Raw genomic sequence first — 72,089 nt, forward strand, 5'->3', positions numbered from 1 at the left:
TTGACCGGACAGGAACTGGAGCCGGTGGAACGGGTGTTGGCAAGATTCTCCACGGAAGAGGACAAGGAGTTGGCAGGGCCCCCAGCGATACAGGTGATGTCGAGGCCTCCAACGAAACAGGACATGGGGTTGGCTCGGCCCCCGGTAGAAGAGTAGTCGGCGGGACCCCCAACGGGACAGGACACAGGACCGGCAGGACCCCCGGCATATTATTTCCGAATCAATCATTTTTTTTTTTCATGCCTCTGCGCCCCCCAGGGGGGGGAGCGCCCCCCACTTTAAGAAACCCTGGATTTGTCACGATTCTCATGTTATGTTGGGCCAGGATTCCAGCCCGTGCCCCAGCAGCCATGGTTCCGTCCCCGGTTCTGGTCCCAGCAGCCATGGTTCCGGCCCCAGTCCTGGCCCCAGCCGCCATGGTTCCGGCCCCAGTTCTGGCCCCATCAGCCATGGTTCCGGCCCCAGTTCTGGCCCCAGCAGCCATGGTTCCAGCCTCAGTCCTGGCCCCAGCAGCCATGGTTCCGGCCTCAGTTCTGGCCTGAGCAGCCATGGTCCCGGCCCCAGTTCTGGCCCCAGAAGAGTCATCGGCCATGGTTCCGGCCCCAGCACCCATAGTCCCTCTTCTAGTCCCTTCCCAAGTCCCTTCTCTAGTCCCTTCTCTATTCCCTTCTCAAGTCCCTCCTCTAGCCCCAACTCAAGTCCCTTCTCTAGTCCCTACTCAATTCCCTTCTCAATTCCCTTCTCAAGTCCCTTCTCAAGTCCCTCCTTTAGTCACTTCCCTAGTCCCTTCTCTAGTCCCTTCTCCAGTCCCTCCTCTAGTCACTTCCCTAGTCCCTTCTCTAGTCCCCTCTCTAGTCCCCTCTCCAGTCCCTCCCCTAGTCTCTTCTCGAGTCCCCTCTCGAGTCCCTACTCAAGTCCCTACTGAAGTGCCGTTGGGGGTCCCGCCGACTACTCTTCTGCCGGGGGTCCTGCCAACCCTATGTCCTGTCCCGTTGGGGGTCCCGCCGACTACTCTTCTGCCGGGGGTCCTGCCAACCCTATGTCCTGTCCCGTTGGGGGTCCCGCAGACTACTCTTCTGCCGGGGTCCTGCCAACCCTATGTCCTGTTCCGTTGGAGGTCCTGCTGCCACCTGTCTTGCCAGGGGTCCTGCCAACCCTATGTTCCATGCCGTTGGAGGCCCCGCCGACGATTTTTCTGCCAGGGGTCCTGCCAACCCTATGTCCTGTGCCATTGGAGGCCCCACCGACGATTCTTCTGACGGGGGTCCTGCCAACCCTATGTCCCTGGCCTTTGGAGGCCCCGCCAGATATTCTTCTGCCGGGGGTCCTGCCAACCCTGTGTCCTGTGCCGTTGGAGGTTCCGCTGGGGGTCCTGCCAGCTCCATGTCCTGTCCCGTTGGGGGTCCCGCCGACTACTCTTCTGCCGGGGGTCCTGCCAACCCTGTGTCCTGTGCCGTTGGAGGTTCCGCTGGGGGTCCTGCCAGCCCCATGTCCTGTCCTGTTGGGGGTCCCGCCGACTACTCTTCTGCCGGGGGTCCTGCCAACCCTATGTCCTGTCCCGTTGGGGGTCCCGCCGACTACTCTTCTGCCGGGGTCCTGCCAACCCTATGTCCTGTTCCATTGGAGGTCCTGCTGCCACCTGTCTCGCCGGGGGTCCTGCCAACTCCTGGTCCTCTTCCGTGGGGGATCCTGCCGAAGCCTGTCCCACCGGCTCCGGTTCCTGCCCGGCCTCCGGAGCTGTCCCGTCAGCGCCTTCCTGCCCGTCCTCCGGAGTTGTTCCGTCGCCTCCTGCTTCGCCCTCGAGCCCTGCCCCCTGAGAGCCGCAGTCTTCTCGTTTGAGCCCGGCCCCCTGAGTGCCGCAGTCTTCGCCCTCGATCCCGGCCCCCTGAGAGCCGCGGTCTTCGCCCTCGATCCCGACCCCCGAGAGCCGCGGTCTTCGCCCTCGAGCCCGGCCCTCTGAGTACCGTGGTCTTCGTCCTCATGCTCGGACCCCTGAGTTCGCCCGCTGTGGCCTTCTCCCCTCAATGGTCTCTGCCTAGCCTCCGGGCCGTCCGCCCGAGACCCCCACCATGGACTCTGCCTTGCCCCCGGGCCGTCCGCCCGAGATCCCTTCCAGGCCCTCCGCTGTGCTCCTGGGCTTTCAGCCCAAAACCCGTCCTCCAGACTCCCTCCACCCACCCTGGTGGCCCTAGTTTTGTGCCCCTCCTCCGGACCCCCTTCCCCGATAGAGCTTTTGGACTTTTGTGGGTTTTTTTTAGGTACGTCTGGAATCCATCCCTTGAGGGGGGGGGGGGGGGGTTTGTCACGATTCTCATGTTATGTCACGTTTTTAGTTTTGTATGTCTAGGTTTGGGTTTATTTAGCTGTTCGGTTCTCCCTGTCTCCCTTGTGTATTGTCTGGTCCCTCTCTCTGTGTTTTTCCTCCCTGTCGTTAGTTTCCCCGGTGTCTCTAATTGTCTGATTGTGTTCACCTGTTGCCCTTGTGTTTCTTCTCCCCTGCCAAGCTGTTTCTCGTCTCGTGATTACCCCTCCCTGTATTTAGTCTTGTCTCTTCCTTTGTTCAGTGTTGGTGCGTCTTTTGTTGGTGACTGAGTTCACCAGGGAGTGTTCTGTTTGTCGGAGTTTAATTCTTATCCTTGAAATAAAGGTATTATCAGTATCTGCATTTGGGTCCTGCTTGCTTCACTCTACTGTAACAGGATTAGACTAAGATCATAAAGATCATATTTAACCAACAAAATCGTATACATTTGTTTTTTTTAAGGGACTTTTATATAACAACTTCCTTTATCAACTGCCACACAGGAAAAAGTCATTGAGATAATAATTTTCTATGTTCGAGTATCAATTTCAATTGGAACAATTTAATACCCTGACTATCTGCTAATGCATTGAAACAAATTCACAAGTGGGCTTTATACTCCAGAGAAATGAGTTGCTCATATACTGTATAGACCAAGTGTGCAAATGAAGCAGGTAAATAGCTGAAAGTGAGACACTTGGACACACAACCTGGCAACTTACATTTTGAAACTTGTGCTTCAAAAAGTGTCCAAACTTTTGATTAGACTCACTTTCCGCTGCATGTCTAGAGGGGAAGTGACCGTAGGGCTGAACTATAAGTAAGAAATGTGAGAGTACAAATCCTTTTGCAGCTTTGTCCACCGGTACAGGGATTTAGAGTTGAGCAGCCACCGGCGATCGTTTGATAAGATAATCTGTGGAGGAACAAGGGAAGGTGGCCTGCAAAGGTCTAGATCGACCGAGGATCCGTGTTTCATTGGACTTTAAGGGCAAGGCGAAAAGATTGCTCCTCATGCACTTGTCCGTTTTCAATATGTCTACTTTCCGAGTGAAGGAAAAAAATCCAGATCTACATCAAGGTGTTACATAAACTTAATTTGTCTTGAATACACCAAAAGTTAATACACCATTTGCATATCTGAAAACTTCAAAGACAATATATATTTTTCTGAATGTAAATAATCAATTTATGCTGTTTGGGATGATATTTATTGGCGAAAAAATTAAAATATTTCACCCTATTCATCTGAATTGGTATACAGGGTTCCTGCAGGTTTCGCCAACTCAAATTTAAGACTTTTTAAGACCTTTTTAAGACCACTTTGAATAGAATTTGAGACCTATATCACGGCAATAAAGTATGAAGGAAAATTGCCATTAAAGAAGAAATACGTCCCATAATTACTTACAAAGTAAATGTATTCATGTTCAACATAAGAACAATGACTGAACATAACAGCATAACAGTACACAGAACTGTGTTAGCGTGTTAGACAAAAAGTGTGTATGTGTGTGTCTGTGTGTGCTTGAGAGAGTGTGTGTGTGTGTGTGTGTGTGTGTGTGTGTGTGTGCGCGCGCGTGCGTGCGTGCGTGCGTGCGTGCGTGCGCGTGTGTGTGTGTGTGTGTGTTAGGGCTGTGCAATTAAATCGTATTTTAAATCTCAATTACGATTTTGGCCTGCCACAATTACGAAAACAACATAATCGAAAAAAACGATTGTTTTGCTTTGCTAGGTTGTGACAGTGCACTAAAACATATTTGATCAAATTAATTGTAGTCTAATTTATTTATCATATTTATATATGTTAAGTAGCTTTTGGAAGTGCGCTCCAAAATATTTGTTGATCTTGTTTATTGGTATTTATTATTTTGATATTATTTATTTAAATGTGTCCTTTATTTAACTAAACATTTTTTTATTGGTTTTTCAGTTGAATTATACGTTCAGGGTAATCAACAGTTAAAAAGATACTGTTCAAATTATTATTTGTTTTAAAGTTCAATAAATGGATGTTTTCAAAGTCAATGAATTTAATAATCATCGTATTTAATGAGAGAGAGAGAGAGCGAGAGAGAGAGAGAGAGAGAGAGAGAGAGAGACAGAGACAGAGACAGAGACAGAGAGAGAGAGGAGCTATATTCAGAGCTCTGCTGCCTTGGCTACACTATTTCATCGTTGCTGTTGTATGTTTGGTGTTTAGCGTCAACAGCACCTCCGCTTTTAGGGTTGACGTAGACCCAAACGTCGCTCGGAGGTCCCCCGGTGTTGTTGCGGGAGCTGCTGCACTAGCTAATGCTACATTAGCAAAACAAACGCTAATTTATTTTGCAAAAGGTGCGGCGGGCCTCAAACAAGTTCCCCTCCACTGGTTTAAACCAAGCACTAAATTAGATGTTTTCCAACCAAATACGGTTGAACTGACACTTCCCCATATTAATTTGTAAGTAGATTTGAAGATACATGAGTTTTTGACTGCCGCAAGTTGAAGCTTGGTTGCTTGGTTACTAGCTGGGTGTTCTCAAAGGGGCCGGGGGAAACATAGTTAGTGATTACTGGTTCCATGTTGATTTAATTCAATACAAATTGTTGGGGGGAACTGAAAGGCTATTACCGTACTGGTTACTTTGCAGCCCGGACATTTCCCCCAAAACACAGTTAGACGCTATCGCAACACAGAAGTACCTTTCAAATCCGATCATTTTTAAGACCTTCTAAATCATATTTAAGACCCTTCTTATTTTTTTGGTCATATTTATGACCTTTTTAAGGCCTTAAATTCAGATTATCAAATTTAAGACTTTTTAAGACCCCGCGGGAACCCTGGGTATAACATATACATGGATTTTCTCAACAGATATCGTTAAAGGCAGTATTCTCTGACCCAGTAATCTCCGTTTTAGTAGCACATCCTGACGGTTAAGCTAAGCTAAGTTATTGATCAATCACAACAGAGCGGGCCAGCTAACCAATCATTGCAGACTGGGCTCTGGTTTCAGAAAGAGGGTGAAAAGATGTGCCGCAGCACAGGCATTTTGAGAAAAATTAAGAGCTTTTTGAACATTGAAGCATGGAAACATGTCACAGTAGAGGCACTAAATACAAATATGAATCTGAAAATGAGCAAGAGCATAATAAATCTTCTTTTAGATAGCTTGTGCCAGATTATTTGATTTTGCTTGCACTTTAAGCTTTGTTTGTGAGCTGTAGTCATACCTTGGAAAAAGGAGTGTGAAGCATTGTTGCTATAACTATAGTATGAAAGATTGGTGGTGCCACTGGATGGGAATAAATTGTGGATGCAGCATCCAATTTAGACAAACGTGGGGAGGAGGTTTAGCCTGGGGACTCCAATGAAACACATGTGAAGACATTTACCACAGCAGTTGATGCTTTCTACAATAAACCTAGTGAGGATTCACACCGAAGCCCAATTCAGACGTCGATAGGATAATTTACTAGCCCACAGCGGTGACAATAGGTTGAGCCATCATTAATTCGCAGGACCATTAAACAGGCAGTATCATTCGGCAGTCACCTAACGTACATTTTACTAGGTTGAGTGTGTAAATGCGGATATCGCAGATGTTTTATTGAATTAGACCCATGACACATAATAGGCCCAGTGATTTCTGGCACTACAGAAACACAGTGACAGCACTGTTGTTCAGTTTGAAGCCAGCGCTGATGTAGGGGCTGTTGTGATATTGGCAGAGCTGATCAAAGGGAGGCTTGTTTAGGAGTGAACGGGAAGGAATGATGGTGTAGATAAAAGCTATGCTGTGAATGGTTTCATGCTTTTTGGGTTTTCCTTTTCCTGTAGTCTGTTTTTAGAATAGGAGGGATGAAACGCTCTTTATTGGTCACACATGCAGAGCACACAGCACACAGTATTAGTGTAGTGTTCGCTGCATTTAACCCATCCTAGTACCAGGAGTCTGGTTCGGAGCAGTGGGCAGCTATTGTACAGCGCCCGGGGAACAATGGTAGTGGGGGGGGGGAAGGGGGGTGTCCGGTGGTTTGGTCAACGGCACCACGGCAGGGCAGGAGGTGAACTGGGACCTTTCCGAATAGCAGACCACACTCCATATTTTAGGTCTGGTCGAGGACTTAAACTGGCGACCCTACAGCTCCCAGTCCAAGCTCCTACTCACTGAGCCACTACCGTTATATACAGTAGGTTTGTATGCATGTAAATGGTCTGGAAAGATAAAAGATCCCAAAGTTCCATCCAGAGGGACTTTCTCTCCCAACGACTCCCCCCCCCGGCCTGAAACGCCTCCATTGGACTCTTTTGTTTACTTCTGTAACATAGTGACATCACTATGGAACACAACTGCTTCTATTGACTAGGGCTCCAACACATTGTACATTATAGTCAAATTATTTTACAGTGATATCTGCCGTACTCATCCACTAAAACACATCAGTTTATCCTTGTTAATTACACAACATTAATTGGTTTAAATTGTGTACACTGCTTTTGTGTTTTTCCCATAGGTCTTTCCCTTTCGATTCTGAGACACATTTCTTTTTTCAGAGGTTTTGATAGAACTACCCATAATCCCCAGCTAACGTTGAAGCTTGGTAATTGGATGTTTTAGCCGCAATGCAGGTTGGGATATGGTGTTTATGCGATTTGAAATCCGAAAACATAAAAAATTAAAATAAATAATACTTTATTTTCCGAGTGTGCTTGCTTTTCTCTTTGAAAGTCATCACATAACGGCATTGTAATACACGGTTCGGCTGCATTAAATATTACACATCTGCTGTAGTTCTTTATTTATAGAGCCCTGATTAGAAGACCTTTGGACCAACTGGAAGAAATGCCGCCGAAACTGAATATAAAACATGAATCCAGGGCCGTTTCTTCCTATAGGCAGATCCCCTATGCAGATGCATAGGGCCCCCGCGGCCACTAGGGGGGCCCCCAAGCTGAAAGTATTTTAATTTTTTTATTCATCCAAAAAACAAAAAAAGTATAATTCATACACACAAAGATGAACAAAATTAGTAGAAGCGGGAGGGCTGAAGCATAGCTTATGGAAAGTAGCCCTCCCGTGCATCATCCTAATACAACATCGGCATTATTCCGTCAACAATATATAGAAATGAAGGAGTACAAAGAAATAAAGAAAAACAGGAGAAAAAATTAAATAAAAGTTAGGGCAGTTTTCCTGCCCTAACTTTTATTTAATTTTTTATATATATACGAAAACCAGATATAGGGTCATTCTCACACATCCCTGAAACTGGCCCTCCCGCTGTACTTCTCGGAGACTTCAACCTCCAGACAGGGAAGATAGACAAACTAACATCTCTGTTAACCACCTTTGCTTTCTCACTGTCTCCATCCCCACCAACTCATAAAGCTGGCAATGTCCTTGATCTCATATTCTCAAGGAACTGCACTACTTCTAACCTCTCTGTAAACCCGCTCCACACATCCGATCACTTCTTCATTTCATTCTCTCTACCTCTTTCCAAACATAACAAACTAATCTCTTCTCATCATGGACCTGTCCGCCGTAACCTCCGTTCCCTCTCCCCCTCTACCTTTGCCTCATCGGTGCTCTCAGCCCTCCCTTCCTCTGACTCGTTTCAACTTCTGCCTCCAAACTCTGCTGCAGAAACTCTCCTCTCTACTCTCTCATCCTCTCTGGACTCTCTCTGTCCTCTCACATCTCGGCAGGCTCGTCAGTCCCCTCCTGCTCCCTGGCTAAATGACGCACTGCGTGCTAATAGAACCATCCTTCGGGCAGCAGAGCGGAAACGGTGGGAATCCAAACACCATGACGACCTCCTAACCTCTTTCTCTGCTTCGATCTCTCAGGCAAAAAGCACTTTCTTTCAAGATAAGATCCAATCTTCCTATTCCAATCCCCAAAAACTATTTTCAATCTTTTCCACACTCTTGAACCCCCCCAAAGCCCCTTCCCCCTCCTCCCTTCTGTCAAGCGACTTTGTTAACTACTTTGAAAAAAAGGTTGATGATATTCGCTCTTCTTTTTCTGACTCACCCTTACTTACCGCTGGGTCACCAGACCCTTCTTTCACCCACACACTAACCTCCCTCTCCCCTCTCTCTCCACGTGAGGTTCTTACCCTCATTACCTCTGCCCGTTCTACCACCTGTCCTCTGGACCCTATCCCCTCAAACCTCCTTCAGACTATCGCTCCTGATATTCTACCGTTTCTCACCCATTTCATCAACACTTCTCTAACTTCTGGTCACTTTCCAAACAGTCTCAAGGAGGCAAAAGTAAACCCTCTCCTAAAGATACCCACTCTCAACCCGGTTATAAACTACAGGCCTGTCTCTCTCCTCCCGTTCCTGTCTAAAACACTTGAACGCGCTGTCTTTAAACAACTCTCCTGTTATCTCCATCAGAACAACCTTCTGGATCCGCACCAGTCTGGTTTCAAGGCAGGTCACTCAACATAAACTGCTCTCCTTGCTGTCTCTAAGGAACTGCACACTGCTAAAACAGCCTCCCTGTCCTCTGTCATCATCCTTCTGGACCTGTCTGCTGCATTCGACACGGTGAATCATCAGATCCTCCTTCGCACTGTCCAAAAACTTGGAGTTTCAGGCACTGCATTTTCCCTCCTCACCTCATACCTCAAAGACCGCACTTACAGGTTAACTTGGAGAGGGTCCGAGTCCGACCCTTGTCAATTAACTACAGGGGTCCCTCAGGGCTCTGTTCTTGGTCCCCTCTTCTTCTCCTTGTACAAAAACTCGCTCGGATCTGTCATTATCCCGCATGGTTTTTCATATCACTGCTACGCTGACGACACCCAATTAATTCTGTCCTTTCCCCGCTCAGAGACCCAAGTCGTCGCACGCATCTCTGCTTGTCTAGCTGACATCTCTCAGTGGATGTCTGCTCATCACCTCAAGCTCAACCTTGACAAGACTGAACTGCTTTTCCTTCCGGGAAAAGATTGTCCCACTCTTGACCTAACAATCAACATCGGCACCTCTGTTGTTTCCCCGACTCAAACTGCAAGGAATCTGGGTGTGATCCTAGATAACAAACTGTCCTTCACTGCAAACATCGCTGCTGCAACCCGTTGCTGGAGATACACGCTTTACAACATCAGGAGGATACGTCCCCAGCTGACCCAGAAAACAACGCAGGTTCTGGTACAGGCTCTTGTCATCTCACGCCTAGACTACTGCAACTCCCTCCTGGCTGGTCTACCTGCATGTGCCATCCGACCTCTGCAGCTCATCCAGAATGCAGTGGCTCCTCTGGTCTTCAACCTTCCAAAATGTTCCCACACCACGCCGCTCCTCCGCTCCCTTCACTGGCTTCCAGTAACTTCTAGAATCCACTTCAAGACACTGGTACTTGCATACCATGCTGTGAATAGATCTGGCCCTTCCTACATCCAGGACATGGTTAAACTGTACACCCCAGCACGTGCACTCCTCTCTGCATCGGCCAAACAGCTCGCTGCACCCGCACTGTAAGGGGGACCCAAGTTCCCATTAGCAAAAACACGTGGGTTTGCTATCCTGGCTCCAAAATGGTGGAATGAGCTCCCCATTGAAATCAGGACAGCAGATAGTTTGCACATCTTCCGTCGCAGACTGAAAACTCATCTCTTTCGACTCCACTTCAAGCGATAGAATTACTAACAAAGAACTGCTAACAGAGCACTTATATACTAATAAAGGACTGGCTTATCTAAAGCCTGTTGAGTAGCACTTGAAATGTTTGGCTCTATGAAACCTGATGTACTTATATGATTATGTTTTCTGCAAGTTTGTATCTTCCTGGTCGAATGTACTTATTGTAAGTCGCTTTGGATAAAAGCGTCAGCTAAATGCAATGTAATGTAATTTTCTGCAAATGTCAATAGCAGTTTCAACTATCTTTTTGTGGAAATGAAAATACTATATATACATATATACATATGTACACATGTACTTGGCAAATGAATAATAATAATAATAATATATGCATAATTGCCTATAACCATTGTGAACACTTATTTAAAGTGACTTTTTTTACATTCATATGTTCACGCTGTGGTTTGGAACTGCTTTTGAATATTGTTAGGCATTTTGTTATGTGTTGTGCATAGCCAGTACTGTTTTAAGCTGTACTATGTCAAGAAATTTGAATAGGTTGAGTTTTTTTAAATATGGGAGTTGTGTGTTCATATTTACCAACACCACAGACTATTCGTAAAGAAATATTTTTTGTTGAGTACGTGTTTCCCCATATTTCGGAGCAGTAGTAAAGGTAAGGGAGAAATAGACGGTTATGAAGAGTATTTTTTCTTCAAGAATGTTCTTAGTATGATACAAAATACCTTGTTTTTGACAGTTTAGTCTGTACATAATTTATATGGTGCTTCCAATTAAGTTTTTCGTCAACAAGCAGTCCTAAAAATGTACATGCACCAACTTTTTCTATCTCGGTATTGCAGATCCGTATAATGCAGTAATTTCTACTCTCAGACTTTGTATTGAATAACATGTAATTTGTTTTGGCCACATTAAGGGATAATTTATTAACTGCAAACCAGTTACATATTTTCTAATTCTGCATTCACAATTTTAACAAGATCGCCAAGATTATGATGGGAGCAGAGAATTCAAAGTTCAGGTTCAGCCTCAATATATTTGGGGAGAATTAAAATGAGCCGTCTTTATTTGTAGACAGCCAAGCCCCCTCCTGTGTTCGGTGAAGCATTATATGCTTATAAACACGACTAAACTGCAATGATAGCAAAGCTGTGGCTTGTGTTTTTGGGGTAATAAAGTCCAAATCATCGTTGGGCAATGAGTGACATCTGAGGAAGATGATAAATGTAAATTATACATTTTTGAGAAAATGCTGCATCTCTTGCATTTATTGACATAGAGGAGCCTTATTGTTTACCTTTTTAGTATCATTTTTTGTAATTTTCAATTGCTTGGTTTTCGTGAAATTAGCCTGTTTTCTTATTAAAGTGTAACAGATTGATGCATCTCCACAGATCATCTTAAAGGCTTCGGAATTCCCCTCATTGTTAAAAAAATGTAAAAACTAGGGCCCCCAAACAGCATCTTGCATAGGGCCCCCAAAAAGCTAGAAACGGCCCTGCGTGAATCATAAATATATCAGCAATTAAACAACATCTTTGCAGTATCAATAGTAATTCGGCTGACTTTTATATTTGATCCAATTGGTAGATAGGTTATATTTACACCATAACGGTGCACAGCTGATAGAAAGGGAGTTGTAGTTTTTAAAGATATTAATGATTTTCTTTGAATATAAGAATGTAAATACTGAGTTGAGAGAATAGTCAGGGGATTTGGGTGATTGGAGACACATCTATGGAATCAGAATTGCAATAGCTTACCATTAAATGATGGATATGCCTTTCTGTCTGTGATGTTTTACAAATCAGATATTAATGTGTAGAACTACTGAAATAATATAGCAATATCCAGTAAAATTATGTGAAAATATGAATAAAACTACACATCTTCAGATGTTATTCATACATAAGTGTCCTACACTAATAATTCAAATAAATCTATCCATAAACTAAACTGGAAATTATACTGGAAAGTATAATATATTGTGTTAACACTGTAAACTTGATCGTTTTTTAACCCGCACCGCCTAGTGGTTAAAGCACGTTATTGATTTTTGTTGTTGAATTATGTTATATTCGATGAAAAAATGTAAATATTAAGAGTACATAATAATAGGGGGAAAGTAGAAGGTCAATGATAGAAATATAGAATAGAAAATATCAAAAAGATACTGTAGCAGGGGTGTAACGGTTCACAAACATTTCGGTCCGGTACGTACCTCGGTTTTTAGGTCACGGTTCGGTTCGGTTCGGTACGTTTTCGGTACAGCAGAAAAAAATATCACAAAACATAAAATATATATATATTTTTTTATTATTATTAAACTGTGAATAATGTATTCATTCAAATAAATACAAAATATAACAAAATAAACATTAAGGTGCAACATTGTGATGAACTGAAATAATCTGTATTTTAACTTTACTGTACTAGTACTCACAAAACAAACTATTAGTTTTGGGTTTTTAATTATTATTAAACTGTGAATATTCACTCAAATAAATACAAAATATAATAAAATAAACATTAAGGTGCAGCATTTCGATGAACTGAAATGATCTGTATTTGAACTGTACTGTACTAGTACCTAAGCAGCCAGTTTGACATTATGACTTGCTTGTCATTGTATTTTCATGTTTTATAAAAAAAAAATTAACTTGTTCACATTGCTTGCCGAAAGGGCAGATCTGCTGGCACTAACAATGTCTCCTGCTGTGGCGAACACCTTCTCGCTAGGGACAGAGGTAGCAGATACAGCCAGGTAGCGCTTTGCTAACATGGCAACATAAGGATATTTGGCCTTTGTAATAGCTTTGGCTCGGTCTAAACTTTTTGTGAGTGGTGGAGGCTTAAATTCTAGTGGGAGTTGGGTTTGCACTTCAGTCTTTTGGTACCGGTGATATTCACGTTCGGGTGATGCCTTTTCAAATGAGTGCAAGTTTGATGTATTGCCAGCCGCGTAACCAATGTTAGTTGAACAATGCCGATAAACAGCTTTGGTTCGGTCCACCTGTCTTTGTCCGTCATCCTTGTACGTAACTGTGAAAACAAAATGTTCCCAAACCGGAGACTTCAATGATGCTGGAAAATGTTCGAGCTAACTTTATCTGCATTCACCATTTCAACAGTTCCTCACATTACTGACTACATTTGAACGCATCCCTGCTCCAGGGTTCTTAAACCTTTTCCAAAGTCAGATTCAAGCACTTTTCAAGCATTTTCAAGGTGCATTTTCTAGCTTTTAAAGCATCTTACAGCTGTTGGAAATTACATATTTATATACACATACTCAAATGATTATTTCCCTACCTCACATTAAATCAGATGTTCTTTATTAGATCTTATAATTTCACTAACAGATCTGAGTACTTGTACTTTTACTCAAGTACAATATCTGAGTACTTATTCCACCTCTGGTAGCGTATTAGCCTGAATTGTAGCCACAAAATCACGCAGAGCTGCATAAAAATAGACTCACAATGGTAACAAGTGGAAAATAATATTTACAAATGTGTACAATGATTTGTAGGTAATTTTGACTGCTCAAGACACCTGACTTATACATCTTCAAAGGAAGACTGTTTATATAAAAGACAGTTTGACAGTTTGTTTTCAAATAAACAAAGTATTGGCTTTCAGAATATTAAACTTGTTTCGGCAAATTCAGAGGATAAATACAACTTTGAAGCTTGTAACGGCATAATTACAAGCAGAGAACGGACTAATTTAACGTCACAGCAAGCATAGCAACAGCCGGTGTTTCTTGCGAGTTTTTCCCCCGTACACAAACGCAAAAATACACAAACAAACTCGCGAGCTTCCCCCAGACCAGTAATACAAACGAAAATGTGTCTTCGGGTCAATGTGACTGATTTCGATAGAGCAAGTCACATTTGGTTTAGGCACGAAACATACTACCAGTAGAAATACATTGCTTTCAAAATCGCTCTGTGTCGAATCAATAGATTATATTTCGTGACTATAACACGAAATGCCGTGAGTGCTTCATCCTCTGAACACCACACGATGGCGACTGTAACGCACATAACATAGGTAAGCTACTCTGAAATTATTAGCTGCAATTATTATTATCCCTCAATCGAGTTCGCTATTCAGCTCGCTAACGTTAGCTTAAACAAACGTAACATGCAACGTTAGCCTAATCTAAAATGCTCTACTACAGCGTACCTTTCATGTGGCTCGTCAGCGCAGACTCTCTCATCGTTATTTTTGCAAACTTTGCAGGAGGCTACTCGTGGGCTTGACCCTCGTCTTAGCCATGGCTTGTATTTGTCTTCTGCTAGCCAACGCTCGTTGAAACTGTAACCTCCGGGCACACTGTCATCTATCACTCTCATCAGAATGCCCAGGTCACACACGTAACACAAACACTTGCAGGTCGCGCGCATAGCGCGGGAAGGCCGCAGCGGAGCTGTTTTATGTAGAAGCAAAGCAATTCTTTTCTTTTAATCTAAAAAGCGAACTATTCAGTCAGACAGCAATTTATTGTAAAAGTAAAGCATTTATATTTTCAAGCACTTTCTCAATTTCAAGCACCATTCCCAAAATTCAAGCACTTTCCCAACCTTGAAAACACCACGTCAAATTTCAAGCATTTTCAAGGATTTCAAGCACCCGTACGAACCCTGCAGCTCTCATAGTATGCCTCTCGTCCAATGAAATGACTTGCTCGCTCTATGACGCGTTGAACCCAATGTGAGCAAATTACTCTGAATGCTGCAACGCAGCACCTGAGATTACTTCCAAAAAGTTGTTCACGTTCAACGTTATATTCGTTCGGTACACTTCGGTACACTTCAGTACACATGTGTACCGAACCTAAGGGCCCGTACCGAATAATTTCGGTACGGGTACGTGTACCGTTACACCCCTATACTGTAGTGATCTCTACAATAAAACAGTTTAGTGCAGGACGTTGTCACGGCTAGGCAAACCAGTATGAACCCAAAAGCACGACTCGACAAACAAAGTACAAAAGGAAGTCTTTACTGAAAAATAGTGGCACTGTGAGCTCTCCGTAGAGGTTGTGACGACCCCTGCCTTGTTATCTCTGGTGTGTGTGTATGTCCCTTTAAGGTTTTCCCTTTGGTCTATCAGCTAGGATTGAGGACACCTGGCGGCCGGTACCAGAGGGTTAAAGGACCTGAGTGAGACCCGCAATCTCTCTCCCACAGAGGACCTGACCTCGGAGCAGCTACGTCGCTTCGTCTTTTGTTTTTCCTTTGTGTTCGTTTTTTTGGTTTACGTTAATCTTCTGTTAATAAATATATTTTTCATATGTTCTCGTCCTTCCCACGCTTTTTGTTATGGCCAAGAGCCAAGCCATGACAAGGTAACAGGTTAAGATAACAAAATACACTCTTACGAGGTAAAGGTTAACATAGTATCAAAAAGTCAAAAGATAAAGTAAATTCCAAACACTCGGGTCTTAGCTCTTAGCAGAAAAAATTTACTTCACACTGGCAGTCAGACACATGGGACGAAACGAACTGGCAACAAGACAAGGGAGACAGAATCTATATATAGGCAGGCTAACGGTACGTCTACACTACAGGCATCAAAAAATGCTTTCAACGCTTCGCCCATTCACTTGAATGGGGTGACGTAGAAGATTTTTCATCTTCGCCGAACTGCATTGTGGGCAGCATGGCATGGCTCGCTTCGCCCATTCACTTGAATGGGGTGACGTAGAAGATTTTTCATCTTCGCCGAACTGCATTGTGGGCAGCATGGCATGGCTTTGCAAGCATCACGAGCATCTATCGGCATCAAAAGTTGAACAATGTTCAACTTTTGAGGCTCGATGCTTGGCATCAGCCAATGAAATCCCGTTTATGCAAATCCCGCCAGTGCAAGCGCAGCCAATCAAACCGCGTGCAAGCTGGGAGAGCCAGACCGCAGTTCATTTCCTCATATTCCAAACGAGATATTACGGTAGCAAATCACCCGGTTCTTTACGACCGGAACTATTTACCGGGATACAAACCGGAGGAACCAGGCATGGAGGAAGGTGGCAGAGACAGTGGGTGAAACTGATAGTTTTTTCGCCTGTTTGGAGAGTTTATATCCAGTTTACTTTGTTTTAACATTGCTATTGCTTTGTATGTCGGGGGCGGGAGATTCATGTGATTGGTTGCTCGCAAAAAATCGCCAAGCTTCAGACACGCCCAGCTTCAAGATTTTTTCATGCCTGTAGTGTAGACGGGCCGTAAGGGGGAACAGGTGCAGACAATTAGGGCGGAGTCGACAATCACAGTGGAGGGAAAACACACAAAGGGAGGAAGTGAGGTAATCTGCAACAAGAAGGAAAGGTTACTACAAAATAAAACAGGATACGAGACTGAACTAAAAACATTAACTTAACAGATTTTACGAGACATAACAGACGTCCAAAGTTATTAATAGGAGGATGTGCAAAACAGACAAACTAATAAGGCTTTATTTAAACATTAAAGAATACTTTCAAGGCCCAGTGAAGTGCATGTTTTTGCACCAAAATGAAATGGCAGTTTCATTCCTTACATATCATTGTGCCTGTTCATGGCTAAAATAATTTTTAATAATTCATAATTAATGAATTAATGAATTATTAATTTTGCCGTCTGAGCCTAACGGAAGTTGCAGACGATAGTGGCTGTGACGTCACAAGATGTACCCAGTTGCGATTGTAAACATGGCGGAGACTCTGGAAAGTGATACTAGTGTGAGAGAAATGATTGATTTGGACAGCTTTTCGGACAGGATAGATGAGGAAAGTGATCAATCTGGTGCACTTTGAGGGCAACATTAAGAGATTTATGGATACAGCTCTCAACACTCATATGAAACATATATTTCAATAATCAAAAAACATTGGAAGGATTTCTTAACCTATTTTATACAACTAATATTACATAGATGAAAATATTTGTTTACATAGATGACCAAACCCACTGAGATAACTTAGGCTACAGTTTACCTCCCTGAGCTGACGTTATCTCTCTCAGTCCCACAGGAGAGCACTCTCCCTCTCCTTATTGTTGAAACAGCTAATCTCCGTTAGCTACGAGCTAGCACCAGATGCTAACAACAACCCTGTAACTCTGTCAGTCTCTCTTTCTCTCTCTCTCGAATCGACCACTGGCCTTTATTTATCATGATCAATCAAATAATCTACGAAACAATGACACCAGCCAGGCTCACCTTCATCTTTTGGGAACAGAAACATCGCCACTTCGGCAGACTTGACATTACTACAGCCAGCGGCAATGCATCGTTTCCCCTGTGTTTTTCATCCCTCTTTCTTCACTGTCGCCTCCATTGTCAGGTTTTCTCGATTGGCAATCACTTCCAGTCGACTCCGACACACTTTCCAGGAAAATACTAGCTCAAAAACGTTGAGAAATTCGACTTTGAAAAAGAGAAAAAACGAACGATGGTGAATGTAAACAGTGCGGCGGCGTCCATCTCGTGACGTCACGCAGTAGATCGCAAGCCACGCCCACGAAGGCGAAGGTCGACTGCAGATTTCCCCGGAAAATTCAAAACTCGTCAAATTTGTTGCTATTCCAACATTTTTTGATATGGGTTCCAATGGACAATTTTGGTCATTACTATACGTATTAGCATAACAGATCATGCACAGGTGCACACTTCACAGGGCCTTTAAGGTCTTCTTTTGAATAAGAAAAAAACTTTGGGGGTATCTACAGATAAATATTAAGCCTGACAAACTACTTAACGTCTAATATATTGCATAGTTTATTTTTGGTACTTATCAAAACAGGCTATATATATATATATATATATATATATATATATATAGCCTGTGTTGTATATACACACAAATGAACAACCTTGTGTGTCAAATAACAAGTTGTATTGTAGTGTTTATTTTAGTGTTGTTTTATGCTTATCCACATTTTGATTTCAGAGCACAGGAGAATGCTGGGCACAACATAAAACTCAACAGTGAAGCTGGCAATGCTGAACAAAACCATGTAGAGTTATAATATTTATTCAGCTGAAAAAGTCAAAGCTCTACAAAAATGTAATTAAAAATACATAAGCATTTCAGGTAGAAATCAGCATTTTATATAGAAATTCACAAAAATAAGAAATGAAACCTAAAAGAGATTAACAGTCAACACATGTATACCTCTGATGGCTGGCATAGGTGGAACAAATAGTGACAACAAATGTAAATACAATTTATATAGATTAAAAGGTAATATATATATAATATTGATTGCAATTATTATATTAACAAATCCACCAAACATGATCAACAGGAAAGCCCTCTGAAAGCATTTCATGGTTTGAAAAAAAGTTGAGGATGGGTTCCAGACAGTTCAATCAGGAGAGACTTCATTTTGTTTAAAGAACATTTATTGACACATGTCATATGATAAATGTTAAGTCTTTGGCGATTAGACCCTGATCCTGAAATCTTATATCTAAAGGGGGAAAAGCCGTGAGCATATAGGGAACCCCCTGGGGTCTAGACACTGGTGATGATGATGCTGAAGATCTGGATTTGATGAGGAGATGGGATGAAGAGGTGTGATGAGGTCTTTGGATTAGCTCTCCTGGCTCTGGATATCATGAACGGAGGTGGGTGGAGAGGAAGCGGGCGGCAGCATGAACACCTGCAATCACAGCTGACTGCAGGAGAGAGGAGAACCATTTTAAAGTTTGGCTGCAGCACGGTGATTGGCTGCTGGAGAAAGATGTGAATGTAATAGGTAAAAGACAGCGCCCGTGATGAGCTGATTATAAGCAGCTGCGGAGTGAATGTATACATACCCAGTCTTCCTGAAAGAACTTGCGCTGAGCTTCATGTTGATTGATTGATTGATTGATTGAAAATGTTATTAACAGATTACAGAATGGGTACAATATAGTACAGTTCAATACCCACAATTGTTAAGAGGATGTAGACCAGAGAAAGACTTTTGTCTTGTTTACATCCGGGTCCCCCATTTTTATTCATCATAACATGACATACATGACATACACAGATAGATTACATTTTCATTTTAGATTCATTTTCAATTCATCATAACATATATAACATACAAATAGACAGTACTGTTACATCTAGACATTTATGACATACCAGATCTACAAATATACAGTACTGTTTGTGAGTACAAAAAGAGTCTAAAAAGAGAGTATATACATTGGGGGCGGGAAACTGTATATGTAGGGGGTTAGGTTTGGACATTTACAGGGGCCAGTTTTGAATTGCAGTCTCCCGTAGGTGCTTTTTTTGAGAGGTTTTGAAGGTGGGTAGTGATTCACATTCCTTTACAGCTGTGGGTAGGGCGTTCCACATTGTTGTGGCATAATTACGAAACGTGTTTATATATAGTATATTATATATATAGTGACAAGTGTTCAACAGTTCTTCCTGTTGACAGAAGATGGCATTTTTCTGAGAGGGAGCAAGCTGGCAGACACTGGACAGTGGCAAACCAACAGATGAAACAGGAATCCATCTGAGAGGCTATGTGGAAAAGGATAACAAATAATGTCAGCAAGACATGAACATATTTAACCACCATCATTCAATTCTGAAATTGCAGGTTTGTTAGCATGATATTATAATGATATAACATAAATGGCCTGTCTTAGTTTAAAGCCCACTCACCACGTCAAGGTGCAGGCCACGAGTGAGGGCACAACAACGATCACAAACGAGACAACACTTACATACATATAAATAACTTACATATACAATGAACAATAAACATTTAACAAATAGTTATTTTAATACATTGAATACATTGAATACATTTAACACATTGAACATAAATAACACAATTGAAATGTACAATAACTAAACCCTTAACTACATACATTATACATCTCCAGTGTGGCAATATTTCAGCAAGATTTGGTATCAGATAGGAAAAAAAAAACTGACCTGTTGAGAGTTTTGCGTGTCCATGTTCAGTACAGACTTGTTAAGCGTACTCCAAGTAGTATGTTGAACACAGACTTGCAAACAAAATACACCAAATTGGTCAGTTACAGTTGAAGGTACAGATACAACATAATGAATATTGGCTAGAAAGAAGCTTGGGATGTTGCTGTTGACATTCACATAAATCGTTCCACTGTTGAAAACCATGTGTTGCGTTTCTTAACAATAAATAAACAGAGGACTGTGACATACATTCAAATCCACATATAGAAGGAAATATAGCATAAATATGTTTACTTACAACAGTCATAAGGAAGAGAAACACGTACAGAGCTCATACACAGAAGAAGATATAGAATAAATATGTTTACTTACAACACTCATAAGGAAAAGAAAACACGTACAGAGCTACTAAGAGCTAATTACTAGCTAGCCGCTAGCTGCTAACTGCCGCGGCCGCCTCGTTAATATCAAACTCCATCATATAACAATCCAGTCATGGATGTATAATAAGAAGTGCCATGCTGTCATGAACGCGCGGTGCTGTTACGTGTACGCAAATTGACGTGCTTGATGTGAACGAGCATTTTGGGGGCATGGTTAAAGTTGCGCATGCGCTATGAGCGCACATACGGGTACTTCTCAGGCATGCCGGCAGTGGCGGCTGGTGGAAAATATTTTTGGTGGGGCTATGGAAATGGTGACAAAACCATACTAGGGCATTTAAAATCAGGAGGCTAAATATGAAAATTGTGTGTGTGTGTGTGTCGACAATCGACAACTCGACCCTCTGATCACTCCTTTCCTGTAAAATACAGGTCCAGCCCACACATATGCTCCATGATGCCACAGGCATTGCCCTTACAACTACAATAAGCATGTAAATGTTAATCTACAGCTCCGGCGATCCACTAGCAATCCACTAGCGATCCACTAGCACCGGAGCCATCCTCGACAACTACTGTAGCGTCACCTTGGATACGAGTCCAAACAACTCACAGACACACAGGCCAGGGCGCTGACAGGGCGCCCTTTGAGCATCAGATCTGACGACGCTGAAATTATGTTTTGGCGGCATAGTATACAGATAGCAACAGTCAGCTTGTTGGCTGCTGCTGCTCTGGCTGAGGGCTCCTTTCTACCGCCCGGACGAGAGAGGGTAATGATACACGCTGCGGCCAGGCAGGAAACATGTGACTTATTAGTAACTTTAGACATCGTAAAACAATTTTAAACTAGATTTTATTGTAGATTATACATTTTACTGATACCAACTATATAATATTTACCTTGTTCTTTAAAAATAAAAATAAAAAATATATATTTTTGGAAATATATTTATTTATTTATTTTTTATATTGAATGACAATCAAACATGTGGGAAGAGGGGGGGCGGCGCCCCTAGCGCCCCTATGGGCCTGCCGCCACTGCATGCCGGGTAATCTGTGACGTTTCGCTCTCTCGAAAGTTGGGCCATTTTATCATCATGCGCTAATGAGCAACTCTCATAAGAATGAATGAGGCCCCGCCTCCCATGCTGTATCCAGTTCTTATTATACAGAGAACCGCAGTGACGCGTCGTAAAACCCGGAAGTAAGTTAGCATTTTTAGCACTTCCGGTTCCTTCCTCAAAAAGCAATGCATTTTTTCCATAGGGTTTTGGAAAATAGCTCGAAATAAGGTCTGTGGTTGACACAAATTTAAGAGATAAATCACGTTTTGTTCTACGACATTAAATACATCAGTAGTGACCCCACTGGGGATTTTTGAAGAGTTCACGTGTCTGAAAAACGATGGTTGTTACCAAGTGGCTGAATAGGACTACAGAAATTGTCGAGGCCGTTTTACGTCATTACGCCGAACACGTAAACACTCCCGCTAAGTTTGTTTTCCCCCTGTGTTCTTCTTGAAAGCAAGTACCTGCATATCTTTAGTATCTGTATATCTATATCTGACCATTAGAATCTGCATTTTTGAAATTGTCGTTTTAACACCGTAGTTTTACAAATTATAGAATAATTAATTACCAGTGTTTTCCAATTTTACTCTGCAGTTCGTTTCGTTAGCTAACGTTAGCTAAAGCTAGCGCTACTAGTTCGCTACGCAATGGTTTGTTGCTTTGCTCCGGGTTGCAGCCACAGGTCTTCGCATGAAACGTGCTTGTTCTATCGTTTCCCGGCCGATGTTTTCCAAACGGGAGTCTGGATTCGTGCCATGAGGTAAGCTGACGTTACATTTTTGTCCATGTCATGGTGAAATGTAAATGATGGGTAGTGACTGTATCGCCGTTTTAGAGATGGCGCTGCTGAAAATACCGCAACATAAGTAAAGATAATGAATACATCCTATTAAAACCTGCGTGGCTTATATGATAAGTCTAATTAGTACAAGCAGCATAATGTTTCACCATGTAACTAAAGATTGTAGTCAGGGAAATCAGTTTGACATATTGAACTAATAACAAATCACCTCTGGCTGGCAGAGAACTCTCGGCTCCATAGCTTCTCTTGGACGTAAAATCACATGTACATTTTACGTTTATATTCAATTTAATATTCCATCCCTCACATACTTTTGTATATATAATAACTTATATTTAGTTTTTCTTGTTATGCTGCTGCAACACAAACATTTCCCAAATTGGGATCAATACAGTAATATCTTATCTTAATTAATTAAGAAATATAACTATTATAATTAGTGTAGCAGCTGACACCTATTTTCAATATGGATTAATCTACCATTTATTTCTTTAGTTCAATTTTCATCTATAAAAATGTCAAAATAGTGAAAATGTTCCCGAGACTTATCGAAGTGCAAGGTTATATCTTTAGATGTTTTGTTTTAGCCTATGTACTGTATGTCTTAATGCTCTTATATGTGAAGGTGTGACTTCCATGAAACTAATATTTTATATCTTCCCAACAGACGAGCTGACAGGAAACCTAACACTCTAACAACCACAACATTGCAAAGGCGAGTAAATATAAATTAAAAAAAACTCACAATTTTTTTATCTCTTCTTCTTTCTTGCAGTGAGGTGAAGCTGACCTTGCACTTGGTGCCAGTAAGGATGTTCCTCACGCAGGCTGAATGTTTCTCCTTCCTTACTGACACAGAAGCCCTTGATTTGCAATGCTTCACTAATTGTCATTTCCCTGGCTCCGTTGGGACACTTTACCTCCAGCACAGCGGAAGACCCTACCAGACCATCTGGAGATGCCCCCAACAATCCTGATAGGGAGAGCCACAAATCTGACTCATGGACCTGCATCTGGGTTGCAGTGGTGAATGCCCTGACGCCCTCACATTCATTCATAGTCCCTCACTGTACAGACAAAACACCATCAAGGGCCTGTTGTTGCCCTCGCACCCTGGCAATAAAGGAAGCAGTCACACGCTTTGACCTCAGGACAGCACCAAAGTTGCTGGCAGTCAACCTTCCTTTCCTGAACAAAGGCCAGTTTGGGTTGGTTCGCTGACCAGTGGTAGCCACCTGAATTGCCCTCTGTTGCTCCTCAGACAATGCCATGCTTGCCACAATTGCCTCAGGTCCCTGATGCCCAACAGATTTGATAATTACAGGAACAGTAAGTGTTTCCAAGCTGCAGTGTTCCTCTTCTGGCTCGGGGGAGAGAAGCCAAGAAATTCCTGAGAACCTGCCCCCGAGTCTGTCCCTCAGCCAGTCACGATCTTCGGAGGTGGACTCTCTTGTGAGCGGGTTAAATTAGTTATTGGTTTCAACAGTCACATTAAAACAGTTACTAAATCAGCCGATTATCACGTAAAGAACATATCTAGGATTAAAAGACTAATGTCACAGCAGGATTTGGAAAAACGTGTCCATGCTTTTATCTTCAGTAGACTGGACTACTGCAATGGTGTCTTCACAGGTCTCACTAAAAAATCTATTAGAAAGCTGCAGCTGATTCAGAACACCGCTGCTCGAGTCCTCACTAACACTAAGAAAGAGGATCACATCACTCCAGTTCTGAAGTCTTTACACTGGTTCCTCACTGACACTAAGAAAGTGGATCACATCACTCCTGTTCTGAAGTCTTTACACTGGTTCCTCACTGACACTAAGAAAGTGGATCACATCACTCCTGTTCTGAAGTCTTTACACTGGTTCCTCACTGACACTAAGAAAGTGGATCACATCACTCCTGTTCTGAAGTCTTTACACTGGTTCCTCACTGACACTAAGAAAGTGGATCACATCACTCCTGTTCTGAAGTCTTTACACTGGTTCCTCACTAACACTAAGAAAGTGGATCACTCCTGTTCTGAAGTCTTTACACTGGCTTCCTGTGTGTCAAAGAATAGATTTAAAAATACTGCTGCTGTTTATAAAGCACTGAATGGTTTAGGCCCAAAATACATTTCTGACCTCCTGCTAAATGATGAACCATCCAGATATCTCAGGTCTTCAGGGACTGGTCAGCTTTCTGTCCCCAGAGTCAGAACTAAACATGGAGAAGCAGCATTCAGTTATTATGCTCCAATATCTGGAACAAACTCACATAAACCTGCAGGTCCGCTGCAACTCTTACTACTTTTAAATCCAGGCTGAAGACTTTTCTTTTTGTCGCTGCTTTTAATTGAACTATTCATATCTTAGACTGCACTGTAACTTTTATCCATGTATTTTTTATTTTAATGTTTATTTTATTAGCTTTTCTTTTTAATGACTGATTTTAAATGCCATTTTCTTAATGTCTTTCATTTTTTGTAAAGCACTTTGAATTGCCTTGTGCTGAAAAGTGCTATATAAATAAACTTGCCTTGCCTTGCCAAATAAAGATTTCATGTGACACATACAATTGATTTGTTGATGGGAATTAATGTGAATAAATTAACTCTAGGTTAACGGTACTCTTGCTATCACTACTCACCGACACTATAAGCCTTGTCCCTCATGCTAGCCCTGACAACACCGGTAAGCACACCTTCATCTAGACTGCACTGTGACGTGTCCTGACTTGTAGTGGTTCTCTCCTCTGTCTACACTCTTCTTGTCATCTTTGTAAAACGATATCAGACTGGTAATTGACACAGCCATGACTTCTAGTTAAATTCAGTGTGGCTAAAAGGAAAAGCTTTGTTAAAATATGCAAGCATGCGAAAGTCAAATTCAGCTTTATTGTCAAAAATTCTACATGTGTTATACATCCAGAAATATCGAAATATCGTTTCCCACAGTGTGACATGTATACATAAAACAAAACAAAAAGGGCCTAGATAAACGTGGTATACATTAAATAAAACCAAAAGGGCCTAGATAACCGGGGTATACAGTTTAAAATGTTAATATATTTAATTTAAAGTGTTCAAAGTGCAGTTTCAGTGCAAGTCAGTTGAAACGATCTTAAGTTGGCGTGACGTTGAAGTCGTGCGACCCTGCTGCTGTAGGTCTACTGGCTTGTAGTTCGTTTATAGCATAACGTTAGCATTTCACTTTTGGCGACTAGATTTATGATTCAGAAATTATAAAAGTAGGGTTGACATGTGGAGATTATCCGGCTGAACAAAACGTGATCCCTCTCTTAAATGTGTGTCAACCACAGACCTTATTTCGAGCTATTTTCCAAAATCCTATGGAGAATTTGCATTGGTTTTTCAAGAAGGAACCGGAAGAAGTTTACTTTAGGGTTTTACGACGCGTCACTGCGGTTCTCTATTATAGAGAGGCGAAGTCACGCCCATCTACTTCCGGTCCATGGGACCCCGGAAGCGAAAAATTATACATTGAATTTAATGGAGAGAGAAAACGTATCTTTTGATCCCGTTTGAATTGTGCCACGAACTACACATATGATGTTTGTCAATCTTAAACAATCATTTCCATGTCAAAAAAGTCACATTTTGTCGTAAAACTGTTGAAATATAAGACTATGAAAAATACGCGACTACAAAGACTACAAATCCCAAATCCCATTCTGGGTCGCGCATGTGATGTCACAGGCGATAATGCTCCAAGTGGTTGCGACTCGTAATTAAAGCGAAGAAGAAGATTTCATAACTGATTTATTCCCTCCAATAAATATAAGAGATTGCTCCAATACATTCACTTTTACAAGATGCCCGTGTGCTTTGTACCATGTTGTAATCACAAAAGTGATCATACCACTTGCTCGTTCTATCGCTTCCCGTCTGATGAAAGGACCAGGAGTCGCTGGATCAGACATATCAGGTAATATCATACATGTTGTGCATGGAACATAGTCAAGTTAGCTACCTAGCTAGTAGCGACGAGTAGCGAGCATGTTAGTTAGCATTACATTACTTAGCCTTGTCATTTTTAGTAGCCTTACCATGAAGTTATTATTTTATTACATGAAGTACACCAAAATGTTAAACAGTAAGAGTAGTCATCATGGTAAGTATTTCGTGAAACATTTGAAGAGTAGCCTACTGCGCCCTCCACCGGGTGCTAAGGAAGCAGTTCAGGGAGAGTCGAAGGAAGGCAGGCAGGCAGGGAGCTTTGCATGACATTCTTCTGGACATGTGTCATTGTGATGACAGTGAGGGTGAGTCAATCTGTTTGTTGGAAAGACAGTAGTTGAGTGATTACTGAGAGAAAATTATTAAAAGAGATAATTATTCAGTGTTGTTACTTTAAAGTGTTGTTACTGACCTTTTTCTCTTATTTTCTTTACCTCACCTGTAACTGCTGAGACCCTGAGGAACATGCACACTGGACTGACCTGCTCTGGCAACCTGATTTCCACTGTACGTAATAGTATTTGGTTATGGTATATTATTTATATACATCAAAGGCACAATGCACCCCCCAGAGAGACACATGTATTGAGTGATATTTTGCATAGGTCATGTGAAATCATCTTTACATACTATAAAACTGTAGGAGCGGCAACTTGTTTTGAAATTGAATTTTTAATATCCGATAATAAAGTTGATCTGTTTTCTTTATTCTTCTCTCTTCCAAGCTCCATCCATCACCGTTCTCTGTTCCTGCAGGTCCTGCTTGCTAATAAATGCTCATATCTTTTTACACAATTACAAATAAAGTCAATGTATTGTATGACATGAAGTTGTGCTTCATTCTGAGTCAATAATAAATTAATTCTGCCTTCAACTGCAAAATGATTGTGGACTGCACCGACATCCATGTAGCTGCCCCCCAGTAAGATGAACCAAGCAAAGCTGACACAAAGCTGTGCTCTTAAGTTGACATGAAGAATTTGTGAAATATTGGTAATTATTTGGAAAAAATGACTGACGATGCAGAAAACTTTTTTTATTTAGGAACAGTGGTCAGGTGAAGCATTTATCACTACATTTGTGTCACACTTAAAAGGCCAAACACACTGGCCAAACACACCTCGTTTACAACTCCCCAGTTGACAGCCATGACTCCCGTCTAAATTGTACCCTCCAAGCACCCTCTTCATGAGGGACGCGCATGGAGTGGATGAAAGTCCCGACCTCAGCACAGCACCAAAATTGCTGGCTGTCAACCTGCCCTGCCTGTGTAACTGCCACTGAGGATTTGTCTGCTGTCCTACGGTGGCTGTCTGGATGGCAGCTTGCTGGTCTCTGCTCAGTCGCATTGAGGCAAGAATTGCCTCAAGCCCCCGACCCCCATGCTCCTTCACCAGCTCCGGCACGTTGAAAATGGCCTGATGTTGAGGCTGCAGCTCTGGCTCAGGTGACAAAAGCCATGCCATGCCACGCTGCGCCCCTCAGTGCAGACCTGAACCAGTCTACTTCAACAGTGGCGATGTCTCTGGCCAGTGGGTTGTATGTCTCCTCTTGCTGTTGGTAGAGTTGAGACACCGGCTGGACTACTTTTGAAGTGCCAGGCTTCCTCCACTGGCACTCAACTTCTGTGGAGCTGATCTGCCACATGGCAAATATTGCCAATGCTGCAGCGTGGCTGCATTTGTACATCCCCCGTGCACAACCACAGACAGCGCTCTGCATCGCGCCATCCTCTCCCATGTAGATCTGTACAAATAAAGTAAGTACCATGTTTGTTAACATGCTACAATAGATTGAATGAGCAATACAAGGATGGTCCAGATCTGGGGGTGGGAGGGTTTATTTTTCCATAGTTTTGTCCTCTTGTCTGATTGTTGTTGTTTGTTTTTTCTGAATTTTTTGTAATTTGTGTTTTATTGGTTGTGATTGTACATTGTATTTTTTTAAATGTGTATTACATTTTTGAAAAACATTTGATCAACAAAAAAGGATTTGGTCAGGACCTAGACTCAGTGTGTAGTTTATGAATTCATCAATGCTCTCTACATTAGGAAAACACATACCAGTGTACCAGAGGGAGTCACAAACAGCTGTGCCTAGATAACCAAACAAATTGACAAGATAACCAAAATCCTTGAATCTACACACAGCAAATAAACTCAAATGACACAACGAGATGTAGAAAGGAGATCACACATATAGTCGATATAAAACTGGCCGCTTCAATCTGAAGAGCAACTAAAACAAAACACGGGAGTGTACCTTGTTCTTGTGAACACTAATGTTATCCACAGCATACACACCCGTATACAGTACACCCGTTCTAGGTTCTGATTGGCTCTCTATGTTGGCATTCTAGCTTCTGACTGGCTGTCCAGGTTGTCAATCACAGCCGTGGTTCATATTATGCTAGTCGACTCGTAACATCGCTAAACTTTTTTTCTTGACGGTTTTCTCAGTCAACTAATGCTATTGATAACAGTAACATAAATTAACACAGCCCTGCACACTGCAGTCATTATATGCCGGGTCTGTGGTTCATCATCTTCTTTTTCATTCTCCTCCTTATTGACTGACATTAACGTTAAACATTGCACTCATATTACTCACCGAAACCTTGTAAAGCCGGTCCTGCATGCTGGCTCTTACAGAACCGACTAACTCCCCTTTCGTGTATGTACAGCTCTCAACGTGCCCAGACTTGTAGTAATTTTCACCTCGTTTTATACTTTTATTCTCATTCTGAAAGAATGAGGTGAAATGTGCCAATGTGACGGTCATCTTTGTGTTGGTGACGCGTATTGTGCGGGACCAGAGACATGTAGTTCACTGAGCGGCTTAACACAAAAAAATGTGTTACTTCACAGTTTTACGACACATTTTAATTTTTTTGACTTGCAAAATTTTCTTTTAAATTGACAAACATCATATGTGTCATTCGTGGCACAATTCAAACGGGATCAAAAGATACGTGTTCTCTCTCCATTGAATTCAATGTATAATTTTCCGCTTCCGGGGTCCCATGACCTCCCCCGGAAAGGGAGGGACTTCGCCTCTCTATACATCCATGCTTTCAACCACGACTCTCATGTGGGTATCACTTCCTATGTTTTTAGTGTAAGTCTTTCCCATTGGCTGGCAGTAACAAAAGAAGAAGAAACAAAAAGCAACAGCACCCTCTGCTGGCTGGAGTAAGACAGCGTCTTAGACAGCACAATCACACTAATTCATAAAGCAAGTTAGACATTTTGATGCTCCGGACCTTTGCATGGGGAGATGTTCTCTAACTGGACCTCGTTGAATTTTAGTTGAATACCCCTGCCCTAAACCTCCAGTGATTTACACAGTTTAATACTGGCAACTTCTAATTATGGGAAATACGAAAACGTCTTTTAAAACTACAATTCCCAGTAGAGAAGTGGCAGAGAACGTGTTGCGAAATACAATTAGCCAGCATGTGTAGTTCTCGGGGCTGGGGCTGGACCCGTTCGAGTCCAGTTTTGGATAGTCTGCCGTGGTTTCATTCCATTTCAAAGAGCTGTTTGACGCTTGGCGTAACTTTGGCGCACTGCCACTCAAACATCCAATGACAGAGCTTGAGGACTAATCACAGGGTTTGTCAAGCAAAGCGGATGTTGTAGTCCAAAAGATAGCTGAGTATTATGGGTAGTGTAGTGTCTTCGGCCATCCTAAATTCAGAAAAACGATTTGTTTCTCAGAATCGAAGATTAAAAACACAAAAGAATTGTACACAATTTGAACCAATCAATGTTGTGTAATTAACAAGGATAAACTGATGTTTTTTTCGTGGATGAGTATGGCAGATATCACTGTAAAATAATTTGACAGTGAGGGGAATACTCCCGGTTTTATTATGAAAACTTTGAGATCGGAAATACTGTTTTCACCCTGTGGGGGTTGACGCCAACTTTACATGGACGCTGCCGTCAATAGAAATGAATAGGGGAAAGACGTAGTATACTGTACACGTTCTCGTGGCGAGACCTCAAATTATCTTCGTAATATCTATCAAACTATACATCCACATCCACTGGACCTGGATTCTAAAAGTACAATATACACTTCTCACTAGAAATCTAATCAAAAAGCATTTTAATGGCCAAACTATTCTACAATTTAGGATTTTCCAGAGAGGGTTATTTGTGAATACATGACCCTCCGGAGCATTTGCAATCAACGGCAGCATCAGCCCATATGCCACAAAAAAATTTTTCTTACACGACCACTAGAGGTGCTAAACTTTAAAACGTGACAATAGGTCGTAATAAGCTGCTGAACAATCAACCTATTTGGTCGTTTTTTGGAGTAGGACAGGCTGGTCCTGCGTCATTTGATTTGTTTGGTCACTTGGGGGCAGTTGTAAAGACATCTCTGAATTTACGTCACCAAATTGCTATGGTTAATGTGTTAGCAAGCCTTTGGACATATACAGACGTTACAGGGCAACATATTTGTTAGTTTGTAGTCTGGTATGGGTCCACTTGGGGAATACAATTCAGAAATTCCCTCTCCTTTTAGCTATATTTTGGCTCTGCACTAACTCCAGAGGGACATATCTGGCTTTTTCTTTGCAGCTAAATGGTCCAAAATGTAGCCATTGTTTTGCAGCCCCGTAATTCTGAAACCCCAATAGTCCCAATGGAAAGCCTATTTGTGTGTCAGCCAGATCCAAAAAAAACAATAATTGCAACGTTCATAGTGCCCAAACAGAAACATTTGGCTAATTATTTTTCACAATGACGTCAAATGGATAAATAAAAATGTTTAAGGACAACAGGCAATTCTTGTGAAATAGTCATGCCTTCATCAGTATGAATAAAATCTCAACAATGTCATTCTGCATAATAATAATAAGCCATATGCTTCGGTTTGTTGCACAGACACGAGTATGGCTGTTATTTCAAAATTAAACATCAATCTCCAAAGATTTTAGAGCATAAAGTTCCAATTTCTGAAAAAGAATGGTACAATACATGAATTTAGATTTCGCATATAATTTTTTTGTGCAGTATTGCAATTGACTTGGTGATTTACATATTTCATGTAGTTCACAGCAGTGTTTGTTGTGTATACAAACAATGTATTAACCACTTTTGCACAATTGCCATGGTATAAGGTTACTATAAAGTAATATGATGTATGTAAATGCAATGCAGATGCCAGTAGAAGTATGCTTTTCATACTCACAATTAAATACAACATTATTTGAGATATTGATAATTGATGTGAAAGGCAAAATGCAGCAGATGAAGGTGACATTTGATAGAAAAATAAAAAGGTAGAACAAGCTTTGGGGCTTAGGGTAGCTGTGAGAAGCTGCTTTGTATATCATCAACCCTCTGAACCTAAGTGATCAAGACAAAGTGACAAAGGAGATCAAGCGGGGAAAGTTTTAGAGACTGAAAGAGAGAAAGGTCAGCCGATGAGCCGTGCTTCTTCTACTTTATCTCAACAGTTTGCAGCCCTGTGTGTTTAGCCCACAAAGCTTCAGACACCAAGGGCAGGTGTGGACAGATGGAAAGGTCTAGAGAGGAGCAGACGGAGGAGAGGAAAGAAAGACAGAGACCAAATGTTATGCCCTGTGGTGATGGCATCAAGGTAGACAGCAGAGAAGGGTTATTAAGGATAGGATTGGGGAAAGAAATCAGCCAGTAGCGGGGGCCTGAAAGGCTAACACCCCTCGTTTAAATGTTTCACAGATTCTCACACTCAGACGTGCTCCGCCAGGAGAGATTACTGCATGCCCTGTACCGTGTGCCCTGTAGCACATTCATTATTTTGCCTTTGGTATGATTTTATTCAAGCTTTGTTTTCATTCAGGCATACATTGGTTTAGCTTAGAAACAAAATAAAGTAGTCATTATTAGCTTTTGATTGCTTGCTTCCCAGAGTGGGAAAATAATCACATATCGTTGTGAGTTGCTTCTTGATTGTTTGGGGAATTGCTTTATTTATGCCGGAAGTTTTAATTTGAGTAAGTGTTTTTCTCTTCATTTTTTATTTTGACAATGTCAATTAGGTCTCAAAGTACACAAAAAAGACATGATAGTGTTGTAGGAATAATGCTTTTGACAATCCATACAGACGTGGGCACATATTCATTAAGATTCTGCATTAAAAAAAGCTAAATTAGGGCTAAAAAACATTAAGTGAAGCTTCCTATACTGACTTTCAGGTAGAATGACCAGAAGAAAAAATAAATGTAGAAAATAGCAACAATTATTTGATTTAACTGTGTGTGTATTATCTTGCTTAAACATGCAGAGAAAATATTGTAAAACAAATTGATAGCAGAAATGTATCTTCCCTTAATGTGTCATGCTGCATATGTAGGTGTTGCCATTTATGATGAAGCCACTTCTTCTTGAAAACATGAAACATCTCTGTAATCATTGTGTGATAGCATATACACTGTTTAATCATACGGGATATTTAAAAAAATAGCCCTGCCATCTGTTATTATAAGTGAGTAAATACTGAATTAATCATAAACCCATGATTTGCGTGAACTCAGCTTGTTTTTCCATAACCTCACCTGCGTGGTGAGGAAGTGACTCTACGCATTATCGGAGGAGGCATCAAAGTTAAAATGATTAAACAGAGGTGGTTGTTTGTGAAAAAGCTGCAATACATTTCCTGTTGCTGCAGAGGACCAGTTTATGTGGAGAGACCATCTGCTCTCTTCGATGCCTGAAACTCTTCTTTGTTCTCTCTAAACAGGTTAGGACACTCGGCTGAGGCGAAGGGACAATAGTTTGGGCAAAAGAGGTAGACCGTATTTGGTAAAAATACAATCTGGGAACCCATCGGCTATTAGCTTGTTAACTGGCTATCTGTGAAACAATTTGGTGGTACATTTAATTTCTTAACCCCAACTTTTGTCTCGCAGCTCAAGTTGCCTAATAAAAAAACTACCTCAATTATTTAGTATTCCAGTGACATGCATAGTATAATATGTGCTATACAGGCAAGGCTACTGTACATTTAAGAGCCTTCATCAATCAGAGCTAAAGCCTCTGTATTTCCACTAGAGAATATTCAACCGCTACCTTTGAAGCGCTTCATTGTAACGGAAAGTTCCAATAGAAAACCTTGGAGATTTCAAGGCTTTAGGACTGAGCCACCGGCATGACAAGATAAAGATATCCCAATACAAAGGTGCTGAAATATGGACATGCCCAGATTTTGAACGCCACTCTTCATAACTCTCAAGCCCCAGTGCGTCACATCTGAGACAGATTAACTTGTGATGGAGCGAGCCTTTGGTTGGAGGTTGGAGCAGGGAGAAATACCATTGAGTCATAGGCAACCTAACCAACAAACCCGTCTTGGAATGACTATTAGCGCGCAGATAGATTGCTGAGTTGGTGTGAGGGTTTGTGGGTCATTTGGGATGATGTGTGGGGGGTTAACAAGGTGTTTAACCCATTTCCTGAGAAGGATTGTGTTCTTTTCCCAACATGCTGGGTGAATTTGAGCATGTATACATCATGGTGTTGCTCTTGGCCCTGCAGGGAATACTTAAAATACTTGCTCATGGCCTGAAACTGTGTGTGTATCAGACGGTAGATTTCTTGTGTCCCTGTGTCCTTTTGTTTGAGTCCATGGTAGCATCTTGGAATACAAATGGAGGTTATAACTCCACCGACACACAGACACACAAACCATAGCTGTACTATCTCCATTACTTCCTACCTGCCTCTGAACCAGGATGATCTTCTGCCATTAGGGCCTAAAGAAGTCAGTTGGATGGAAACCCTGAGCTCAATCCCCAATTTACTCTACTACTTCTTCCCACATGGTGCAACTAGTAAATGACCTGAGAAGGCCTTGAGGAATGAACAATAGAAAAACATGCCTCTTGGTCTCACTCTCCACCATTCCTTTTGTTTTCTGGAATGCATACCTGAGCTTACACAAATATCATCACATGCCCATCCATCACTCTTTATCTCTTTGTGTCCTCAAGTGTGTCTTGTCAGTGCAGAGCGTCAGCTTAGTAACAAAGGCAAAGTAAATACCGTAGGCTTGAAGAAGTGTTTATAGTGCAGCAGCTGCAGGTGGTGGAAGTCAGAGATGGATGGATGCACAGGTGCCAGACAGCAGCTGGGAAGAAACAACAGCTTTTACTATTTTTCTTTACCAAACATTCTGTAATCAAGTTTGAAAGATTTGTGCAAATGGTGCAGAAAAGTTGTCTGGTGAAGAAAGAGCAGGCAGATGAAGGAACAAATCTGTCAGCACTCTTATTTTTTATTTATTTTTTACTTTTGAGATCCTTGGACGTTTTCTGTAGTACCACCATGATGTCAATGTTTTGTAAGTTTAGGTTAAGTGTCTTCAGTGTTTGCCTTCACATTTGGTTTGGACATTCTTCTTCACCCCAGGAAAGTTGTAATACATATTGTATTCTTATGATTTTTCATTTACTTGCATTATCAGGTCGGTTTTACAATTATTCCAAAACATTTTGACATAATACCTGCAAAACTATAAACATCCAAATCAGTCAACTACCTTTTCGATTAGGGCTAATGTTAGCATACTAACACAATAGATTAAAACGGTTAACATATTATACCCAGTGGCGACTCGTCATTAGGGGCAGGTGGGGCACAGCCCCACCTAGTGTCAGCAGAAAGTATTAAAAATAATGATTACAAAAAAATGCACAAAAAAAAAAAATATATATATAAAATATATTTTAAGATCATGTTTAATCATCTGATTCGTCTGTATATTGCTGTTTTAGTCTGTGTTCTTCTAATTAGTGTCTACAGTGTGTGCCTATTGAGCTGTTTAGAGCCATGTGGGACAAAACCCGATCATGCCCTCCCTCTCACTTTCTAAGTCATGGGTCGGCAACAGACGGCCCGCGGGCCATTGTTGGCCCGCCAGCAATAATATTTGGCCCGTAATCTTGAGAATAAAAAATATATATATATTTTGAGATTCTTTTTTTTTTTTTTTTTTACAACATCGGACCAGTAGTCGCACATATAGGCTATACTATCCGAATAGAGAATCTACCTACACGTGAAGAATGCTTATTGTACTTTATCATGTCGTGAGTGAATGACACAGCATGCACAATCAGGCTGCGGGGTGCACTGACGCTGATAGTGGATCAATAGGTGGACAGCGCGTGGTGCTGAATAGCCAACTTTCGGTGTGTGGTTTGAAAAAAATAACACCAGCTCACTGAATCATTCAAACGTAATGTTTACTTATATGTGAACAGTAACAAAGTTCAGGCAAAACATTGACAACACAATTGGAGAAGCCGCTTGATCATGGAGGGCGAGGAGTGGTGGTGCATATGCTCCTGAAACGACAGAGCAAACACGCTACATTAGGGATAATAATTACAAAGAGCCATTCATTCAAAAATAAAAAAATATATAATTAGGCTATTAAATACAATTACGACAGGCTTGGTACTCACTTAATGTGAAAACTGACATCTCCCATCGGTCGCTATTTTTGGGATATCTGGTGATATGGACGTCAGTTCTCAAGGTTTTTATGCGTCAATCGATTCCTCTCGTGCGTCTTTATTGCATTCATTGAAGAAAAGGACGACTCGCATGTATAGGGAAGGGAACATTGTGAGCACATAAAATGTGAGTCTCTTGATCGTGCTATACTCCTCTGAGCTTCCCACCCAAAAGGCACTCACAGACTCCGCACTTCTGAGCGCATCGCTGACCAGGGAGCTTGTTTGAAAATCAATTAGCTCCATTTCTAATGCTGCCTCGTCTAAGGAGGGGATCATTTGTTTCGCCTGGGAGGTGAAGTCTCCACTTGGTCGGACTGTGAGAGGATCGCGTAAAAAGGCAATGATGTCTTTTGGGATGGAGTAGTCCTCAAACCTTGACGTGAAGTTGGCTCGTAGCTGCTTGATGAAGTCCACCATCAGCTCTGTCACTTGTCCCAGTGCCTGTGATTTTAGTGTACTGAAATGAAGGAGCCTGCCAGTGGATATGTCTGACTTGAACAACTCCTTCCTTGTGAAGGATTCAAGCTTTTCAACCATGTCCACTATGGTTTTGCCTCTCCACTGTAGCTGCAGGTTAAGCTGGTTTAGGTGGCCAAATATATCCGCTAAAAATGCTACATTGGACATGAACTTTTCGTCTCCCAGAAGGGCAAGGTGGTCAGCTGCTGCCCTAATCTTGCTCAATCTAAGAAACGCCTTGACCTCATCCAGTAGCGGACAGAAGCGGTCCAACGCTTTCCCTTTCCTCAACCAGCGCACGTCATTGTGAAGCAGCGGGTCATCGTAGGTGGCCTCTTCTGACTCAGCCACAAGTTGTCGGAAAAGCCGATGCTGGGTGCTTGATGTACCCCTGACAAAATTAATGACACACATCACTTTGTCCATAACTTCCTTTATCTCACCACTGAGTTTGGCGCAAAGGACACATATTTGGGGGGTGTGCTCCTTCAACCTGCTTACCAAAACTCTATGCTTTCCCACTATAGCAGGAGCCCCGTCTGTCACGATTAGGTTAACCCTCTCAAATGACAATGAATGCAGTCTAAACAACTCTTCCAGTTTCCTAACTATAACATCCCCAGTGGTGTGCCCTTCTAATGGAATAAGAGACAGCAGCTCTTCCCTGAACTCCTTTCCATCAAAATATCTAACATAGACGCACAACTGGGCTACATCTGTACTGTCAGTGCTCTCGTCAATGGCCAAGGAAAAGTAATTGGCTTGACTGAGACCCTTGGTAATTACCCCCTGCACAGCGTCCGACAGTGCTTCTATGTGGCGTATAGCAGACCTCGCAGAGAGGGACACCAGTTTCACTGACGCAATGACACCATCCATGGACTTGTCGGTGACCAGTTGCTCCAAAACGGTCACCATCACCTCCTTGAAAACCTCTGTGTCAGTGAATGGCCGGGTGTGCTTTGCGAGCACCCGCAACGCCTTTAGGGAGGCAGTTGTCACTTTCTTTTGGGCTGTGAGGCCTCGCACCAGGATCCTGCTGCTTTGCGCATAACCTGCTGTCAGTGCTTCAATATTGCGCTTTCGTGCCTCTGTCTTGGGTGGAAAGGCCACTTTGAAGGTGTCATGCTTCGTCTCGTGGTGCCGCTTAATATTGTATTCTTTGCAAGCAGGCACAACTTCATTGCAGATAAGACACAATAGCTTTGCATTGATGAAACCAGGTAGGATGAATGCATAGTTCGCTGTCCAGTCCTCTTTAAATGCCCTGTTTTCACCGTCAACTTTCCGAAAAACAAATTTTTTACGCAAATCCACGTTTATTTTGAAATGAGCCGTTGCGACTTCCAACTGATTTCGATAGAGCGGGTCACATATGGCAAATGTGTGGGAGCCAGGTCAATTAAAGTACTTACTTAACTATTACATACATTGAGTTTGAGTAAAATACTTGGTTACTGATTAATTTAGGTTATAATATATTAAATTGCAAAGCAAAACATGCTGTAATCTTTTATTTTTTATTTTTATTTTTTTAAAGGTTTTCAACCTGAACAAATCCTAATGTGCCCTTGAAAAGTTGAAATAAAGAAAAGGAAAAAGGATTTGAGTTGTCCATGCGTCCTCTGTTGCCCCTCAAGCCTCTCAAATGTGGGCAAACACTCAAATAAATGCCAAAAACCCAGAGAACTTGACAATACTTGACAATAAAAGTATGTCAAATAACACTGCTACCTAGTTAATAATTCTACTTTACTCAGTGGAGGCTCGTCCATTGAGGAAAGGGAGGAACATCCTCCCTAAGATTTCAGAGAAAAATAAACTTTGAAGAGAACAATAAATACACCTCAATTTAAAAGATAAGTCTGTTAAAATACAGATAATAGCCCTGGCTTTTAACATGGGACTGAAAGGGGGCTAGAGAGGACGAGCCTCCCTTTGGGCGGGTCTAGCCAGAGGCTCTGGATTGGGCGCCTATATCATCAGTGAACCAATCAGCGGATCTGACTGCGCATCAGAGTGTTGATGGGGAGGGTCATCAGCGATATCAGAGTTTTTTCTGAACCCGGGGAACAGGGGCGCTGCGCCCTCTTACCAAAATTAATTCCTTGAATTAGGCTTTGATTATGTTCTGGCCCGCCATCTTGTGGTTCAGAAAAAAATTGGCCCACGGCCAAAATTACTTGCCTACCCCTGGTCTAAGTGAACGGTGACTGTAAAAACCACACTGCGCATGCTCAGAGTATTGTCCTATTTAATGTGTGTGGCAAAAAAATAATGACCATAGGGGCATAGAGCTGCCATCCCCACCATACGTCATCTCACATAATTCAGAGCTGATTGGCTGTAAGTACGTGTGCCGCGAAAAGTGTGGTGTGTGAAGAGGAGGAGAGAGACGTGTCCCAAAACCAGGAAGTAAGCTGCGCATGGGTTCCCTCCGCAAATAGCAATGAGATTTCTCCATAGGATTTTAGAAAATAGCTCAAAATAAGATCTGTGGGAAACGTAGCTGTTAGATAAATGCACGTTTTGTTCAGCCGGATAATATCCACATGTCTACCCTACTTTTATAATATTTTAATCATAAATCTATCGATTAGATTTATGATAGACTTTTGAAACTACAAGAAGATAAGGAGGACTTTCACAAACAAGTAATAGAGATTTTTGTCCAGAAGGATAGCCAAATGGACTTCATCTTCAAGTCAAGGTAAGACCGCAATTTTATTGAAAATGGGATCTTAGTAAGAGAGAACAATTCAATATTTAAATGATAAAATTAAATTTTTTGGGTATCCCTTTGTTGAACTGTCTGTTTAAAATTAATCGAAGCATCAGACAAAAACAGCTTTTGAAAATAATATTATATTTTGATTTAGGTCAAAATATTATATTTGTAAACCTGAAGAGTCAGTGCCAGTGCCTCACCAGCCATGAACCTCACTGCAGAAGCTTATATACAGTATAGACATCTAAGTTTTCTGTGCCCCACCACTTTTGTACATATAGAAACGCCACTGATTATACCTGCATAACATCACGATGATAGAATTATCAACGTGATATCAACAATTGCACATAATATTTTTGAACCCCACTTCATTCCCAACTTGTCAAATAATAATTATTGGTCAGTGTCCCAATAGTTGTATCCATATTGCCACAAACTAAGCCGTCAGTATTTGACGAGTAGGAATTGTAATTACAAACAGGCCAAGTAAATACACTCCTTCCTATTAAAACCCTTCTCTTGCGTTAAGTCATACCCCCTTCCCATGCTATTTTCGGTCAAAATTGTCCGGTGTGTTTTGCAAAGTGATATCTCTAGAACCCTTTATCCAATTTTGATGGTTGACATCTCATTTGAACAGTCAAAGCAAGTAGAATCAAGGGGTGACAGACAGAATGACACCAGGGGTGAATTTCATATTATTTTTGGCAGTAAGTTCAAACATAGTGCTCATTTTACATTACTATATATTATAAAAATGTTGCCATGTAGGCTGTGTTTACTGGAGATGGAAATGATTTAGTTAGTGTTGTAGCTGAGATTCTTCCCGTTCCAATGATGTATGTATGGGATGTATTGATTTGATACAAGCAAGCCAGTGTTTCATGTCATGGTCCGGACCCACCGGTGGGCCCATCAAGTTCAGCATTCACTGTGATGAATATAAAAGACACTGATACTGTTTTCTTCAACGAACATTTATTGAAAGAGAAATATACCATAACAGAACATGTGTGTGTGTGTGCTCACATGTGTTCACGTGTGTTCACGCACATGGTTGGCAATACAAAATTGTGGAATGTCACCTCAGGCTCCTCTCCCTCAGGGGCTTGTGTGTGTGTGTGTGTGTGTGTGTGTGTGTGTGTGTGTGTGTGTGTGTGTGTGTGTGTGTGTGTGTGTGTGTGTGTGTGTGTGTGTGTGTGTGTGTATAGATGTTTTCCATCTGCGGGATGAACATAATACACTCATACCCATTCATTTTCTATGGTGGTCAAATCTGACCGAAAACATCAAGGGTGTTTCACTGTTGAATAAATCACTCAAAATTCAATGCAAGTGGTGATCATCAAGTGTATATGTCCAGAGGCATAGTGTGGAGGGTAACATAAGGTTGAGGCTATTGGATGAAAAACACAATATTTATGAATAAAATAAAAGTCATTTTTAACTTTCACTTTTGACCCGAAACGCAAGAGAAGGGTTTAACATAGAAATGTGCTTCTCTCAGGGTTATTTTGAGTTAACCTCACTGTGATATTGTTGACGTTTCTAAATAGTCTATGTTTGAACCAATTTCATTTGAAGAACAACTTTATATACTGTACACATTTTTCTCAATAATTATTTATAAACCTCTGTGAGTCAATAGTTGGTTTTCAGCTCTTTATTTAAGGCCACATGTATAAGATACATCCACTCTGCTAACTCAGGAACTCAGCAGGTCCTGTATTGAGGATTTGGTTAAATTTAAACAATTTCATTGCATTGTGAATTTGTCAGGTATTCACAGGGGATATTTATTCACACAATCTCACCTGGTTGAAATAGGTACCTTCCTGCATCATCAATATGTGTACATTGTTTCGCAGATGAATGTTCAAAGCTTCATACACTCAAATGAGACACCCTTGGAATGACAAACTTCTCTACAAAGGTGACTTTACCAGTCACAGTAGGCACATCAAGTATTGATGTATGAAGGTAAATAAACACAAAACAATCTTATGCTTACTGATCCCTCGCATAGTGAAGATAAGATATTATTTGCTGTTCAGGAAATTATTGACAACCGTGATGATTTCACATTGGACTTGTTGTTTATTTCCATCAATAACGAGTAAATTATAGTCTACAGGTTGTTGCTATAGCGATGAATGAGTCCCACATTTTCATGCCCCGCAAAGCCAGGGAAATCACACATAATTGTGGACAAAGCTGAGTGTGGGATCATACTTTAACCTCAGAAAAGATTGAATCCTTTGTCTAAACGTGGCATGAGATAGATAATGTTTTGGTCATGGCTGCAGGTATAATGCTCTGAATGAACATTACGATTTTACACCCTTTAACTGTCTCAGGAGTTTGTCTCTCAGTAAGACACTTTAAGATCGAGATTGGTGTACCTTGTAATGTAATTTCCTTTGATTTGGTCCACATGATTGCCTCTTACAATGGGAATGAAGCTCAGCGCAAGTTCAGGCAGGAAGACCTATCACTTTGTATTGCACGTCATGGCAATACTCGCTCCATTCACTAAATGATGGGGAGCGCCACTCCTCAAGCTAACCTATATCTTCCCTCCATTCACAAGCCTAATTATCGCACCTGTTAATCCCTCTATATATGCTCTCCCCTTTTCCATCAGCTGTCTTCCAGGTGACAACGCACAAGCAGCAGCAGGGCTTCGTCCCAGCTCCAGGTATATATTCATCAGCTCCGCAGTCTTGCGGATTAAGCTACAGGCGGCGTTCCCCAGTTGGCTAGCTGTTCTAGCCGGCAAACCCGGACGCGGAAGGAAAAGACAAGGACATCGGGCTCCACGGAAGTTCCTCCGGCTTAATGGAAAGGGGCTACTTCAGGCAAACAATTGACGCACGCCTTCAGTTGAGAGAGAGAGCATCACTGGCATCAGGGCCGCTCTAATGCGGCGCTTCCGGCTTCACGCGGAACGGGCCCTCATCGCTTGCGAAGCTTCACCCACTTCTGGCTTCAACTACAACCCCTCTTGCAGGCAGGCAGGGCTTAAGCTACATCCCATCGAAGCTACTTCTCCTCCCGGCTCAGTAGCCAGTACGGGACACTAAGTGCGTCATAGACGGCTAGCAGGTTCAGTGCACAGCAGGCTTGCCTCCTTTCCCTGCGCCTCACCGCTAAAACAGGCAAGAAAAGAGAAGAGGAAAAAGAGAGGAAGAAAAGAAAAGAGAGAGAAGAAGAAGAGCAAAGAAGAAGAACAAGGAAGAGAAAAGCAAAAGAAGAGAAGAACGAAGAAAAAAGGAGAGAAAAAGAAAAGAACGGAAGAAAGAGAAAAGAAAGAAAAGAGAGGAGGAAAGAGAAGAAGAATAAGGAGAGAGAAAAAGAGAGAAGTTCGTTTATGCATTGTTGCCTTTAGTTCAGGGTTAAGGTGAGTTTCAGGCAGCTTCGGGTGTAACGCGTTACAGCATAGAGTTATGCAGTTCGGGTAACTACTACCCGTCACAATGCTCAGTAAGTACCGCAGTTTCAAGCTTCAACACAGCCAAGGATGCTGCCCATCCGTGGTTTTTTGGGGGGGGTTTCTTTCAGGGAGAAAGAGAAGTTCATGTAAGATGATAGAAGACAGTCTAATCACCCAACCAGCACATCAGCATCTACGTCTCACCGTGGCGTAACTAAACTGCTAATTAAGCTAGTCCTATATCAGGGCTCGACAGTAACGGTTGCCAGGTTGCCATTGGCAACCATTCAGAAAAATGTCAACCACTTCTTGGACTTTGGTTGCCATCAGTGGCAACCAGTTTTTAACATAAGAAATAAGGACAGCAAAATGTGCACCCCAAAATAGATAAATGTTCATATTTGTTTTAAGAGTGATATTTAATTGCTGTGACCAGTCGGAACCTGATACTTAAATTGCACGTGCATTGGCGTGATTACGGAGCCAGAAAGCGATACACGTTTACTCGCGTGCGCCGTGTGTTTGTTTTACAACAAAATGGCGAAGCAAAAATAAGTTGTTTGACTGTGTGGTAAAAAGTTAAAGCCAACACCTCAACTTCTCAAACGAATGTTCAAAGTGATTCAACTGATGAAGCGTAAGGTAAAACCCGAACGAAAAACAAAGAGGAATGTTTTCCATTCACTTCCGGTAAAAGTCCCTTCAAAATAAGAGTCCCGATCTTATTACTACCAAAATAAAAGTGCAAAACGAAACTTTACCATAGAAAATGGTTGCATTAAATTATAATCACTTCTATAAAAAGGTAACACATTTTAAATATAGTTAGACATATTAAAGGTAATTTACAGCATCAATAATTAATATCAAATGTTTAACTGTGAATGGTTTTCATTTATTTAACATTAGAAATGTATTAGTCTGGCCAATCCAAGACTTCAATGCTGAAGGGCCAATGGGTCTATGGTGGGGGTCAGCACAAGGTCAAGAAAACCCACATTTGAAAGGGAGACAACGGATGATCAAGAAACTAGTGACTTGCTCAATTCATTTGTGAGGGATCTATGAAGAACAGGACAACAGCAGTACTACTGGTATTTTGTATACCAGCAATTGAGGGTGGACAAGTTTACTACCACTTAGGTTCAAATAAGTGTGTTAATTACTTATTGTAAAGCATTTGAACATTCTTGTGTCACATGTTCATTATTAAGTTGATGTATAAATGTATAGCATCTTAATTATTTAAAATTTAAGGTATCTAAAAAAGGGCAACCATATTTTCAGTTTTGGCAACCAAAAGCGGATGCCTGGTTGCCAGCCCGGCAACCACTTTTAAAAGTTAGCGTTGAGCCCTGCCTATATCATGGGTCATGTCTCAGTATTTACCTAAGCAAATATTATATCATGCTGCTCATATTGCACTCATATATTTGGTTTCATGCTCACATGGCTTGTGTTAAGCAGGGTATGATATTCATGCATCACTGTACTCAAGCTAACAGCCGCATTACATTGTCTACATCTCCCTCTTCGCCGGGCATCGGCTCGTGCCGGCTATCCAAGATCTCTCCAGCTTATCTATGGTAAACATGCATATAACTGGTGGTGGTGTCTTAAGAGCATTTCAGGGCTCGTTCAGGATAGGTGCAGCAAACCTGCCGCAATCAAGGTAATTATTCCTCTTCCCTACAACAACCGCTTCTCATCCTACATTCGTCCGAACCTCAGTGCCGTGCTGGCTATCCAAAGGTCTCTCCAACCTTAAAATTGGTACGTATGCATATAACTGGTGGTGGTTATTAGCATGTCAGCACGTATATTCGCCCCACGGCTCATGTTTACCCTTGCATGTCTAACCCTGTACGTCCAGGTTGTAACCTTCGGGTCTGTATAAAATGTGTCCCTGCGAAGTCAGGTTGCCCCGTACGTCCGGGATGCCCCGGACGTACGGGGCATCCGTACGTCCGGGAAGCCCTGCATGTCCAGGATGCCCTGTACGTCCAGGAAGCCCTGTACGTCCAGGGAGGATGCCTAGGAGGCATCAGTATGTAATCCCCTGTATTAACCTCTCATTTCATCCATAGACTTCCACTGCATCCCACAAGGTAAGATTTCATCACGTTCAGTACTTCATACTTTCACTTCTTTTGGGGGGTTCATCGGAAACGGTTCTTCCCTTCCCGAATGACATCCTACCAAACCTGGGCCTAATCGCCAAACACCATTTCACTCACTTGTTATAAACTGTCATCATTATGTTTCATTTATATAATGTGACCCGATAATAAACATGTATTTCATACATCACGTCTCTCCTGATTGAAATGAAGCTCAGCGCAAGTTCAGGCAGGAAGACCTATCACTTTGTATTGCACGTCATGGCAATACTCGCTCCCTTCACTAAATGATGGGGAGCGCCACTCCTCAAGCTAGCCTATCACTTCCCTCCATTCACAAGCCTAATTATCGCACCTGTTAATCCCTGTATATGCTCTCCCCTTTTCCATCAGCTGTCTTCCAGGTGTCAACGCGCAACCCTCCTCCACCCCTTTGCCTCCTGCTTCCAACTCAGGGCCAAGCTCAACCTTCTCCCTTCCAACCGGACCTAACCACTTATCACCACCACCAGTGTCTAGACCCGGGGGGGTTCATCGGAAACGGTTCTTCCCTTCCCGAATGACATCCTACCAAACCTGGGCCTAATCGCCAAACACCATTTCATTCACTTGTTATAAACTGTCATCATTATGTTTCATTTATATAATGTGACCCGATAATAAACATGTATTTCATACATCACGTCTCTCCTGATTGAAACAGTGTTGGCTGGAGGAACTTCCATTTGACTAATTATTTACATAACCTTTGCTCAGCGGTCAACCTATATAAAGGGGAATAGTAACCGCCTAGATTTAACAGAATAGAGTCCCATGGGGGAGAGACGATAAGCAGGACTCAAAACTGAAGGTCATTGAGATCATTCATTATTTCTTGTTGGGACAAAGGTTGTCCTCAGAAAAACGTTTCCAATCCGAAGAGATGACGAAGCTGGTTAGTACAATTATGCTACCCTCAGAGATTTTTGAGAGTAATCAGACTGAGGAGAGCCCTGAGTGGACTCCCCAAGTCCGTCAGCAACAGCATCTTAAAGGAAGGCATTAGATAGTTAATAAAAACTTCAGTATTTAGTGAAACATTATGTTTAAACCATACCCTGAAGAAATCAGCGATATTCCCTGGTAAATAATGATTTTATAGCTCTTTTTTATCAAAACCTGTATATTCTGTCAGGCAGCTGCCATTTTGGCCATTTTCAGTAGTCACATGATCCGAAAAACTAGTTCGTGACGTCATCTACAGTATGCGTTCACTTTGTAAACACGACAGCTCATTAGACGAAAACATGGCGGAGTATTTGAGTTCGGACTCGTCAGCCGAGGAAGAAGTTTTGAGCAATGTGGAGAGATTGGATGGGGGAATTCAGCCATACAGGTTCGAGCCAAGTGGCCAGAACCGTCAGGAATCCAGGGACAGTGACGATGAGGATGAACAGCACGGTGATCTTGCTGGAGACGATCTCTTTACTCGTGCAATTGATTTCGGGGGGCGAGTAGGGAGACCTGTACATGAATGGTGTATTTGCGATCGGTGTGTAGCCATGGACAATCCTCTTATGAACATATGTTGTCATGAGCTTGAAGAGCTTGAAAATAAACTGTTCACAGACGACTTGGATTGCATATGTTTACACCAAGCGGCAAACTCTGTGGAAGAGCCGGGACGCCAATACGGAAGTGGCACACACTGCAGTTCATATATTGGCCGATAGGGACTGACTGCAGAAAGGAGCAATTTCCATAGACCCCCATGTTAAAATGCCCAACTTTACAGCAGAAAAAAAACATGTTTCTACCCATGGATGCCATAAATATTATTATGAATATAGTTAGATTCCACCTTCATGATTATGGATCTTTGAGTGAATTGTTTTTCTAACACGACCCGTTTATTTATATTAGGTCTTAAAGGTTTTGCATAAATTAGGGCGTGGTCACATTGAGTGACGGCTCTGTGAAGTGACTGCTGCTGCTATCTTCTTGTCTCTCTGCTAGCTGCTCCGTGAAGCTACAGGCAGGCACTCTGCCTGTTCAGCTCATCCAGGGAACCGGCTTGCCCCCGGCCGTGTTTGTGTGTTCTTCATGCTTATATATCGGACTATTGTGACTCGCTCTGCGGTTGAAACAGACGGTGCATGAATGCGTTTTTGCGGTAAGTGAAATTCGAGTACTTATTTATGTGTTAATGATTTTAATCAGCTACGTAATTAATGTTACGGCTTGGGTTAGCGTGTAAGCTAGTGGTAGCTACATCGGTGCTAACGATGCTAATAGTAGCCTCCAAGTTAAAATCATAGACTATATATAAACGTTAAAACGAAATAGACAAGTGTTAAGTGGGCTAATACTGTACAACAAACGGCTTCTGTTTGAGGTTGATAAAATAAGGTCATCCTTGTAACTTAGAGAGATGATTATTATTTAGGTGGGAACTGTATGCATCACTAAGTTTAATTTAAATTGGCTATGCTCAAGTATGTAGACAACTAATGTCGAAGTAGTGTATATGAAATCAACCTCACAATAAGATGTGTCTATATTACAATTATTAATGTCATATTTCAAGATGATTACTTAGATATTACAATATGGTTGGTTGAGCTGGAGTTCATTATTGAGCTTACACGTTAACATCACAGTCATCTGAAGAACGAACCCAAACCTTGTTGTTTTTATGAATTGCATTACCAAATGGGTATCAAATAAACAGTAAGCATTGGTAACACAACTTCCAAAGTTATAATAAAATAAAAAGGACCCTGACTCGGACAATACACAATCCAACATGTTTAACAGAAGAGAATCAGTTATATTGTTTGTACACATGGTACTTTACATAATATATCTGTTTGTTTAAGGTGTCCAGGTGATGCAGACAGGCTGGACCAGATAGATCCTCCAGAAAAACGCAATCAGCAAAATGGCGCAGATCTTTAAAAGGCCGCATATTTATCAAAAGGCCGCATAATCCCCGCATTTTTCCACACAAAGTTGAGAAAAAAAAAAGTTAACTCGTCTTGACGTGACGTCATCACCTCGCGCATCACAGAATGTAAACAACACTGTATAGAGTGAACGTGTGGAGCTCACACGATAGAGAAAACACCAAGATGAAAATATCTAATCCATCTCATTTACCGACGAACATTTCTACTAAAGACCGGGCAAAAAGTGGGGGGAAACTATTCTGCACCCCGTGCAACTGTGTGTTGGAGCCATAGACTGTATATATACTGTAAAGGTTTGAGCATAAGAGAAAATCGACGGTGACGACCCACTTTGATTCATTCAAACATTCGAAAAGGCTTTCTGCTGCTGCGGACAAGAAAGCCAAACAACGCACGTTCACCGAGGCATCAACCTCCAAAACCCTTTCGAGGGCTACAAGAAACGAAGTGAGTAGCCTACAAAATTGAAGCTGGTCAGATAACGAACGAGTAAATGAAAACAGAATGAGGCGGAGAAGTGTGTGTGTGTGTGCATAAACATTGAATTTGTTTAATTGAATAGTAAAGGGGTTTAACGTTAGTGGCAGGTTGTGTGTGAGAGAGAATAAATAACACAGCCCAATATTTAAAAAATGTTTTATTCTTTTTCCCGCATATTTAGCATATTTCGCAACTTTCCGCATATTTAGCAACTTCCCGCAAACCCTGCATGTTTAATCGCATAATCAAGGAATTTAGCCCGCATAATCAAGGATTTTTGCCCGCGTTTTTCTGGAGGGTCTAACCAGAGAGTGAAAGACAGAACTGGAATCCTCACAGCAGTGAACTTCAGCACAGGTACAAATACTATTTTTTTCATACTGTACAAAGAATCAAGAAAGATATTGGTTTAAATAAATGAAGTATTGACTTTAATACACTGATATACATTCCATTAAACAATACTATCACCTACACAGCAGTGAAGTTGAGGGTTTTTTCTGTGCAAAAAGTTACATTTAGATGTTAACAAGCAATATGATTTTGTCAGCTTTCTAATTTAATGTATTGAAGGCTAAGATATTCAACACATAGTGAGAACTGCTACTATTTATCTCTCAATATTGTCTGTAAAAAACGTGGTAAAAGTTATTATTTCACTGAGACAACAGAGCAAGCTTCTACAGTTGCACTACGTTTTGATAACAGTTAAATATTATTTTGATAATAACATATATCTCAATGTTGATGAACTTCATACTTTTCATTCATAATCGGATTGTCTTTGTAGCTCACTGTTGAAATAAAAAAAAAACATTACAATTACAAAATAATTATATCTACAGCCCTGAAACACACAAACACACCGCTTTCATAAATAACACACTTGTTCTGCAATAATATATTTTATGTTTCCTGTAATTTTTGTTAGGAAAGGACATGCCTGAAAGACACGACATTTTCTCCTTCTCTGAGGGTCAAGAAGAACATCCAAGAGGAACATTAAAAGCTGATGTTATGAGATTTTAAGACCAGTACACTAAGAAACTACTTTTATTGTAAAAACAGTCAGCTGATCGAATGAACCTATTTCCACATCTACACTCCATCAGCTGATTATTTGTATTTGCCTCGCTTTATGAGCTTCACATCACTTGTGCCTTGTACCGCAGAGTTTGCAACGTCACAGATAAATGGGGCCAATCTTCAGTCAGATGTGAATGTGTAATCTAACATTTTCAGTAAGAATAATGGACAAAAGGAGTGCAAATACAAATACAATTTATTGAAATGTGAACCAAAACTTAATCAAACATGTTTTAAATAAAAAGCACATATGGACAGAAGGTGTAAAACTATTAAAGTAAACACATTTAGTCAAATAAAGTGAAAGACTAGGCCTGTGCAATTTGTATCAGCTTTGCCCAGCATGGGCTCCTCCATCAGTCCTCTCCTAACCAACAGACAGGACGTCCATCACACGGAGGTTTCTCCCTGAAGTCTCTGCAGCTTTCTGGACACCACGCTGTCTCAATCCGTCCACACAGAATATGAGAGGGGGAAAATGAAAATAACAAAATGCTTTAGACAATAAGAAACATAAAGTTGACTGTTGAGTTGCTCAGTTTTTTTAGATTGTCAATACTATTACTGTATAACTAATATATCAGGTTAAGAGGCACATTCAAATAAAGATTGGTCTTTAAATACATGTTGTCTTTTGAATTGTTTGTCTAAACTCTAAAGTCAAGGATCTAGAACTGGTACTTAGTTTTAATGATACAGTCTGGTTATTATGCTGTTTGGAGGAGGCCTCACAGGTAAGAGCACTAACTAGCTACCATCACATGTACCTTAGCTTGACTTAAATGTATTAAACGTATAATTAAGTGATATCAAAATATAAATAACAAATGTCCTGCAAACATATTAATATTTGTGTGATTCCAGTGTTGAATTTAGCACAATTGCATACAAACGTTAAAGAGCCTGTGACACAAACCCAACAACTGTTGTGCAATGAAATAGTGGGCTACTAGTAATCTCGAACCGTTAGTTTAAAAAAGAAAAAGCGATACCGTTCCGATAAATATCAATAATTTTGAACATCGCGGGAAAATTCCTTCGACTCATTTTGAGGTTTTGGGGGAAGCCGGAAGTGACGTCAATGCGGGAACGCTTCACTGTGCGGCGAGAGAGCCAAACACGGACAAAGTGTGTTGTCATGCCTAGAAATGGTGAATTACTGAGTTTAGGCACGTTAATAACGTTTTAATGAAGTTGACTACAGTATATTCATATTTGTCAGTGCTTTCATGTCAATTTGGCGAACATAAACATAAATGATCGTGGTGAAGATGATGATTAAATTAGGATTAAAAATCGGTAGTGAGAGCTGCTGAATTTCCTCCGTCGGATGTGATATAAAAACAAATCGATTATTTTTGTAAACTCAAGTGGATGAAACTACATTTATTAGTGCTTTCATGTCAATTTGGCGAACATATGATACATTAAATGATCGTGAGGATGATGATTTAAAAATCTTTTGTTTGAGCCGGTATGCATTTCCTGATGAGAAAACAAACCTTAGCTTTTTGTAGTACAGTGGTGTAGTGGGCGTTGGACGCGGGGGTACGCCGTACCCCCACTTATTTGAAGCATGATTTCTTTTTTTAATAGTCTAATACATCTAAAATCATTGCCAGTGTTATCAGTTGCAAGTGTGTGTTTGTTGTAATAATGACAAAAACATAATAGGCAGATTTCACAGTAATTATAATAAAAACGTAGCTCAAGCATTTATGCAACTTGATTTGAAGCGTGTGTGTGTGTGTGAGGGGCAGAACTGTGTGTGTAGGGTGACCAGGTGTCCCGCACTGTGCGGGACTGCACACACAGCATTTTTATTATTTGTCCCGCGTCCCACACATTGAGACTATGTCTCGCATTTGAGTGATAGTCGCGCAGAAAGGCCGGATCGGTTCGCTGACAGCCGGCACCGCCCTTTATTATTATATTGTCTAAACGGCATCATGTAAGTTGCGCTGACAGGCGACACAGAGGTCCCCAAGCCCCCCCCCCCCGTTGACAGTTCACGAGCGCGTCCACAGTGTCTCCCGTCCACCCACCACCCCGTCCACCCAGTAAAAACATCCACACTACACCACTGGTTGTAGTAGTACACCAACATGGATTAAACGTGTGTTTTTTTTTACCACAATGTTGGGGAAATTAATGGATAAAATGCACGGATTATTATTATTATTATTATTATTATTATTATTATTATTATTATTCCCACTCCGATCGGGACACTAGGTCCACCGTTTCCCCGCAGCGAGGCTCCCCCCGTTGAAAGTTTACGTGGGCTGGGCTAGGTGCAGTGGCGGACTGGCCATCGGGAGGAATCCCGATGGGCAGGTACCGAAGTGGGCCGGTCGGATAAATCACTAGCACATCCCCCACTCCCCCCGTTGACAATTTACTAGTTGTACCGAAGTGGGCCGGTCGAGAGTCCCGGGCAGGTTTTTAGTCCCTGTCCACCACTGGCTACATGACCGTATGACCGCCCATATTGACGCACCTAATTCCTAAACTTCTAACAGATACAAAATAAACCGATCCTTCAGCCTCATATGAGCTCTCAGACACGTTCAAAATTAAACTGTCATCGCTGTCTGAGCTTGCTGCTGTGTGCGTCATCGTGCGATTACATGCAGATGCTGGAATCCTGAACGGTGCAGCTGGAGCGCTGTGCCCGCAATGACGTCACCCATAATTTGGCGGGACTTGAAGAATCCCCGAGAAGATCCAGGAAATGGTCAACATTGAAGGGCAGATTAATGGTTATCAAAGTACAAATATCCAAAATCAGTTCAGTAACGGTTTTCAAGGGGACAATATTTACTCAAATTGATGGGTTTGAATGATGGGGGAAAATCGTGTCACAGGCTCTTTAAGGGATTTTAAGATTCTGAAGTATTATGCTAAAAACTCAATAACTTAGATTATTATTTATAGTTTTGCTGAATAGTTTCATGTCCGCTTACCTTAGAAACATAAAATGCCACGGCAGTGTGCATATGGGTAGCATGTTAGCTTAGCTTGGTAGCTTCAGCTAGCTCTGGAACTTTCAGCTCGGTGGCAGTAGGTCCTGCCTCGGCTCCGCCTCTTTGCCCTTATTTGGAGTAGGCGGTGTCCTGGGTAAATGACCGTACAGCCAATCACAACGCATGACGTCATTGGGCAGAACGGATATGACGGATGACGGATGCGACGGAAATACACTCGAGCAGATACGGTACCCCGAGCAGATATGGTACTGACACCGGCACTTTCTAGCAGAGAGTGAGGGCATGTGAGGAGCAGGGATGCTAGTACTTACGTGTGTACCATGTCTCACCGACTCACAAAGTCAGGCTTTCAAAAGAGAAAATAAAGGAGAGAAAGACAAGAGAGACGGACTAAACTTGGGTTCTCAACCTTTTTTGGGCCAGCGCCCCCCTGTCCATTATCCAGGTCTCTTACCGCCCCCCATCAAAAAAAGTAGACTTATTTTCTTCCCTGAATATTAATGTTGACTAATATTCTGTGTTATATCATTTAAAAAGCATGTTACTGAATGCCAAATAATAGATTTGATTTAACTGGGCAGTTGGAATATCATTATCATTAGTTTACCAGAGAGCACAAAAGCCATGTGAATGTGAATAAAAATGATATTTATGAGTGTTAAACAAACTCAGACAAGAGCAGAGAATACAAACAGACTGCTACGGAACAGCATCAATTTCACACATGTCCAGTGCAGAACAAACAGTCGGCTACAAAACTGTACATTAGGCCTACAGAACTAACAGGTCGGAAAGGTGTTGCATTTCGCCAAATTGCGGGGGGGGGGAAGGTTAGTGTGAGCCCTGCGCTTGGTGGTTCTCCGCCAGTTTCTTCACTGCGGGTTGCAGAGAACTTAGTTTCAGTCGCAGTGCCTATGCTCTGCCGGTATAGATCAAGCCTGGAGGTGAGACTGTGGATGACCGCCTTGCTCTGGATCAGAGTAACTCCTTTTCCTTGGAGCTTCAGCGTGACTTCATTCATTTTACCAAAGAAGTCTGCGAGGTACATGATGTCGCAGCGGCTGGATGACACCTGTTCCCCGAGAGCTGCATCCACCTCCTCCAGGAACTCCACGATGCTGTCAAACAGCTCACAAAAACGAGCAAGGCAGTTTCCTTTTGAGAGCCAGCGGACATCGGTGTGGAGAAGAAGACGCTCAAAGGTCTCATCATTTTCCTGACACAGCTGTCGTAACAATCTGTTATTCAAGGCGTGGGCTTTTATTTTGTTTATTGCCTTTACTGCAACATTGAGAGACTCGTGGAGAGGTGGACTTTTAGATTTGGCCACAAGGTTGTGGCGGTGCAAGACACAGTGGACTGTGAGGACATGCGGGACCTGCTCCTTCAGCAGAGTGGTGAAGCCACGGTACCTGCCAACCATGGAAGGGGAACCGTCAGTAGCACATGCGAGGATGTTGTTGATCGGGATTGACTTCTCCTGTAGATAAGCATCCAGTGCATTAAAAATGGTCTGGCCCTTGGTGTCTGTGACCAGATATTTGGAAAATAAAAATTCCTCAGCCATCTCCTGACTGTTGGAGGTGCTATAGCGGACATAGGCCATCAACAGAACATTGTTGTCAGAAGTGGTTGTCTCATCCAGCTGAAGGCTGAATGGAGTTTCCCGCAGGATGGCACACAGCTGCTCCTCTGTATCAGCGCCCATTTCATCAATCCTGCGTGCAACGCTGTCATTACTGAGTGGGATGGATTTCAGCACCTGTGTGGGATCACGCTCCATCACAGTAGATATGACCTCTTTGATGACAGGGAGTACCAACTTCTCTCCGATTGTGAACGGCTGCCCACATTTGGCTATCTGCAAGGAGATGTTATATGACGCTATTAGCCCGCTGTCAGTCTGGGTGGTCTTCCTAGCGAAGAGACTGCTGATAGTGCTCCTACCATGTTTCTCTTTGAGGGCCTGGAAGAACGGACGCTCCTTATCTGCCTTATCCGGGTGGATCTTGGTAAGGTGCTCCTTTAAACTTGAGGGTTTTATTCCCTCATTGGAAAATACATGTTCGCAAAGTAAACACATTGGGAGTTGTGCATTGGTAGGAGATGGTATGAAGCCATAGCTAAGATATTCAATAGAGTACTGTCTGCATTTTATCTTTTTCGCGGCCATTTTGCTGATGTGATATGATTTTTGTTGTTTTATGATGCTAATATTTAGGGGGGGGGGGGGGGGTAGTGTCACGATATGGCGGCAAACGCTAGAGGGCTACCTGGTGACATGACAAGACATCGTGCCGGGAGCGGACCGGAAGTCGTTGTAATTTTGAACAAACAGAGCTCTGTGTGGAGCAGCCTGGCTAGCCAGCTCTTCCATGTTGTAGCAGACATAGAAACGGGTATTATTTTCATAAACTGACCACTTAGTTCGAATCTGTTCGTGGAATTTGTCATATCAAAACATATCAAAATTTAACAAAGTGACACAGATTATTAACAGTCGCGATCCCAAAATTACAACGACTTCCGGTCCGCTCCCGGCTGCTTTTTGTAGGGTACATTCGTAAATGCGCTAAGAGCGCTCTGAGCGTCCCCGTTCCACAGTCCAGAGCGCTGCGCTCTGAGCGCTCACAGCTGGGTGCTCTGGCGGAACAGACGGGTTGTCCGAGCGGACTGACCGTTCGTGCATTTACGAACGTACCCGTAATAACACTGCTGACAGCTGACCAATCGCAAGCAGAGTTGTGGTTTCCTATAGCAACAAAAGATGCTGACAGCTGCTTTTTGTACAGGAAAAGACGCTGTGGCCAGCGTTTTTCATGACAAAAAGATATTATGTGTGAACGCCCCCCAAAGAACACCTCAACGCCCCCTTTCAAAAATATTGCTTCCAGCGCCCCCCGATGTTCTCTGAAAGCCCCCTGGGGGGCGTTACCGCCCCCGTTGAGAACCAGTGGACTAAAGGGTGACAGTATGTCACCCAGTTTTTCAAAGAAAAGGTGGGTGTGGTCTATGAGTGGTGAAAATGTGTCTGTTAGCTACGCATAGTCCATTGTAAATAATAACTGTTATGTTTTTTTTTACTAAGCTGACATTAAGTACTGTTAATATCTATAAAGAAAATGCAGAGGTTTTTAATTTCACTGCTCTTTTAGCTGACATTTAATAAATGCAGGTACATTTTTTGCAGCTATTTATACTAAATCAGTTGTCCCTCCCCCTGGTGCCAGGACCAACAGATCCAGCTCTAGACGTAGCAGCCCTGTCCCCCCATAAGTGTTATATTTTCACAGCTCAGTGTCAGTAAATATTGTGCAGTTAGTATTAGACTACAAGATAGATGCAAGCCTGTACAGGTAGAGTTATTTAAAGCATAAATGAGTGGGTTGGGTTCTGGAGGTGTGGTTACAGCAATTGTGCTTGGTTGGCGTGGCCTGGGCCTGGTGGTGGGGCCCAATGTGATATATTTCCATGGGGCCCAAAATCCCTGGCGTGTATGGCCAGAGGGCAGGACCTATAAACACATTTACTACAATAGCATTGTGAGGCTGAACAAAAGGACCTTTTGACTATGTAAATGTAGTCTTTTAAAAAAACAAAACATTTACTGACTTTTTTAGGATAGCTTCAAGTAATGTTGTAAAATTACAACTGGGGGCCTTACAGGGTTAAGGGCTATTGTTTATTGTTATTTACTTTAAGATGTTTATTCTTAACCTATCATTTAATTCAAAAACTTGTATTTAAATGATGTGTGTGTGTCTCTGTATTTCTGATGATACACTGAGAGAATGAGCTCATTGGGCTGCTGATCACCGTAAGCTAAACAGTTTGTATATTGCATTACATTTGTATAATGTAAGCTTGATACTTTGCCTGCGGGAATACGAAAAAAATAGTTAGATATACTGAATATTATTTGATCTATTCCACCACGTTGTAGGTGCCTTAAATAACCCCTTATTTTAGAGTGAGATGTATTTTTATGTTCATATAATAGTGATTTCAATGCCATCCCAAAATGATCACTGGTTCCATCCTGGCCACCCCACTGAAAATGTCCTGGCTCCGCCACTGGCCTTGAAATCCTCCTAATCACAGAACTGATTTCAGGCTTCTAACCACAAATACGTTCTTAAAACGATTGACTTTACTTTATTGGAAAGTGTGCGGATGCCATGTGTTTGTGGTGCATTTTGTTGAGCAAATTTTGAGTGTGGAATTATTATTTTTATTTTTTTCTCAATTTTATGCCATGCATAGATATCTTAGGCATTGGAGGATTACAAGTAGTGCTGGTCGACATTATTCTCAAAATTATAAATAAAAACAATCCCTCTCTATTTTTCCAACTGCATGCTTGGCCCTTCCCAATAAGATAAAACTTTACCTAATCAAGCTTAAAACTTACACACATTTGAGATGTGGGTGGTGGAAACCAGGTTGTCATTGAAAATAGCCTCATTAGGTCACGACAAAGGAGCCAGGTGATTAACAGAGATCATTGAAACACCTCCTGAGCGTGAGGAGCATACATGCAGCTGCAGTGTGCTCATTAATTTTAGAGAAAGGCCAAGATATATATATATATATATATATATATATATATATATATATATATGCAGGACATTGTAGACTGAACGTAGTGACAGCTTCCACAATGTTCTTTGTAAAGTACTGAAGAAAGGAATAAACACTTCAAGGTTGACACAAAAGCCGAAATACCTGAATATCTTTTATTTTTCCCGCAGTGAGAGTGAAATTGCCTCTGTGTTAATTACAAAAAATATCCGGGTGGGACACATTTTTAGGAATGGCTGGCTGTGACCCCCTGAAAGACCAGACTATTCCTCGCACAGCAGGCAAGCGACAGATGCTGTTTTCTGAGCAGTGCCCTCAATGTAAGGCCAGCAGTGATTGATCTAGCTACGCCTTGGACAGGAAATAGCCTGTTGAGCACAGTCAGACGTGCCACATTCTGCCATACAGTGACTGAAGAAGAGGGGTTTAAGCCTGTTGATGTTTTACCTCTGAACTGCTTCAGCTTTGAGTACAGCTTGACATTCCTCCGCAGTGGTTTCCCTGCCACGATGGAAGAGTAGGAGCCTCTGCTGTTCTAGTGTTGTTACATCTTGCTCAAGGAGGCAATTAAGTAATTGTCTGTCCTTTTATATTTAGCCACACTTTTCAGTTTGTTGTGTCACTGATTTATCGACCACTTAGGTTCACGTTAACCATGCAACCTATGGATGGATTTCCATGTAATTCCTACTAAGTATACACTGCCTTAAGTGGTGACAAAGTGGTGGTGAAAAGTCGACTGCCCAACTGTTGCGCTTGTGCCTTGGCCATTTAACCAAACATACCCACACAAAAATTAGGACTTAAAGGGTTAAGCTTAAGCCCATTGGAGACATATGCACCGGCACTTTTTTGTTGTTCTGAGTTTGTAGATTCATGGTTTATTGCATGTTTTTTTTTCTTTCGTTTTTTTCTTCCTGGTCTAAGTGACTTAACGATGATTGGACCAATCCGTAGAGCTCCTCACACACCAGGATCCCTTGGCATCACTATCAAATGCAGTGGGGGGACCTTTAGCGTCGATTTTCAAATATCAGGGAGTCCCATTGAGTTGCATAGAGCTCTCTGAACGCTGGTAATAGACGAGTTGGGATCGTGGAGAAACACTCACTCAGCCTTATATTTTCTCAGGCTGTGAGTGTGTGGCAAACTGTGTGGCGAACAACCTGACTGTGAGTGTATGTGTGTGCTCAGGTTGAGTTCCGCGATGTCTCGCTGTCTCGCAGACCCCACGCAGTAACCAGGAAACAACACCAGTAACCCAGCTCACACTGTCCGCTCCTCGATCCTCAAAGGGCGGAGCAGCGAGCCCCGCAACGTCCCGCCAACACGGCACCCAGACCCCACGCAGCATTCTCATCTGTTTGTCATTACTGGTGTCATTTCCTTGTTGCTAACAAACGCCATTGTAACATATAATCACAGATGTTCCGCTGTAACGGTGGTGGACTCATCAGAACAGAGTGGGCGAGTTGACACAGTGGGCTCATAGGGAGGGGGGGCAGGAGCTCCAACAAGCCGTGTAGGACAGAGAGTGAATACACATACTATACAGAGATGCTGTATGAGAAACCAATGTGATTTTGGAACATTGAACAATGCAAATCTATTCTAGTGGACCTCAAAAATGGAATTATGATCAGTAGAAATGGCCATGTCATGGGACCTTCAACAAAACTTGGAAAATAGAAGATGGGCAACGTGGTAACCTTTACCTACTAAACAATAGGCGCTTTCACACCGGAGTACTTTTCCAAGGATTAGTTCCGATAGTTCCTCTGATTTTGCGTTCACACCAAAAGAAATCTGGAACTAGAACTTTTTTCGGGAACCTTTTCACCCCTTTTCAGTCCCTGCTAGAGAGGTGGTACTTTCTTGGGGAGGAAAAGGTTCCAATTTCTGATTGGCTGGGTGAATTGCAAACCACGCCCCGTAAAACTCTGAAAAGTTTTGTGAAGCCGCCATTTTATTTGCTCGCATTAGTATTATTAGCATTAGCCCCGCGCACCAACAGAGAGAGACTAACTTATGGCAACACAAAATAAAACATGAGAGCGGTGGAGATGAGGAGGTGTCGGCGCTTCTGGCGATTTACTCGGAAGTCCCAACTCCGGGGACTTCTGGCCGGGGACTTCGGGTGGCAGTATACGCCGTGAATTTGTTTGCGGACTGCCAGTAAACCCAAAGCAGAAGAAGAAGAAGTGACGTCAGTGGCTTCATTTGCCTAATCCTCCCTAAGGGACTTATTCCGGTGTGAACGCTATTTAAATTACAGCCTCAATATGGTCTCTGAGACAGTATTTATTTAACCGTGCTGTATAACAGAAAGAAAGTCAAACTCGTAAAAAAATACATGAATTTTAGAGATCTGAGTGAATCAAATAACTGCTCACCATGTTGCAAAGCAGCTTTTAGCTCACATTATCGGTGGTTCCCATATCATATTGACTCCAGTTGGGATTGGCCTCAGTTCTGACCTTGGCAATTCCGCTCCACTTCTCAGTTGTTATAAATGAGTGCAAAAACTCTAAAGACTGCACTGTGCACTGGAAATGATGGCTTTGAGAAATGGCCCTTATGAATGACCATAAACATAACCTCTGTGTGAACAAATAAGCCGTGCTGGGGGCTGCCGCAAAGCAGCCATTAAACAGAAGTCCCCTGTAGCTCAGATCAGTTTTTTTTGACTGGTCAGTCTGCCAAGAATAAAACTCAGCAGTCCATATAGAAGAGGGCTTTAACAACCCTGAACCAAATGACTCCCCTTAGTCTGTAAATGGTGGCCTCTGCGAATGGAGGATGAATCAGGAGACTAACATGCAATTCAGGAGGAGAGCTGCGGACAGGGATATCACAAGGCCCGAGCTCAGACAGCAGCAATAATGCAGCCCTCCAAATCCTATTATCATTGTAATGGAACGGATGGCGTGGGAGGAGAGAAAATGGGTGTGTGGGAGAGGGAGAGAGATGAGGTGGAAGCGTGCTCCTTCTCTCTGTCTCAAGACTAGACACGCACACACACGTATATTCCTCTATCTTATTGCCGCTGCGACAGAAAGCTCAGAGGTGATACCACCGTGTCAAACAGATGCCTCCCTGAAGAAGAAAAATGCCAGGGGATGTGGCGATTTTTGATATGACTCAACATTTAACTGGAAACATCTTTCAAGAACCAGATTGGAGCAAGTCAGCAAAAACTCAGGAAAGAAAATGTATAAAAAGGAGTATGAGATATGGAGGTTATATCTTGGGATTCAGTAAAAACACCCTTTTTTGGAAATTGAATTTTGATGCAGAATTTATGTTAATATATTATTGCACCAGAATATGACAGACAACACAAAGTAACATTGGTCTTTATATCACATACAGTACCATAAAACAGCTGCACAGAATAGGATGTCGAACATAATAAGAATCTGCAGCCCTCAGAGACTCGACTTAATGGATAAGAGAAGCGATGAGCCCTGTCTGCTTATTAAGTCTTCAAATGAAAACATTACATTTTTCAGTTGTAATCGTAGTGGTCAAGGGTGCCATAAATGACTTGTAGGCATCAGGATCTTATGAAGACTTTAACAAGACCCCTGCCAGTTGCAGAGATAAAGCCTAGAAACCATTTGGACAGGTATTCTAACCACTGGGACCTCACTTTAACTTGCTCTTCTCAATTCAACAGTTGTTACTCAATTCAACAACCCTTTTTTTCTTTTATTTGTGATATTTGAAACAGAAAAACGTGTTAAAACGGTTTAATTTATTTTGCAGGAGTAACAAGTAACATTCCTCATGGTCTGTTGTGGAAACCCCTTTTCCTTGGTTTTTCAAGACATAGTATCACTAAAATCCATAACTTAAGTGAAAAGTAATGGCTGTTGCAACAAATGTCTGTAAATCCATTCAATTGTGTTGATGTTTCACTCAAAACTATAAATGTCAACCTCATGGTGTCACTTTATAAAACATCATACATCATCTTGGCACCGTGACTGTTTGTACACAATGTAATCTCAATGTGCAGTTTTCGAGGTATATTTCAGTGCCTTAGTTGTTCTTGAGACCTTTATTATTTGAGTTGTATAAGTATATTACTACATGCTTCTTAAGCAGAGAATCAACGGAAAATGTAACTAGTTCTCACTCCAACAGCCAGGGGCCCCCATAATGGGTCCATTATAGCAGTGGTTCTCAACTGGTTTCGAGTGGGTCGCGGATGTGTGAGTGAAGAAAAAAATGTTTAATTTTTTTTTCTTATGGGGGAAAAAACACCAACTTTTATTTTGAAGGCCCGATTTTCTAACGCTGCGCATGCAGTAGGCGTTGGACTGGAAGTACCGGAGACCAGTAGTCACGTAGTGATAATCTTCTCAATAAAACATCTTTGCTGATTGATGTTTTTACGAGTCTTCTGGCCAATCAGAATCAAGATTGTTGCCGGAAGTCCCCACGGAGAATAACTTTGCGGTAGAACTATTCTTTATACATCCATGGGTACAACTTCAGATAAAAATGGACACATAATGATATATGACCCCCGGTTTGATGATTGACAGGTCACAGAAGGGTCACAGAGGGGGCTATTTACCCTTACCCACAATTTAAAGTAATTCACACAGACTATCTCCTCTTTGCTCTTCTCTCTGTGAGGAGCAGCAAGCTGTCAGAACTAATTGAAAAACAAACAATGGCATAAAATATTATTAATATGTCGGGTAATAATAGATTTATTTATTTTCTTCTCAGAGTGTACCGGAATGCGTAGTTTATGTTAATATTTCAGAAAATGTCCTGGGGGACAATCCCCCCAGACCCCCCTGCTGGCGTTGGGTTTTCAGCATGTGTGCCTTTTTATACAGTTCAGCTTTGATTCCATCATCTCATAAACCTTTTTTAAAAGCATACTTTAGTTCTGTGAAGGGATATATGCACTGTACTTCACTTTAATTAATATTGAATGCTGAAAAGCGTATATTACAGCACGTTTTTTTGTTGAATAGATTTGAGTACTTCAAAATGTTGGGTTGCGATTTATTGACCAAGTAAAAAGTGGGTCCCGAGGCCTGACCAGTTGAGAACCACTGCTTTATAGGCTACTAAACAAAACTGGCTCTCACAGTACCTGTTCGATCATTTTAATCATCCCTCAGTAGGGTCAACAATGGACACTTCTTACTTTCTGCAAACCAATAAGGGCATTTTTAGTTAAAAAACTGAAGTGGATTTTTTTGGTAAAGCTTCCCATAAGAGTTCCAGGAAAATAAGCAAAGGCATCATGTGTGGCAAAAAAAGAGAAAGAAACAAATAGCTAAACTCCCAAGAGGTAACATCAAGTTTTCTCGACAAAGTGCTGCTAAAGAATAAATTGTCTCCGGTACAAGTGGTGCCGCTTTGTGCTGTAATATTCTCAGTGAAAATGATGGCCATCATGGCAACACCTATTTCCCTCGTAATGTTGATGCTGAAATAGTGTTTCCTCTTGAGTCTGTAAAATGATCTTCTCGCGTAATAAAAAGCATTCGCAAACACTGCATTTAAACGACAATCAGGTTTTGTTCACGTAAATCTATGAATGCAGCGACAATGATGGACCGTTTATTTATGGATTTAAGATCATAGCGAAAGAGGCTTTTGTTATATTTCAAAGAGCAGTATTTTTAAATTCTCACTGATGAAATACAGGATATGTCTAGGAAACTTTCACAGTGCATCATTAGTTCAGCAGTTCTCAGTGAAAAGGTGTGACGACAGCAAGAATGCAAATGTGGATAGAAAAGGGCAAGGGTAGAGGAGTAGGGGAAATTGGCTGGAAAGTGTTATAAATAGAAGACAGGGCATACCGTTTATGGTGGTGACGGTTTGGTGATAGAGAAAGATTAGTTTCATTTGACAAAGGATACACATTTGGAAATATATGTAAGTCCTGTGAGGCAAGTAAGACAAACCTCTTAAGCCCCAAGCCTGTTTTTCAGGTTTAAGGCTCAGAAATGACATTCCTAGAACAAATGACCATATCTTCCCTTCTAAAAGGGTTAAATGAATAATCTTTTTTCTCAAAGTAATGATAAACCTGTGAATTGGATGTAGAAAAGTCAGAATCAATATAGATGTTTTTTATTTTAAAGAAAATTCAGATTGAACATGGTAAAAAACTGTAAATTATAGTGTCTGTCCAAAAATATATATACTATACTTATAGTGAAAACTAACCTTGGATGATGGGTTAGTATACTAAAAGCTTTAGGAATCCAAAGTACAACATATAATAAGTACCCTGTATCAAGATTGATGCAAAACAAGAGATATTTGACCTTTTTAGACAGATTTAGCAAAAAAACCTCTTCTGGGGCCATATGGGTGGATTTTCCTTATCTCTGGCCCCCCTTCTTCGATTTTGACATGTGATATCTCTTTCTGACCGTTAGAGCCAATAGAATCGAAGGGAAATCGTCCCGCACACACTCATATTAAAAAAAAAGTTGCGTCTCTGCGCATTCAATCTTGCTACAGAGCGTAGGAATGGCCTGCTCTACTATTTCAAAACGGAATTGCAGTTTTGCAGTTTGCAGTTTGCTTATAGATTATCAGAACATTTCAAAGGGGACACAGCCACATTGGATATTACCCTATGGATCAACTACAGCATCGTTGTTATCGTTTTAATGCCATTGAAGACCAGTTTTGACCAGACAAAACCAAGGTAAGCCATGTTGACGTTATAGGCTACCTAGTGCCACATGTTTTGATGTACTTTTTGTTGATAACGTCGCGAGTTTGTATCTTTCAGTGTTGAGGTGGGCACCGTTAGATTCTGTGTCTTTACGATCATAAACAATGTGTTGGATGTGCAGCTAGGATAAGTAATAAGGGAGCTAGGAGTGATTTTCGGTGCAGTAATAGGTTAGCATTTTTCGCTCTCGGCTAATTCAGAGGCTCACTGTTAGCATTGTGTGTTTTTTTTTAAAGTAAAAATGAAAAAGATCAGTTAAATTTGTTTTTCCCCGTTATTAGGATATAAAATATTCATAGTTTATTAAATATTAAGGTTACTTAGACGTTGTTTCCTGCAAATGACGCGATTTCGGCCCCGGAACCGGGTCCGTGGGGCTTAACGGCCCCTACACACGGTGGCGTGCGTTGTCGCTTGCCGGCGGGGGGGGTGGGGGGGGCTGAAACTCGACCAACAACCAATCACATGAATCTCCCGCCCCAGACACACAAGCACGCGGTTTGATTGGCTAGAGCTTGTACTGGCATATGATTCGATTGGCTGACGCCTCCGTCGAAGCGTCAAAAGTAGAACATTGCTCTACTTTTGCAGAGAGCACCGCGAGAAAAGCTACGCTTTGCTCCCACAATGCAGTTCGGCAAGGCGTGACGTCACCCCATTCAAACTGAATGGGCAGAAGCGTTGAAGCGGCAACGCACGCCGCAGTGTGTAGGGGCCGTAAGAGTTTAATTGTGTTGAGTCATTTTCTAAGACTTTTGTTTTATTTTAAATGTATATAAATTAAGATTAGGTTAAAACAAGGTTTTGCCACGATAATTCTTCTAGGCTTTTTTGCTCTTTTAACTGTTATAACTGGTGTTTATGCTGTGTCTAAATGGGACATAATGCAGGTTTTTTTTCAGATGACTTAACGTGTGCATGGCCAAACCTTTTTTTTTTTTATCAGTTTTTAAGTCATACACACAGGATAGAAAGTGATTTAAATGACTCGGGAAATCAAAAACCAGATTTTGTACCGTAATTTGCCTTTTAGGGCTTCTGTGATATTGGAAAGGTAAGGAATAAACAAAGAAATACAATCTGCTATGTTATCTAAAGAAAAGACAAAATCAATAATGGTGTATAATCCAGGACCATCAAAGTATTACATTACATAGTACTCATTCATGAGTTTACATTTGGAAATAAAGCAGTGATTGAACGCCAGTGGAATTAGCATGGTTAGCATTAGCATGCAAGCTTGATTTGTTTTGGTTATAAACAAGTGAGTAGTCTTACACAATCAATAACGTAGACTAAAGGTTATGAGAAGGAATTGTGTAAGTTTAAAGACAATGTAACACTCACTAAAGTGTTCACCTTGGTTACAGCAGATAATGGCTGTCCTTTCTAGCCCTGATACAGATTAAAGGATCCTGCTGAGAATTTCAAGCTAGTCTAAGCCATTAAATACAGCACAGCAGTATTGATTACAGCATCCTATAGTGGGATGCACATAAATAATTAAGGTGCAACCTGAGAAAGAGGAGTCCCCTTAGGATACACAATGCACGGAGAGTGGTGGCCTTTACCCTATATCCAGACAACCTTCTGTGCACAAAATAACATCATTATAGTTCACCTAACAAAATGTACTCGATCGGTTAATCGATTTTTGTTAGATTTTTACCAACCTTAAATAACAAGACTCAAAGCAGCTCACATACCCTCTTTTTGTTTTTGCCTGTCCAGTTCTCCAGATGTATTAACGAGAAGAGCACTTGGAGTGCATAGACCTTCACCAAAAACATGCCCTACCTTGCAATGTTAATGCAAGTCAAAAATAATTGATGTTTCCCGCCCTTGATTCGAATATGCTACCAGGCTACAACCTTTCTCACATTTTCATGAAAATAAGGGTAGAGAACAAAAAACTAAATATCCTTGGCGGAGGTAACAGACGTCAGTATGAATCTCAGTAGGAAAGGGAAAACACTATGATTTTAACACAACTGTTAAGCTTTTGAATATTGTGTTGATAATAGCTGGTTTAAGGCGGTGCTTAAATCCACTTACTGTAGCACCCTCGTTCCAATATCCATGTGATGTGCATATATATGGTTTCCATGTGGTTTCAGATTCTTTCAACAGTCTCAACCTACAGAGGAATAACTATAAACATTTATACAACACTTTTGGGCCTTTCCTACAAAAAGTTCAACCTCTAGCACTAATTGACAAAAATGTTGATGTAAAACTGTAACAATAGCTGTTGGCTAATTTAAGCTAACTGTTGCATTAGCTAGTCCTCTCCTCTTAGTCCTCAAACAGGACATGATGCGAATATTCGCATCGCTCTAATCGCTCGAGTTTCAACACAACCAGGGGCGGACTGGCCATTGGGATTACCGGGAGTTTTCCCGTTGGGCCGGTTCTGTGCGTGGGCCGGAGGGCCGAAAATAAAAATAAAATCTTGCCTAAATCCTACCGGCCCACATTTGTAAATGTTCCCGCCACTCCCTTTTTTTTTTTTTGTTGCTTACCTAAATCCTACCGGCCCACATTTGTAAGTGTTCCGGCCACACCCCTCCAGGGGTCACTGCGCAGTGAAGGATCAGGAGTGAGTGACTGAGAGACCTAACTGGCAGTTGCTTAAACAAGCTCCAAAGCTTAAAGGCGTTTTTTGTGTATAGAGTATACTATACATTTACTATACTATACATTTTTTCAATGAATGTGTGTACACAAGATGGCAGGATAAACCGTTTTAAATGTGTGTTTCCTGTATGGAGATCAGATCGATCAGGCTAAACTAACCTGTATCTGCTCCGTCCATACTTACAACAACGTCACACAGACATAAATAAAGCGGCGACTGTATTCACCATGCCATATAGACAGTCTGTGGTTTGTGCATGTATAACTTTTCATAGCTGTATAACAGACATGAGGTGCTGTGAGCTCTGTGTGCTAACAGCTAACGGCTGATGTTCTGGTTTTCTGATTGAACGTCAGTGAGGGCAGACTGAGATCCTGACCGTCACGCGATTTTGACGCACGAGTTGAAAAAATTGAACTTCGCGCCGCCGGAGCAGATTTGCATTGACTTTACATGTAATCAAGCCACGCCCAAAAATCAAAAATAATTAGTCATTCTCCTAAACGTACATTTTACGTCCAGATTAATAAAATCATTATTCAAATGAATTAATGAATTATTCATAAAGTACGCTGATCTCCCTGTAAAGTATTACATTTGAGCTCATTTGTGAGCTGAGATTTGGGAACGAAAGCACTGGCTCAATGCCAGTAGTATTACCATGATTAACATTTGCATGCCAGCCTGACTAGTTTTGGTTCAAAACAAGCCTGTACTTTTACACAGTGACTCGTATATACTGAAGTTATGGAAATTAACGAATGAATTATTCAGTAAGTACAGCTTGATTGTAGTATTCTGCATTCAGCAACACAAAACACAATCCGATTTGTATACAAAAGGTTAATAGACAAATATGTGAACTCACATTTAATTCTTGTATTTATAAGTGCTGTTTATTATGTGCATTGTATGACTACAAATTAAATGTTTACAAGGCTTTCAAACCCCTGCCTTCCATCGACTCTGCAGCAATTAGACTGGTTGAGTTGCCAGTTTATTAAAGGTATGTAATTAGCTGCACACTTTTTATTGCTGATACATTACATGCACAAGAAAGCATTCTGATGAGGCTACGTTTGCTGCTATATTCAGGCGATTAATGAGGAGTGCAGCACCCAGCAGCTCCGCCAACATGTTGTTGCTCATTATGTCATCCGAGCAAAACATCTCTCCCCCATTTGGACGAATATCTTGTCAAAGCAGTGCTGGGAAAGCTGAAACATCGGAGGAGGGAATATCCATTGGCTCGCAACAGTGGGCTAAAGGGTCACAATCAAGGACAAATCCAGAAGTGCATGAAATCACAGTAACACATAAAACTGAATTAAAAATGAAAGATTTAAAGTAGCTCTAATACATTTTTCTCGACAGTAAATCAGGTCCTACTGCGTACATTTTGATACTTAAGATGACAGGGAATTAGCATGATGATACAGGTGTTACATGGCATTTCAAGTAACATGTAAATTAAATATATGAACCATGTAATAAACAGTAGTCATTTATGCTAGTCTAAAAGACCTGTTATAAGTAATCCACATACAGTAGGAATGTCATTTATATCAAGATTATATCAGCCTGGAACTCACTTATCTCTGAATATTGCCTGATCATTTATTCCCTTTTAGACAGTCCTCTTCATCTATTAATCCATGTACCATATCGAGAAGTGCAACTCAAAGGTAGTTAAAGGATTTCAGTTTTCTCACTCCTGCCTCCAAATCTACCATCTTAAGCCTGAGAGGTTGTCTATTGATCACTGCGCTCTTTGCCGAGTGTGGAGCTGTGCAGCCGATGCAATCAGTCCTGATATAATGGGCCCATGCGTTTAATTGGGCCTGGTCTCAGTCTTCTCCTCTATTGATTGAAATCTCTGGACTAAACCCTTAATCAAGCCCCAGCATCGGCCGGACTATTACTTCCTGACAATACCATAAGAGACCATTTATAGGAAAATGCTGTCACGTTAAGGTGGAGATTTATGGGCTTTAAAGGCCACTTTATAACTTGGTATGTTGTTAAACTTCGTATATCGAAGTGTGGTTAGACATTCGGAAAAATAATTAGGATTAGGGTTGTGGATATGATCCGATGTTACTTAATTATGCCAACTGGAGTTGTACCCAGAAGCCATTTGAAGCAGTTACCAATTACTTTGGGTCCAGTCCATTCTAACTTTACAAATGTATATCCTATTTATACGATTTTAAAGCATATCTGCGGCCACCAAAGCCCTCATATAACAAATCATGAATTATTATCTTACAAGGTATTTGGATTTTGTGTTATTCCATTATGCAAAGAGTTTCAGATTGATAGTGCATAAGGATTGTTGTCTGGATGACTAACAATAGCAATATGGTTTTCAACACAGAAAATGTTATACAGTAGATAATGACAGAAGAAATTAAGTGTTGGACTCATCGTAATGGATGTGTTTTCAAAACGTTTACAAAAGTCACTGCAATGCTCTTCTCCAAATGAAGCTTGAAATAGAAAGGCTATTTAGAAGCAGTAAATAGATTAACGCAATCAATGTAAATTGGAACAGGATGAAGAAAATAACTCTCACTATGTGATGCAATTTATATCTCCGATTATTTATTTTGACTAATCCAACTTATGCATTGTTGGTGAACGAGCTTGGGAACATGAACATTTAAATGACATGTGATAGGAGGCCTTAGCAGCTATAGGGGGTATTAATGTGTTAAGTGTTAAGGTTGTTCTCCAACTGCATAAACAATACTATACAAATCAGTATAAGATTACCTATCAACCTATACAACCTGAGCTTCTCACACAAAATATACCTTGAGCTCTCAACTGAACCAAGACACGGTGTTTCTTATACTTTTTACAAATGGTGTCAATTGATTAAAACATGTGATTGCTTTTATCACAAAAAAGATCTGTGAATTATCATAGTTATTTACAAGTTTAAAAAACAAGTATTTACTTGTATTTCGGAGGGAGATAAAACAAATACATGTGTGGTGTTGTGTTGAAGAAATGCATCACAAATTGGTAAAAGAAATACGACAGTTCTTTCCTTAATTGTTGCATAATTTCTCAGTAATTTGCATTAAGGTTCCAAATTAATCGCGAGCGTTAACAAGTTAACATTGACAGCCCTAATATTTACTTATCGGGCTTGACAGGTTAATAAGGCCTAGCCAACGAGTTATGGGTGCATAGAAAGCTGTATTATATCGTAGTCGCTGATCCGTTCCCAATAACATGATAAGAATCCAAGGGCATATTCAATGAGTCCAAGAGCTGACAAAATAATTGCCACTAGGTACAATAGACATGTCTGAACTAGTCATTTCTAAGAAGTAAATCGTAATGAAAAGGATTTTGGATGTCAACTTTAGCAGACTTATCTCCTTCACAGCTGCTTTTACGTGCAATAAATAAGATTAACATCTGCTGAAGTAAGGCATAATTTTGCTACATCACTCCTGATTGGCTGACATACTGAATCCCGGTCATCCATGAAAAGGTGTTCGGGCAAACTCCAGACAGACACTTTTGTCAGTTTTGCTGACTAAAGCAGTGTCTCCATTCTCAGATTTAACAACTATGCTTATTGGTCCCTTCCAAGAGATATTGGTGCACAGTTGATGGAATCAAAAACAATTTGGCTGCTGTCATTTCCAAAGAGTTGATTGTTTAAAAAAAACTCTACTACCACTCAGTCCTGGGAGGCATTGCGTCCTCCTCCGAGGAGCCGAGCAGACACAACGTAATTGTCAGCAATAATGTTCACTTATACAAAAAATAAAAAGCCAGGTAGTTTATTGAGCATGAAAAACAATTACAGCACCGTTGCCGTTAGGTTGCCATATGTGCGGAGTAATCTTTGTATTCACAGAAAGTGTATCTTTTTACTACAGGCTTTCACTGGTGTATAGTTCATTACTCTACCATAAGCTATTTCTGCTTACACTAATGGAACATTCAAATGCTCTTAGTAAATCACAACAACATTTTTCTAAATGTACTGTTTGTTTGCTATTGTAATTGCAGTGAATACAGAGGCTCGCTGCCAGGAACAGAATGAGAGAAACACAAGTAAAATGAAAAAATATTACACAGCCTGTTGATTTAGTTGCAGAATAAGCATACATATCATTTTATTCGGTTTTGGACGAGAGGAAGACACTTTTACATCAATTATTCATCAGAACATTGAAGTAAATATTCCTAAGTGACTTATTTGAAGGGGGATTTAAAGAAGATTATGTTTGTATGCCTGATGAGACTCTCCATGATGCTATTCTTCATTTTCTAGTCATAATTTAATCTGGGTTCTGCAGGGGTCGTGATAAATGATTGCTGTGAAGCTGTGTGAAGAGCACACAGTGTATGTTTCCCATGCCTCCCTCATATTGGCTTCATACAGTACAACACTGATGCAATGAGTAAATCATGCTTTCTGCTGGTACGTCTTTTTTTATAACATTTATCTTTCATCTGCCGCCCCATATGTCACCACGACCCCATTCTAAAATTGAGTAACAAAATCAATACTTCAATAAATCAAGAGATATTGCTCGGTGCACCTGGTGATTATTTCTTTCATGCGGGTCTCAGGTCAGCGTTTTTACGGTCTGACACAGACTCCAGGAGGACAGGCGGCAGAGAATCATTTGTTATCGCGGTTGAATCTCAAAAATGTATTTAGGTCGGCATTTTTTCCTCATTAACTATTTTGACGCTTTCCATTACTCTTCTTCAGATACATTGATTTGGGAAAGTGTCATAAGTTTTCAAACTTGTAAAATATTTTGTGTTCTGTAAGCTCCATATACCTAAGGAACAAGAACTTAAAGCAGATATATATAAAAAGTGTTGTTTCCACGTATTTATTTAGGTAATATGAATTATTTTATCAATGTCGAGCAATAGTGACATGAGAGCACACAACTGGAATTCAGAAAGAAATTGTGGAGAGAAAGGAAAATGCAGAGGAGTCCAATTTGATCAAAGTGTGAGAGACATTACTTTGAAGCCATCCTTGAACTTTGTAAAGGACTCTTAAAAAATGGACCACATCGGTAGCAATTGCTCATGTCAAATGCAATAAGAGCGTAAAGGACAAAAAATACTCTTGTTCAAGGATGACGACTAAAATCGTCTTCAAATAGCATATGTTTTACTGCAGGCAGTACAGAGTTCTTATATTTGTGTGCAGGACCATACACATGGTCAGTGAATCATTTGAGCTTTTTGATTTGTTCACCAATTTAATGAGTCTAATGAATCTCTCACAGCAAAATGTCCAAATAAACAATTAGAATATTTTGTTTAAAAGGATTTAATATCAAAACATTTGTATGTATTATCTAATATTTAGTGTGTACTCTTTAACATTTGTGACATTGACATCTTGCCGTAATACTGACCCGACACCATTTGCCCCATATCCAACACGTTCTCACTCCCAACCCGTCACATGTTGACGGACGGTCAGGGCCCCTCCCCGTCACTCTATTACGAACAGGATACCCCTTGAGAGTCAGTTTTCAACGGGCAGGGCATCCCATTGACTTGCATAGAGCTCCCTGAACGTTGGTAATAGACGAGTTGGGATCGCGGCGAAATGTTCTCCGCAGATCCATTCTCACAGCGTTTATCAACCTTTTTCTTACTCAATATCAAGCCACACTTATTGTTTTTACTTCTTTATTTTAATTGAATAATGTAGGACTTTTGTTGCCGTCAGTTATGGGGAGAGTGGGGGCTCAGAATACTGAAATCTGTATTGTTTCATCTTTTTTCGTTCTAATTTTGTATTATTGTCTAAACCACACACTGTTATTTACTCAACAATAACACATCATTATCCTTGTGTTTATTTATCTGTTTGATTAATAAACACAAGTTGGAGTCCGTCAGGACCGAGGGTCGGAGCAGCTCATAGTAGTTGCTTTAGAGAATTGTACACCCGGAAGTAAGTATTCTCTCCGCTTCGCTTGACAAACCCTGTGATAGTCCTCAAGCTCTGTGATTTGGATGTTTGAGTTTGCTCCGAGGGTTACGCCGAGCGTCGAACAACACTTTGAAATGGGATGGAACCACGGCAGACTGACCAAAACTGGATTTGAACGAGTCCACCCCGTCTCGGGTCGCAGGTTCCTCAACAGTGCATTACAAGACATCTATCAATATGTGTGTATACCTCCACCATTAAACTTTCATTTTCTGCACATTTCTTATACTATCTACATACATCTTATAAGAGTATAATACATTATGTATAATATAAGTTAAAATAAGTGCTTAAACATAGGCTACAGTAGT

General features: G+C 41.3%; 1 protein-coding gene and 3 long non-coding RNA genes across 4 annotated transcripts; 2 read left to right on the top strand and 2 right to left on the bottom strand.

Moving 5' to 3' along the window:
* Positions 1-19,121: 19,121 nt before the first annotated feature.
* Positions 19,122-20,282, bottom strand: LOC307047528. The gene is made up of 3 exons (XR_013810471.1): positions 20,215-20,282; positions 19,840-19,913; positions 19,122-19,419 (listed from the first exon to the last, which is right to left on the bottom strand). It is a non-coding gene; the product is annotated as an uncharacterized lncRNA (long non-coding RNA).
* A 5,261-nt stretch (positions 20,283-25,543) lies between these two features.
* LOC307013728 lies at positions 25,544-26,889 on the top strand. The gene is made up of 2 exons (XR_013801039.1): positions 25,544-26,571; positions 26,790-26,889. It is a non-coding gene; the product is annotated as an uncharacterized lncRNA (long non-coding RNA).
* Positions 26,890-35,608: 8,719 nt separating this feature from the next.
* On the bottom strand, positions 35,609-38,082 carry LOC307046428 (protein FAM200A-like; the record flags this gene model as incomplete). The annotated part of the gene is made up of 2 exons (XM_079692822.1): positions 35,609-37,203; positions 38,052-38,082. The coding sequence occupies 2 exons, from the start codon at positions 38,080-38,082 to the stop codon at positions 35,609-35,611; spliced, it is 1,626 nt and encodes a 541-aa protein (XP_079548948.1).
* Positions 38,083-38,410: 328 nt separating this feature from the next.
* Positions 38,411-45,006, top strand: LOC307046707. Its single transcript, XR_013810179.1, has 2 exons — positions 38,411-38,753; positions 41,419-45,006. It is a non-coding gene; the product is annotated as an uncharacterized lncRNA (long non-coding RNA).
* Positions 45,007-72,089: the final 27,083 nt, after the last annotated feature.

This window comes from Notothenia rossii, assembly GCF_949606895.1.
Source record: "Notothenia rossii genome assembly, chromosome: 7".
NCBI lineage: Eukaryota > Metazoa > Chordata > Actinopteri > Perciformes > Nototheniidae > Notothenia > Notothenia rossii.